The sequence below is a fragment of the Arachis hypogaea genome, chromosome 16, assembly GCF_003086295.3.
Source record: "Arachis hypogaea cultivar Tifrunner chromosome 16, arahy.Tifrunner.gnm2.J5K5, whole genome shotgun sequence".
NCBI lineage: Eukaryota > Viridiplantae > Streptophyta > Magnoliopsida > Fabales > Fabaceae > Arachis > Arachis hypogaea.
In genome coordinates, this window is record NC_092051.1 from 101,233,795 (window position 1) to 101,305,883 (window position 72,089).

The window sequence follows — 72,089 nt, forward strand, 5'->3', positions numbered from 1 at the left end:
TTTCCCCCATTGGCTGCTTGTCTTTTCTTCTTTTGTGGCTAGATGAAGCTGCCATTGGTTTTTTTTTTTTTTTTTTTTTTTTTTTTTTTTTTTTAGTTTTGGTAAGTGACAACTAAAGTTGACAAGGTGAAGCAAGAAGTGTTGTTGGAGGTGTGGTGAGGTTGTTTTCGGCAAGAGATGGTTATGCTATGATGAAGGAAAATGTGTATGAAGGAGGATTGGTGGTGTGGGACTCGTTCCCCAAGTGGTTCTTTATAGTGCCCATGAGTGAAAAATGAACGGCTAGGGTGGTTTGTGAAGGGTGGCTTGATGGTAAATATATGAATTGTAGATAAGGACGATTGGCTTTTCATTTTCTTGGAAGTATTCTGGATGCATTAGGTTGTACATGTAGCTTTCTTTTCTTGCAGAACTTCCTTTTCCCATGTGTTAGTTTCAAAGATTTGTGAATTTTCTTTTTGACCAAGCACGTACCTCCCTTTGTCTTTTTCCTCCATTTTTGTCTTTTCTTTTGTACCTGCACAAACAAACAAATTTGCTATCATTTTTCGGTCCATGTGAATTATGAATAGTATTTGCACATGTAAATCAATGCTTGTCTTTATGAGCTTATAGCCGTGACTTCTACATGTATGCACACTTATTATTTGGACACCAAACTTAGTTTTTGGTTAAGTCTCCTGATGACATGAAATCCATATTGGTTGTCCTTAATGAGTGTGCATATTTCTAATAAATCATAGTCACCTTGGCTCTTTGATTCTAAACAAAGTGACTACCCTAAGTAATTGAAACTAAAGCATTAAAACATGTGAATGGTATACTTGTCATGAATTTTGAAATCCAGAGGAACTTCTTGCTTTTCATAAACTGTGTTCAAAAAGAACACCAAACTTAATGTTTGGTTGTGCACCTTGAATGAAAGATGGAATTCAATTTGAGTAAGATTTGGGAGTGCCATCAGGCACACCAAACTTAGAGACCAACTGTAATTTACATGCACGGTTTAGTGCACTTAATCAATAGTTGTCCTGAGGATTCAAGTTCATGCATAAGAAACCATGTTTTATTAGATGTAAAGCAAAGCACTAAAGATTAAGGATACTAAAAAAAATGGGTTGCCTCCCATGAAGCGCTTCTTTAACGTCACTAGCTTGACGGTTGTCCCTTGTTAGGGTGGATTGTAGTGCTTGACGTCTTCTCCTCTCACTATGAAAACGTCCCCACTTGATTCATTCATGACCTCTAAATGTTCCATAGAAAGAACTTTCCTGATTGTGAACACTTGAGGGAGCTGGGAAGGAATGGTTTTGAGGCCAGGTGGGATTGGCAGATAATGACTTGATATCACATTATCTCCCGGAGAAAAACCTTCAGTGGGAATTTTCTTGTTTCTCCATCCTCTTGGCAATCTCCCAATCACTCTTCCCTTTCTCTTGAGGATTTCTTCATTGACCTTAATGTCAGGAGGATCCTTCTGATCTGTGTCCACTGATTCTTGTGGCTCTAACTCTTGCAACTTTTGGTTGCCTTCCCATGACTGTTTTAGAGTCTCAGCTGCTGGATTACTTTCCTCCAAACACGGATGGCTACTATCATCTTTAGGCTTTTCAGGTTCTGGTTCAGGCTCAGATGCAGGTTTGAAGACTTTGAAAATGAGTTGTTCCTCATGTATTCTCAGAATTAGCTCTCCTTGTTCTACATCTATGAGCGCTCTAGTAGTGGCTAGAAATGGTCTGCCCAGAATGATAGGGTGTAAGTAGCTTTCCTCCATGTCCACAATGACAAAGTCTGTGGGGAAATAATAATCCCCCACTTTCACCAGCACATTTTCAACTACCCCTTCAGCTTGCTTCTGAGTTTTGTCAGCCAGTTGTATGATTACATCAGTGGATCTCACCTCATTCAGTTGTAGCCTCTTCATAAGAGTTAGAGGCATCACGTTTATGCTAGCTCCTAGATCACAGAATCCTCTGTCAATTTTTGTTTCCCCTATGATGCAAGGGATATGAAAACTTCCTGGGTCCGTTTTCTTAGAGAGTGTGTCCTTCTTGATGAGAGCACTGCATTCTTTGTTCATTGTTACCGTTTGTCCTCCCTTCAAAACTCTTTTCTTGCTTAACAATTCCTTTAAATACTTGATGTGTGTGGGCATTTGATGAAGAATCTCAAGAAAGGGAATATTGACATGAAGAGAGTTAAATGTCTCTAGAAACCTTGAATAGGTTTTCCTTTTTTCACCTCCTCCTAACCTCTCAGGAAATGGTGCTTTTGGTTGGTATAATTCCATCATGCCTTTTTGCAGTTCCTTGGTTTGCTCGGTTCCACCTTCCTGCTTAACTTCTTCCACACCTTCCTTCAAGATTTCTGGTTCCTGCTCTGAGGACCTGATTCCTTCTTCTTCTGAGACTTCCTTCAATATGGTGATGGCCTTGCACTCTTCCCATCTTACTCTCTTTTGTTCCCCTTTAGGATTCTTTTCTGTGTCACTAGGGAATACTGCAGTTGATTTGGGTGCCTGTTGAGATAGCTCTCCTACTTGAGATTCCATCCTCTTGATTTTTTCACCATGGTTTCTCAAGGTAGTTCTCACATCATCCCTGGAGCTCTTCAATTCAACTATGTCTTGACTCATGGTTGCCATCATTCCTTCTATCCGGTTTAATTGATCTTGAAATTGTTGGTTCGGATTAGGTTGGGTATGTTGATTATTTTGGCCATGATATGATGATTGGGGGTAAGTGTTTTGTGTGGCTTGGTATGATCTTTGGTTGGAGTTTTGGTATGTGGAATTGTTATGTTGGTTGTGGTTGTAAGGTTTGTGGTTTTGTGGTTGGATTTGTTGGTTTCCCCACCCAAAGTTTGGGTGGTTTCTCCAGCCTGGGTTGTAAGTGTTGGAATGTGGATCATATGATTGCCTTTGTTGGTTTCCCACATAGTTAACCTCATCCCAATCATCTCCTTCAATGCCTACTTCCTCTTGATCTTGTGTGTGTATTGCAGCCACTTGCTTTGTTTCTAATTGCCTGGTAAGCTCTGCTAGTTGCTTGGCAAACACCTTGTTTTGGGCTAGAATTGTATCAACCTGGTTCAGCTCCATTACTCCCTTAGTGTTGTGCCTTTCTGATGCATAGTAGTACTCATTCTCAGCCACTGTCTCGATCACTTCAATGGCTTCTTCCACAGTCTTTTTCTTGTTCAATGAACCTCCTGATGAATGGTCTACAGCCTTCCTTGATTCATAAGAAAGCCCATCATAGAAGATGTGCAATTGCACCCAATCATGGAACATGTTTGGTGGGCATTTCCTTGTCAAGTCCTTGAATCTCTCCCATGCCTCGTAGAGAGTTTCACCATCTTGTTGTCTAAAAGTCTGAACCTCAGATCGAAGCCTATTGACCTTTTGTGGAGGGTAGAAACGTGCCAGAAACTTGCTTTCCACCTCATCCCATGTTGTTAGACTCCCCCTTGGGAATGATTCCAGCCACTTAGCTGCTTTGTCCCTAAGTGAAAATGGGAATAAAAGCAGTTTATAGGCATCTTCCTGGACTCCATTGGACTTCACAGTGTCACAAATTCTCAGGAATTTTGTGAGATGTTGGTTTGGGTCTTCATTAGCACCTCCTCCAAAAGAACAATGATTCTCCACAAGTGATATTAGCTGTGGCTTGAGCTCAAAATTGTTGGCCTGAATGGGTGGTTTCTGGATGCTACTACCACAATTCCCAGAGGTTGGGTTTATGTATGAGCTAAGAACCCTCCTCTCAGGAATGGCATTGTTTCCATCAGCTCTCTCATGGTTGTGAACTTCTCTATCCATGTTGAGATCTAGAGCTTCCTCAAAATTGTCCTCAGATTCTCCTTCAGATTCCTCTTCTCCCACTACTCTCTTCCCTCTTGCTTCCCTTCTAAGTCTATGAAGGGTCCTCTCTGGTTCGGTATATGGAGGAGTTGATGTCTCTCCTCTCCTACCTGTCATACAAGAACACAACTCAAACACAAACAAGTGAAATACTCTTGGTTACTGGAAGAGTATGGTTAGCTCAATTGAGGAATTAATTCAAACAGTTAGTGAGTCAGTGAGTTAGTTGCATGAATTTAAAGGCATAAAGAAGGAAAGCATGTAACCAAGTGCAGAAATTAAAATTCAACAAGTATCTAGAACAGAATTAACAAAGCAAGAGAAAATTGCTCAATCTAGTTAGCTTCCAATTTGAGAATTGTCAATCGAAAACCAATCCCCGGCAACGGCGCCATAAACTTGATGCGCATAAACTAGTTATGCTACGATTTAGGAAATTGCACGATCGGCAAAATTCCTTCCGGCAAGTGCACCGGTTATCGTCGTCAAGTAAAAACTCACAATAGAGTGAGGTCGAATCCCACAAGGATTGGTTGATTGAGCAATTCGGATTAGAAGTGTGTTCTAGTTGAGCGGAATCAAGAATTGAGATGAGAATTGCGGAATGTAAAATTGGCGGGAAAAGTAAATGACAAGAAAATTAAATGGCTGAATCTTAAATTGCATGAATTAAAGAGCAGAATGTAAATTGCTGAAATTAAAAGGGAATGGGGGTGATTGCAAGAATTGAATTGCTGAATGTAAAGAGAAAGTGGAAATCAGAAATGGGGAATTCATTGGGTTTAGGAGATATTGAAATCTCCGAATCAAAACATGTATATCTCTTCCTCAACCAATGCATTCATTGAATTTTGCTTGGCAATCTTATATGATTGGATCCCAATTCCTTGGCTCACCAATGCTCTCTAAAAACAAACAAATTCCCAATCCCTTGGTTTAAATGTTCATAAGAAGAGATGATGCTTGATCACTGATTATACCACACAATTTCATGAACCAAAATTTGGTAGGATTACATGTCACAATATCCATCCAAACCCCAATCCAATCCACTGTGAGAAAGCTTCTCTAGCATGAATCCTCCATTCCTTTCCCAAGGCTCCGAAGGATTCCAAGTATGAGTAGTTTCTTTCCCAAGACAACTACTCAATGGAATTAGATCGAGAAGCTTTCTAACAAAATTCAAGAGAAAAGATTGAAGAAGAAGCTAAACTATTATTGATTCATTGAATTACAATAGAGCTCCCTAACCCAATGAAAGGGGGTTTAGTGAATCATAGCTCTGAATTCAATTACAAAGAAAAGGAAAACTAGCTAAAAGTGAAAGTAAAAGTCCTCTCTAACTTAACTTCTATCCTATTTATACACTTTCTATATTGAGCTTCAGTTGTGCTTCTTGGGCTTTGAGGCCTCTCCTTGCTTTCCTTTTGCCTTGGGTTTATGATCCATAATCTTGATGAGGTTGTTGATCCAAATCCTGTAACATTTATTGAGCCAACTTAGTGATAATCAAATAATGACACATGACTCAATAAATTGAGATTTCAAACTCATCAATCCTTCAGGCCCAATCCCATAAACCATGATATTCAATTGGGTTTCATACCAAAGTAAGTTTAAGTTAATAATTGTGCTCAAAGACTAACTTAAATCACAATATTTTTGGCCCAGAAACCTTTTTTCAAGAGTGGCGTTTAAGTTGTAGTTTAAGCTTAAACTGCAACTTAAACGCCAGACACTTCCAGTGAGGCCATTTGTAGAAGCGCGTTTAAGCTTCAGTTAAGGTTAAACTGAAGCTTAAACGTGGAAATGGAAGAAGGTAGCCCTGGAGAGTCATGTAGTCGAACACGTTTAAGCTTCAGTTTAAGGTTAAACTGAAGCTTAAACGTGGAGATAGGAAGGGCAGCCCTGGAGGTCGAACACGTTTAACCTCCAGTTTGAGGTCAAACTGGAGGTTAAACGTGGAAAAGGGTGGAGGCATACTGGAGGTCGAACACGTTTAACCTCCAGTTTGAGGTCAAACTGGAGGTTAAACGTGGAAGCTTAGAATGGTGGCCCTGGAGGTGTCGAACACGTTTAACCTCCAGTTTGGGGTCAAACTGGAGGTTAAACGTGGAGATGGAGAGAGCAACCCTGGAGTAGAAAAGCTATCGAACACGTTTAAGCTCCAGTTTGAGTCAAACTGGAGCTTAAACGTGGAATGGCTCCCTGGTACTCTTCCTGGTTCTGGCGTTTAACCTCCAGTTTGAGGTCAAACTGGAGGTTAAACGTGGAACTCCTCCCTGGGTGGCATACTCATTCTGGCGTTTAACCTCCAGTTTGAGGTCAAACTGGAGGTTAAACGTGGAATGCTTCTTTAGTGAGGCTTATCATTCTGGCGTTTAACCTCCAGTTTGAGGTCAAACTGGAGGTTAAACTTCAATCCCAGCATTTCTTATCCTTCATGATTTTGGCGTTTAAGCTCCAGTTTAGGCTTAAACTGGAACTTAAACTCCACATGTGATGTTCAAGCTTCCTTTATTGATTTTGTTGCTTCCTTGCTTAGCCTCTTCTTCCCTGAAATCATCCAAACAATTGCATCAAAGTCTTGCAAAATTTCATGAGAAATCTTTCATTCATAGCATTTAAGTAATATAGCTAAAACTCATGGAATTTGCATCAAAATCATATTGTTTGGATGGTTCATTACTTTGTTCTTCATTTAACCATTTTTGGTTACTTTAAGCTCAAGAAAATGCATAAAACAACTAAAACTAACAGAAAAATGCTAGTGAAACTAGCCTATGATGCCTTGGCATCAGTAGGCCAGTAGAAACCACATTGGAGGACCTTGGTGGCTGTTCGCTCACCTCCGAAATGACCTCCATATTGTGACCCATGGCAATGCCATAAGATCTTCTGTGCTTCTTCTTTAGGCTCACACCTACGGATTATTCCGTCTGCACATCTCTTAAAGAGATAGGGTTCATCCCACAAGTGGTACTTTGCATCAGTAATTAATTTTTTCATTTGTTGCCTGCTGTACTCCTTGGGTATGAACCTTGCAGCTTTATAGTTTGCTATGTCTGCAAACCATGGTGTTTCCTGAATGGCGAACAAATGCTCATCCGGAAAGGTTTCAGAGATCTCAATAGAGGGGAAGAACGCCCCTTCTACTGGTTCTATTCGGGACAGGTGATCAGCCACTTGGTTTTCTGTCCCTTTTCTGTCTCTTATTTCTATATCAAAATCTTGCAGAAGCAACACCCATCTTATGAGCCTGGGTTTTGAATCCTGCTTCGTAAGTAGATATTTAAGAGCAGTATGGTCAGTGTACACAATCACTTTTGATCCTACTAAGTATGATCTAAACTTGTCAATGGAATAAACCACTGCAAGCAATTCCTTTTCTGTGGTTGTGTAATTTTTCTGGGCGTCATTTAAAACACGGCTAGCATAATAAATGACATGCAGAAGCTTGTCATGCTTCTGTCCCAATACTGCACCAATGGCATGATCACTGACATCACACATCAATTCGAATGGTAATGTCCAGTCTGGTGCAGAAATAACTGGTGCTGTAACCAGCTTAGCTTTCAGAGTTTCAAACACCTGCAGACACTCTGTGTCAAACACAAATGGCGTGTCAGCAGCTGGCAGATTGCTCAGAGGTTTTGTAATTTTTGAAAAATCCTTTATAAACCTCCTATTGAATCCTGCATGCCCCAGAAAGCTTCTGATTGCCTTAACATTGGCAAGTGGTGGTAATTTTTCAATTACTTCCATTTTAGCTTGATCCACCTCTATTCCCTTATTTGAAATCTTATGCCCAAGGACAATCCCTTCAGTCACCATAAAGTGACATTTTTTCCAATTTAAAACCAGGTTAGTCTCTTGGCATCTTTTCAGAACTAGTGTCAGGTGATCAAGACAGGAGCTGAATGAGTCTCCATATACTGAGAAGTCATCCATGAAGACTTCCAAAAATTTTTCCACCATATCAGAGAAAATAGAGAGCATGTATCTCTGAAAGGTTGCAGGTGCATTACACAGCCCAAATGGCATCCTTCTATAGGCAAATACTCCAGATGGACATGTAAATGCAGTTTTCTCTTGATTCTGGGGATCTACTGCAATTTGGTTATAACCTGAATAGCCATCCAAAAAGCAGTAAAAATCATGACCTGCTAGTCTCTCTAGCATCTAGTCTATGAATGGTAAAGGAAAATGATCCTTTCTGGTGGCTGTATTGAGCCTTCTGTAGTCAATACACATGCGCCACCCTGTAACTGTTCTTGTAGGAACCAGTTCATTTTTTTCATTATGAACCACTGTCATTCCTCCCTTTTTGGGGACAACTTGAACAGGGCTCACCCAGGGGCTATCAGAAATAGGATAAATAATCCCAGCCTCCAGTAACTTGGTGACCTCTTTCTGCACCACTTCCTTCATGGCTGGATTTAACCGCCTCTGTGGTTGAACCACTGGCTTAGCATCATCCTCCAATAGGATCTTGTGCATGCATCTAGCTGGGCTTATGCCCTTAAGGTCACTTATGGACCACCCAAGAGCTGTCTTGTGTGTCCTTAGCACTTGAAACAGTGCTTTCTCTTCCTGTGAATTCAAAGCAGAGCTTATTATCACTGGAAAAGTCACTACAATAAATTTGGGCTGAGGCAACCCTTTAAAAACGTTGCCTATAATAAGGAAAAGTGTTGTCTTTGATCAAAAGTAACACTTTCTGACAAAACGCAACGCTTTTTGGGGGGTTGGCTATACGGCCATTACCTTTGGTCTAAGGCAACGCTTTTGTGTATCAAAGGGAACCCTTTTTATGGCAACCTTCAAAAAGCGTTGCCTTTTCTACAAAAAAAGCAACTCCTCATAAGGGTTGCCTTAGAGGACCCAAACACAATGTTTAGACAAAATTTTATGGCAACACATTTTACAAGTTGTATTTTCTAATACATAAAGCAACACTTCTCCAGGTTTTTTTATGTTGCCTTTTCATATACTTAAAGCAACACTTGTCTAGTTTTTTTAAATTGGCTTCTTCGTATACATAAAGCAACACTTATCCAAATTTTTTTAAGTTGCCTTTTTCATAGACCTAAAGCAACACTTATCTAAGTTTATTTGCAGTTGTCTTTTTTTAATACCTAAAGTAACACTTTATTGAGTTTTTCTTAGATTCTCTTTTTTTTATATCTAAAGCAATATATTTTTTACCTTTGTTAATGACAATTGAAGGATATATAGCACACACTAATAATATTTAAAAATTTAAATTCAATTTATTCAATATAGGGAAAATAGGATAATAATATATATTGCATGTATATAGAAAGGTGTTCCAAGTATCAATTAACATATACTTGCTAAGTTACCAAGTCAAATAAAAATTAAACATAAGCAAATAAAATACATGTTTTTCTCATGATAAACTTGAACAAAAAAAACTAATTTTTTCATTTGAAACTAAAAGGACTTTGTGCTTCACTATTGTCCCAAGAATCTCCTTTATCTCTTCAGAAAACCTCATCCAACTATAAACAAGTTGTAGCCAAATCTAAATCGACAAAAAAAAAATATAGTTAAAATATCAGCTTAACAATAACAAGTATACTCAAGTGTTACAACAATTTAGCTATACCTAATCATGATTTGGTATCTGAGTCGATGGAGATTGGTCTAGATTCTGAAAATATTAACATGTTTGAGAAAAATATGAATACATTTATTAAATATCCCTCTGAAAAGGAAACTAAGAAATCCTCGAAGATTATAGGATATAAAATAGAGGATTTCCATCTATTTCGTAGTGGGGTGTAAATTGTTTAGAGTTTAGTGGGAAAGGCTCCATGTATATGATTTGTCTAATAGTTTGATGGATGGCAGTTCACAGCCGCTTGTTTACAGTGTCACCACAAATGGATGCCTCAGTAACATAAAAGAAATCAAAAGAAAACTCTTAGGAGAGACACTCACTGCTGAAGAGCCGATAAATGGTTAGTTTCTCCTATCTGTATACTTTGTGTACACAAACATCCACAATAGTACGAAACTTATTTTTACCTTTTCAAAAACTATGGCCATAAAGATCTACTGAGCTATAATTCTAAAATTTCTCCAACCGTTCAGTTTTGGTGTATTTCCTTATCCTATTCAGTAATCAGTACTATGTATGTAAGTATGTTAAATGAAAGTAGTAAATTTCAGACAAACTTCGAGTTCAAATGGCATTGATAGCCCTCCGTTACTGTTCTTGGGGTTCAACCTGGGCAACAATGACTCCAGAAAAGCTTGCCCTCCTTTACTAATAAATATCAACAGAGGCAGAAATTTGGCTTTAGTCCACTCAAATAACTTTATCCATGAAATGATGACAGTGATGTAACCATAATGTATTAATTTGGAATTAAGACATTACCGATTATATTCAAATATAAGTACACAATCTTTCATTGATATTGCTTGAAGGGAGCCCAGATTTAGAAGTATCGCATACTCATGAACCTAACTCAAGACAAAGAAACTGAAAATTAATTGATATAAAAGGCAAACTGTAGTGAAATCTAAATTGACAAAAAAATATAGTCAAAACATCAGCAATAATATGTTTGAGAATATAAATTTCTCATTTGGAGGGTGTACATGATAAATAAATGTGACACTCAGATTCAAACATTTAAAACCAGGAATGAATATTACATGAAAATATAAATCAATGTATCAAACATTTATGAAAAATGAAAAGCATCAAACAGATCCAATCCCACAGGATAAAACAGAAAGCGTAGTTATATCACTAAGATTATGCCTTGCAATTGGCATAGAACAATAATAGCACATGTTCAAGTAATCAACAAGTTAAAGCAATAGTCTAATCTTGGTACCTGAGTCCACAAAGATAAAACTTTGCATATCTTGTTATTAGAGACCTCCATATACTTGGAGAAGGCAGGGATGAGATATAACACAACATTAACTGCATTACTTGTTAAGTATATGGCTGCCGCAACCATATAGGATGTAAAGCACCATTCCTCAACCAAGGTTCCATACTTAGTAGAATAACAAGTATATTTTCTTCTTGAATTAGCATAGCAAACAGGAAGAACAATAGTCCATATAAGAGCAAAGATCAGCTTCATCAAGAGTTTCACTTTTTGAGAATATTCCATTGTATATCTGGCTTTCCATGTAAAAAGGTGATGTCTAAAATTGCTGTTGAAAAGGAGAAATTATTCTATTATGACTATATTAGCCAACTAAATTAACTTCTTTTGGCACATCCAATTAAACTAACATTAATGACATCAATCAGCAACATACCTTGAATAAGTTTAAGAAATGCAGAAGTAAGGAAGATGCTGATTATGTCTTCCAATACTATGGCATCAAATAACTAAAAGGGGGATCCCAAGTCATGGCAAGCAATGATTATGATGGTCTGCAACCAGTACATAACTGAATTTTAGACTATCCATTATAAGGGAAAAGAACAAAGTTTGTTAAAGACAAGAATGAAAGAAAAGGTGTACATGAAAAAGGAAGCCACTGTAGTAGAGAGCGAATATAGCCGCAAAAATCTTCCCTCTTGTGAGCTCACCCGTGGCTCCTATGACAACACTACAAACGGAGGGTCCACCTTATCTATCACAAAAATCATGGCAAATAAACTGAGCAAATGACATTTTTTTAAGCTTTAAGAGCCACAAAGATGCTAGTTTCTCCTCATTTTTGTCGATAATAAGGTCTCTCTTAATTTTTCAATTATTTTTGGTTGATATTCTGCATTTACCATGATTTATTTATTTTTATTAATTTCTATAACTGCTGTATGTGAATTCAGATCAGGATCTATACATTTTGCAGCTGTACAAGTTTTGTTCACACACACACACATAGGATAATGAACTAAGACAATCTTGTTTATTGTTGATTCATTTGATTGAGAAAATTGTTATGATTCAATTTTATTGTGGAATCAGAATAATCAATTTTCTTACAATTATAACAAGATATAAGATACAAAAAGCACTCGAGTACAGTGTCAGTTTATACATTACCTTACTCTTTATAGATATTGATACCAGTTTATTCCAGAGGTAAATTCTCTTCTCTGGCACCAATAATTAGGATATTTTAGTTAGATTTTCTTTCCTTTATAGAATAGAATAAATTGCATAGGTTAGGATAGTTGCATGCATGTTCTACTTGATTGAAAAGACAATAAGTTTCTTTTAAAAATCTATCTTTGGAACAAAATTTCACTAATTTTTCAAAATTTTTATGATAAATTTGCTTGAGTTGTATTTGGAACATGATATTTGAGTTAAAGAACACACAACCTGTGAAAGATTTGAGCCTTTATGAATGGTTATATTATTTAACCATAATTATTTCGTTCTTGTGTGTTTACTTCTCTATGATTGTAATCTATATTTTGTTTTAGATTATATGTCCAATAGTTATTATATTTGAGTGCTTGCACATGATTGAGGCCATTAATTGTTTAAACTCACTCATCCAAATTAAGCCTACCCTTTTCAATTACCTTTGTTAACCACTTTGAGCCTTTAATTCCCATTTGTTCGACATTTTACCACATTACTAACCTTAAGCCGAAAAACAATCATATATCCCAAATTGAATCTTTAGTTAGCTTAAGATAGAATTGTGTGTGCTAGTTAAGTATGGGAAATTGTGGGAACAAAAGTTGTTAAGGGAATGCGTCATGAAAATTTAAAGGGAATTTGGATACCTACTCACGTGAAACTACAAGAATTAAAAATCTATGTGCATTGACAAGCTTTATTTATATAATATATATATATATATATATAATAAATATGAAAAATCAATAAATAAGGGGACAAAATTACCCCAATGTTGAATTCAGAATTCGAAGATCAATGCACATATGATAAAACCAAAAATATAAGTTAATACATGAGTATGGATTGAAAAAGGGAATTCTGGGTAGCTAGGTATGAACTTTGAAGATGACATTAAGTGTATACAAGTTATATTAGAGCTTGGGTTAATTAAAGATTCAATTTATTAGCTCACTTGACCAAATATACACCCTTGCCTATACCTTAGCCCCATTACAACCTTGAAAATACCTCATGATGTTTGCATTAGTATATTAACTATTGTTGATTGGTTAGGAGAAGAACAAAAGTTAGAAAGCATGATTAGAGAAGGATAGAGTGACCACCCTATACACTAGAGATCAGAGCGTACATACATTATCAGTGAGGGTTCAATGCTTGAATTTTCATGTTCCCTGCTTTCAAGAGCTATTTTCTTGCACTTTTATCTGTTTTATTGTGTAGTGATAAAATTAGTGGAATTTGATTTGTAATTGTTTTGAAGAGCTTATTTACTTTTGATTAAGTGGACAAGAATCATATAGTTGCATTTATTTATATATGTGTAGGTTTGCACTGCATTTCATGAGTTTCTACATGTTCATACTTATTTCCTTATCTTCTTCAATTAAGTATGAGGACATGCTAATGTTTAAGTGTGGGGAGGTTGATAAACCACTATTTTATGGTTTATATTGTGTTTAATTGTGTGGTTTTATCATGATCCTTACCCACTTATTCATTAAATTAGCATGCATTTAGATTTCCTTCCTGAATTTATTACATGTTTGAAAACTGCTTCCTAGAGACTTTAATTATTTATTTTTAATTCTCCTTTATTCCATTCGATGCCGTGATCTGTGTGTTAAGTATTTCAGAATTTATAGGACATGAATGAGTTGGAGATTGGAAAGGAAGCTAGCAAAAATAGAAGAAACACAAGAATTTGAGGAGATAACCAGCGAGAAGTGATGCTGTCGCATGGCTCACGCGACCGGGCGAAGGAGAGAAAATCGCAATGACGCGGCCGCATGGATCACGCGGCCGCGCGAATTGGAAAAGTTCTGGCGACGCGGTAGCGTGGATGACGCGAACGCGTGGCGAGGAAAAGCGCGAATGACGCGTCCGCATGGATGACGCGATCGCGTGACATGTGCGATCTGCATAATCTGCAGAATTCATTGGGGGCGATTTTGGGCCCTATTTCGACCCAGTTTTCGGCCCGGAACAGCAGACTAGGGTCAGAGAACATGCAGAAACAATTAACACATTCATTCAAAGACAGTTTCAGATCTAGTTTTACTCTCTTAGGTTTTTCTCTCTAGGTTTTAGAATTTTAATTTTCAGTTGGTCTTAGCATTGGAACATTGAGAAGAATTATTTCCTCATCAAGACTTCATCATTCTAGTTTGTTTTCTTAACTTGGGTTCATTCTTCCATGTTCCCTGTTTTGTTCAATTTTGTTATTTGAATACTTTTATGATTAATTAATGCAAGGATTATTTCTTTTTAATTCAATTTCAATTCCAATAATCATGTCTTCTTTTAATTCCCTTTCATGTGCTATGGATTCTTTATTTACAATGCGTGAGTAGTTCCCTTACTTGATGGGGAGTTGATTAAAAGGAATTCTTGAGTTGGAAGGATTGAAAGAAAAATTTATAATTGGGTTAAATGTTGGATTGCTATCTTGTCACCAATGCCAATCCCTTTGAACTAAGTGGGTTGCAACTTGTGAACAGATCTGGCATTCTAGCTTGTTTGACTTTCCCTTACTTAGTAAAGGATAACCAAACAGAACAACCATTAATTATAAATTAATCTTACATTCACTCCACCAATAATAGAAATTCCAACCAATCAACTCCCAGTCAAGGCTTTATTCATATTATTTAACTTTCCTCAATTTACATCCCAATTTACTTAGCTCAACTTCTTGGAACATCTGATTAATAAGATAGCACACTTTTCTGCAACTCGTTGGGAGACGACCTGGGACTTAAAACTCCCAGTAATTTTTAATTTAATTCTCTGTGACATATTTCTAAATTGATAGGCAGATTTTCGGTGAGTTAAGAACTATACTTGCAACGTAACCATTTTAATAATTTTTAATTCACCAGCTTCTGCGTCTCATCAATTTTTGGCGCCGTTGCCGGGGAGTTGCAATAGAGTGCTAATTTTATTAATTAGAATTTATTTATTTGCATTTTATTTTATTTTGCTACTATGAGCTGCATGTTTCTTCCGTCAAATGACGCGTTCACTTCCTGATCCGCGTTTGCTAATATTCGATCCCGAAATTGAAAGGACAATTTCATGAATAAGGCGAGAACAGCGTCGGTTAGCCCGCTCTGAGGGCGGATCTGAAAGTGAATCTGAGGAAGAAACCAGGCCCCGTTCTACTGATTCAGTTGTTTTACGTGCAGAAAACATGGCAGCTAAGAGAGTTACCATCCAGGAGGAAGGAGCCCCTAATTTTACAATGCAACCGTTTCAAGCGCATCATCCAGCGGTAGCTACAGATTTTGAAATAAAACCCGCACTGCTAAATTTGATGCCCAAGTTTCATGGCCTACCTGCTCAAGAGCCTATCATGCACTTGAGAGATTTCCAGGCAGCCTGTTCTACTGTCAGGCGTGATGGCACTGATGAAACTTCAATTTTGCTGAAAGCTTTTCCGTTTTCTCTTGAGGGAAAAGCAAGAGAGTGGTACTACACTCAACCTCTAGCAAATGTATCTAACTGGGATACACTCAGAAAGGAGTTTCTGGAGAAATTCTTCCCATCTAAAGTTACTGATAAGCTAAGGAAGGATATCTCCACAATTGTTCAAGATGACAATGAGACTCTCTTTGAATACTGGGAGCGCTTCAATAATCTTCTGGAAGCATGCCCCTACCACATGATTGACAAGATCGTGCTACTCAGCTATGTTACACAGGGTATGAGGCCCCAAGATAAGACCATACTGGAAAGTGCCAGCAATGGGTCTATGAAGAAGTACAAGACCACTGATGAAGCTTGGCAATTGATCAGTGATTTAGCTGAATCCACTAGGAACCACAGACAAAAGCAAGGCCGTTCAAAAGCTGTTGCAGAAGTATCTTCTAGCAGAGAGACTGCTGCTCTAACTCAAAGCATCTGTGAAATGACCAACTTACTGAAGCAAATACAGTTGAATCAACAAGCTCAGCAAGCTCAGCCTCCACCACAGCAAAACCAACAACTAGTCCCACAAAGAATTTACAGAATCTGTGTTGATTATAGCCATTACACTGATGAATGCCAGCAGCTCCAACAAGAAGACAACATGGTGGCATCCACTCACAACTTCTATGACCGCCCCAACAAAGGGTACAATCAAGGTGGAAATAATAACCATGGATGGCAGGACAATTCAAACCAGAATTGGAGGGACAACAATAACAAAGGAGGTAGAGATAATCAGGGAAATCAAAGGTGGAACAATAACAACAACAGGTAGCAAAATCAACCTTACAGAGCACCTCACCTGAGGTAGAACCAAGGACCACAGAACAATCAGCAGCAGACCTCTCAATTTACCCATTCTTCTTCACCTTCTATTGAAGACCTACTGCAATCTTTTGAGAAAAGACAACTGGCCATGAAAAGTAACATCATGAATAGTATTAATGCCAGTCTGAATGGTTTCACTTCTACTATGCAAGCTTTTATGACACAGCTTGGATTAGCACAAAATTCCAGTAACCAACCTTCAAGCACCACTGGAATCCCCTCTCAACCATTACCCAATCCAAAGGGAGGCATTAATGCTATCACCCTGAGGTCCGGAACCACACTGCAGGAGAGGATTCAGGAGGAACCAAGCTCACCAGAATACGCCTCAGCTGAAGAGGTGGTAGAAATCGAAGATGTTGAAGAGGAAGAAGATATACAGGACATAGCTGAAGAAGAGATAGCTCAACCACAGGAGGAAGCACCAAAAAGCGCAGGCACCACAGAAAACACTACTCCCGTTCCATTTCCACAACTTGCAAGGAAGCCCAGGAAGCAGCTGGACCCCGATCCTAAAATGGTAGAGATATTCAAAAAGGTTGAGGTAACTGTTCCCCTTTTTGATGTTATTCAGCAGGTACCTAAATATGCAAAGTTTCTAAAAGACTTATGTATCCATAAAGACAAAATTAATGAATTAGAAACTATTTCTTTAGGTAGTTCTATATCTGCTTTAATGGGAGGATTACCTGAAAAATGTAGTGATCCAGGTCCTTGCATAGTTAGTTGTACTATTGGTGGTGTAGTAATTTATGTTTGCATGTGTGATTTAGGAGCATGTATCAGTATAATGCCTTTGTCTATATATGATGTTTTGAGGCTCCCTCCCTTAAAAAGGTCGGCAGCTCGTTTTGTGTTAGCAGATAAAAGCATCATTACAGTGGCTGGAGTTGCTGAAGATGTTTTGGTGAACATTAAAGGGCTCATATTTCCCACTGATTTTTATATCTTGGAGATGCCCCACAATGATTCAGATAAGCCATCATCAATCCTACTTGGAAGACCATTCTTGAAGACATCAAAATTCAAATTGGATGCTTTTTCAGGAACATACTCCTTTGAAATAGATGGCCGCATAATAATCTTCAATCTGAATGGAGTCATTGACAATCCCCCAGAAGATCGTTCTATCTTCCAGTGTGATGTCATAGACGAAAGTGTGGCTGAAATTCAAGAGGAAGAGTTTGAAGAGAGGCACACTGGACAAGGTCCCAGTGTGGGGACCCTCTTAACTGACAGTGAGGGCACTTCGCCATTTTCACAAGCCCCAGATAATCCAGAGCCTGCCCATGATCAAAAGTTAGAATTGAAACCACTCCCTTCACATCTCAAATATGCTTATCTTGAGGATGAGCAGAAGCTTCCGGTTATTATTGCAAGGGAACTGACTTCTCAACAAGAAGAGCAGTTACTTGATGTACTGAGGAAGCATAAGAAGGCAATTGGGTGGAGTTTGGCAGACATAGTGGGAATCAACCCTCAAGTATGCGAGCATAGAATATTTCTAGAAGAGGGCGCAAGACCTGTCCGTTAACTCCAGAGAAGATTGAATCCCACCATCTTGGAAGTTGTCAAAAAGGAAGTGACCAGACTATTGGAAGCAGGTATCATATATCCCATTTCAGACAGTGAATGGGTAAGCCCAGTACAAGTGGTGCCCAAGAAATCTGGAGTCACTACAGTGAAGAGTGAGCATGGAAAGCTCATAGCAACTAGAGTTCAGAATGCTTGGAGAGTCTGCATTGATTACAGGCGTCTCAACCAAGCTACCCGTAAGGATCACTACCCACTTCCATTCATTGATCAAATGCTGGATCGCCTGTCAGGTAAATCACATTATTGCTTTTTAGATGGTTACACAGGTTATTTCCAGATTCATATAGCTCTTGAGGATCAGGAAAATACTACTTTTACATGTTCTTTTGGGACCTATGCTTATAAGAGAATGCCCTTTGGCTTGTGCAATGCACCAGCTACCTTCCAAAGGTGCATGATGAGTCTTTTCTCTGATCTTATTGAGAACTATATGGAAGTTTTTATGGATGATTTTAGCATTTATGGTGATTCTTTTAGCCTTTGCTTAGATGGATTATCTCGAGTATTAGATAGATGTGTTAACATAAACCTTGTATTGAATTTCGAAAAATGCCACTTTATGGTAAAACAAGGGATTGTATTAGGACATGTGGTATCTAATAATGGTATTTCTGTAGACCCAGCAAAGGTGAATGTTATTTCTAGTTTTCCTTACCCCTCTTCTGTGAGGGAAGTCCGTTCGTCCCTTGGCCATGCAGGTTTCTACAGGAGATTTATTAAGGACTTTAGTAAGGTGGCACTTCCCTTGTCCAGATTACTGCAGAAGGATATTGAGTTCGAGTTCAGTGAGGATTGCGAACAAGCATTTGATAAGCTGAAGACTGCTCTAACTCAAGCCCCAATTGTAAGAGGACTAGACTGGAGTCAGCCGTTTGAAATCATGTGCGATGCTTCCAACCATGCAGTAGGAGCAGCGCTGGCTCAGCGCGAAGGTAAGGATCCTTTTGTTATTGCCTATGCGTCTAAGACTTTAGACACTGCCCAGTTCAATTATACTACTACTGAGAAAGAGCTTCTGGCTATTGTTTTTGCTCTGGATAAATTCCGAGCCTATTTACTTGGTACTAGAGTAGTAGTGTATTCGGATCATGCAGCTCTAAAGTATCTATTAGCTAAAAAGGAATCCAAACCAAGACTTATACGTTGGATACTGCTGTTACAAGAATTTGATTTAGAAATAAAGGATAGGAGTGGTAATCAGAATTTAGTAGCAGACCACTTGAGTCGCCTTGAACATATTAAGGATGATTCTACTCCTATAGATGATAATTTTCCTTTTGACAACCTACAAGCAGTATCTGCGGTAATCCCTTGGTATGCACCTGTTGCTAATTATTTAGTTAGCCGCACATTTCTTCCACATTTTTCTAAACATCAAAGAGACAAGCTAAAAAGCGAGTCTAAATATTATATATGGGATGACCCATATTTATGGAGATGTGGCGCTGACCAGATAATTAGACGTTGTGTGCCTCAATCAGAATTCCAGTCCATTTTAGAGGCCTGTCACTCATCTGAGAGTGGAGGACATTTTGGCCCTCAAAGAACAGCTTGAAAGATCTTAGACTGCGGATTCTGGTGGCCTACTCTTTTTAGAGACGCTGCTGAGTTTTGTAAATCCTGCCCCCCATGCCAGAAATTTGGTAATATATCCAGGAGGGATGAGATGCCTCAACAATATATGCTCTTCTGTGAAATTTTTTATGTTTGGGGCATTGACTTCATGGGTCCATTTCCAAATTCTAATGGATATTTTTATATATTGTTAGCTGTGGATTATGTTTCCAAATGGGTAGAAGCAATTCCTACCCGCACTGATGATGCTAACACTGTTGTTTCCTTTGTGAGAAACCATATTATATGTCGCTTTGGATCACCACGAGCAATCGTGAGCGATCAAGGCACCCATTTTTGTAACAGGAGACTAACAGGATTGATGAAGAAGCATGGGATAATCCATAAAGTTGCAACAGCTTACCATCCCCAAACTAATGGGCAAGCCGAGGTATCAAACAGAGAAGTTAAGCGTATCTTGCAAAAGATAGTAAAGCCTCACAGAAAAGACTGGAGCACCAGGCTACAAGATGCACTGTGGGCATATAGAACAGCATACAAGACGCCCATTGGGATAAGTCCCTTCCACTTGGTTTATGGAAAAGCTTGTCATCTCCCAGTTGAAATAGAACACAGAGCCTTCTGGGCAGTTAAGGAGTGCAACATGGGAATTGAGAACGCCGGAGCTGAAAGGAAGTTGCAACTGCAGGAACTGGAGAACCTTCGCCTAGAAGCTTATGAGAACTCCAGAATTTACAAGGAAAAGATGAAAGCTGTGCATGATCAGAACATCAAGAAGAAAGAGTTTCAACCTGGAGATTTTGTCCTCCTTTACAAATCTCGACTAAGGCTCATGCTCGGTAAGTTGAGATCAAAATGGGAAGGTCCATACAGAGTAGAGAAGGCTGAACCGTACGGAGTTGATCACCTAAGCCATCCTTCAAGCTCTGAACTTATTAAGGTTAATGGACAACGCCTGAAGCTGTACCATGGTGAGAAGGTGCAGAAAAATAAGGAGTTTGAGATCTTCCGCCTGGAAGATCCCCACATAGCAGCCGATTGAGCTACTGGAGCGTCCAACTTACGGACGTTAAAGCAAAGTGCTTGGTGGGAGACAACCCACCGCGGTATGATCGTTCTTTTCTTCACTTTTAGTTTTTCTTCTTTAATAACTCTTCTCTTTATTAGTGCTTTCGTGCTCTTTCATTTACATGTCTTTATATTCCAAAAAAAAAATGGTGCATTTGCCGGGCGACGCGATCGCATCAGCGATGCGTCCGCGTCGCAAAGGGGGTGGAGAAAACAAATAAACGAACAGATAGTTCGGCTGGAGTCCGGCTGGAGGCGTGCCAATGGCACAAATGGACCCACGCGACCGCGTCCCTGACGCGTTCGCGTCGCATGGGAATCCTGGCCTCCCACGCGACCGCGTGCCCCACGCGGCCGCGTGCCCTGAATTTTCGACGTAAAAGGGTGCACACTGAGATATTTTGCAAGAGTAGTGCTGGATTGGTGCTGGAAGCACAATCCTTTTCACGTGACCGCGTCGCCGACGCGGCCGCGTCACCCATTTTATAACGCACACTCATGCGATCGCGTGACCCACGCGATCGCGTCACCCTAATTTGGTAATTAAAATAAATCGAACAGAGAGTTGTGCTGGAGCGAGGCTGCACTCGCGCCAGCAGCGTAACATGGATCACGCGACCTAGTGACTGACGCGATCGCGACCCCTTACCTGATGTGCACCCACGCGAACGCGTGCCCCACGCGGCCGCGTCGCATGCGCCGCACAGCTCAACCTAAATTGACAAATTATCTTATCTTCCTCTCCCCTAAATCCTAATTTTTTTTCTTTACCCTCCTTTTTTCTTCCTTCCCCCTTCTATCTCACCTTTCACTCTCTATCTTTCTCACCACCATTAACAAGGTTTTACCTTCTTCTTTCTTCTTCTCTTTTCCATCATTCTTATTATATTATATACATTTTTATTTTCTTTTTCCCTCCTTTTTCTTTTCACTTTTGTATTTCATTTTCTTCTTTCCCTTTTTACATGGTGCTAGAAAATTTTTGAGTCATTATCCCTCATTATATGCTTGTGACTTGTTACAATTTATTTGACAATTATTATTATTTTTAAGGGGATTGCTTGCATGTTCAATTTCATACTTTTTATATCTTACTTACCATGCATGCCATGTGTTTGTGAAAAAGCCTATATAGCCCTATGCACTTTTCTACATTACTTTACTCTACTATTCAATGCTTGCTTTTCACAAATTCTCCTTATTATTTTATTAATTAAATTCAATTGTCAATACAAACGTGATGGTTTGTTACGAAGTAATGCTTGGTCTATGCTACTCATGCCCTTTGCCAGCATGCCAATAAACACCTTGCATTCACTTGTTTTTATCTGCACTAGCTATTTTCCATTAATGGCTTTTCATATGTACTCGAGAGCATGTGTTAATGTCATCTACATTTTGCTGTGCATCATTCACCCTCTTTTCCGTTTCCTTCCCTGCTGTATGTCTCCTTAAATTTAATTTTCTTTCTCTTCCCTTCTTTCAGGATGGCCACCAAGAAAGGAAAAGAGAAAGCAACTTCCAAACCACCAGCAAGAAGAGGAACTAAAAGAGCATTAGTGGCAGAGCCTTCTTCAACCGCCGTCAAGCCCTCAACAAAAAGAGTTAAGCGGATAATAAAAGTTGACGAAACAGAGAAAGCCTTTCCAGCAAAGGACACTGCGCGATTTTCCAATCGCTACTGTGAGCAAATGTTCCCTATCATGGCAGAAAGGAATTATAACAATGAATACCTTCTTATCCTCCCGTCCAATATTGCCACCTTTGTTGAGCCGCAACTTGAGCGAAGACAATGGGGTTTCCTACGGAGACAGCCGAGGCAGGTCAATCTTTCTTGGGTAGTTGAGTTCTACTCCAACTTCTACATGCCGACCCTGCAGTCTGTTTATGTCCGGCAAAAGCAAGTCCCTATCACAAAAGAGGCCATTCAGCAAGCTATGAATCTTCCCCCTATTCCAGCAGGAATGGACGCTTTTCAAGAAGCCGCCCTTCAGTGCCAGAGATACCAATTCGACTGGGACTCCGTTCTCAGAGTCATCGCATTACCTGGCAGCCGTTGGATCTACGGATACCACCGTACCTGCCCTAAGGGAATCTTGGCTTCAGCACTTACCTTGGAGGCTCGCGTATGGGCGCAGATCATGTCCCATTACGTCTTTCCGAGCACTCATGAGTCCTCCTTCACTGCGGACATGGCTGTTCTACTATGGTGTATCCTTACAGACCAACCTCTGAATCTCTCAAGACATATCCGGAATGCTATGGAACACGTACAAATTGCGGGCAACTTACCTTTCCCTGCCCTGGTCTCAGATCTTATCTCAGTAGCCGGAGTCTCCTACAGAGCTGGGGACACCAAAGCCATGCTTTCACGGGACGATCATTATGTCCCTAACGGGAAATACCTCAGACTCTCAGCAGCCACTACAAGCCTTCCTACTACTCCAGTTGAAGATAATCCTTCTTCAACACCACAAGCATCTACAACTGAGAAATTGCTCCAGCAGATAATCGAACGGTTGGATCGGCAAGAACAGAAAGCAAAGATGAGAGAGTGCCGTAACGAGCGCCTATTCAAACACCTCAAGGAGCTACTCAAGGGACATTTTAGAGACTCAGACACCCCAGACTCCACTTCCTTCACCAGCACAGGGAGCCATGACGGCCCCGCCTGTGGAGATACTGCTACCAGCCCACCCCTGTTTCTGACAGATGGCACCGAGGACGGTGCAAAGCCTTAAGTGTGGGGAGGTCGGTCAGTACCTGACTTCCGGAGGTAAATTCTCTTCTCTAGCACCAATAATTAGGATATTTTAGTTAGATTTTCTTTCCTTTATAGAATAGAATAAATTGCATAGGTTAGGATAGTTGCATGCATGTTCCTTGATTGAAAAGACAATAAGTTTCTTTTAAAAATCTATCTTTGGAACAAAATTTCACTAATTTTTCAAAATTTTTATGATAAATTTGCTTGAGTTGTATTTGGAACATGATATTTGAGTTAAAGAACACACAACCTGTGAAAGATTTGAGCCTTTATGAATGGTTACATTATTTAACCATAATTATTTCGTTCTTGTGTGTTTACTTCTCTATGATTGTAATCTATATTTTGTTTTATCTTATATGTCCAATAGTTATTATATTTGCGTGCTTGCACATGATTGAGGCCATTAATTGTTTAAACTCACTCATCCAAATTAAGCCTACCCTTTTCAATTACCTTTGTTAACCACTTTGAGCCTTTAATTCCCATTTGTTCGATATTTTACCACATTACTAACCTTAAGCCGAAAAACAATCGTATATCCCAAATTGAATCTTTAGTTAGCTTAAGATAGAATTGTGTGTGCTAGTTAAGTATGGAAAATTGTGGGAACAAAAGTTGTTAAGGGAATGCGTCATGAAAATTTAAAGGGAATTTGGATACATACTCACGTGAAACTACAAGAATTAAAAATCTATGTGCATTGACAAGCTTTATTTATATAATATATATATATATATATAATAATAATAATAAATATGAAAAATCAATAAATAAGGGGACAAAATTACCCCAATGTTGAATTCAGAATTCGAAGATCAATGCACATATGATAAAACCAAAAATATAAGTTGATACATGAGTATGGATTGAAAAAGGGAATTCTGGGTAGCTAGGTATGAACTTTGAAGATGACATTAAGTGTATACAAGTTATATTAGAGCTTGGGTTAATTAAAGATTCAATTTATTAGCTCACTTGACCAAATATACACCCTTGCCTATACCTTAGCCCCATTACAACCTTGAAAAGACCTCATGATGTTTGCATTGGTATATTAACTATTGTTGATTGGTTAGGAGAAGAACAAAAGTTAGAAAGTATGATTAGAGAAGGATAGAGTGACCACCCTATACACTAGAGATCAGAGCGTACATACATTATCAGTGAGGGTTCAATGCTTGAATTTTCATGTTCCCTGCTTTCACGAGTTATTTTCTTGCACTTTTATCTGTTTTATTGTGTAATGATAAAATTAGTGGAATTTGATTTGTAATTATTTTGAAGAGCTTATTTACTTTTGATTAAGTGGACAAGAATCATATAGATGCATTTATTTATATATGTGTGTAGGTTTGCACTGCATTGCATGAGTTTCTACATGTTCATACTTATTTCCTTATCTACTTCAATTAAGCATGAGGACATGCTAATGTTTAAGTGTGGGGAGGTTGATAAACTACTATTTTATGGTTTATATTGTGTTTAATTGTGTGGTTTTATCATGATCCTTACCCACTTATTCATTAAATTAGCATGCATTTAGATTTCCTTCCTGAATTTATTACATGTTTGAAAACTGCTTCCTAGAGACTTTAATTATTTATTTTTAATTCTCCTTTATTCCATTCGATGCTGTGATCTGTGTGTTAAGTGTTTCAGAATTTATAGGACATGAATGAGTTGGAGATTGGAAAGGAAGCTAGCAAAAATGGAAGAAACACAAGAATTTGAGGAGATAACCAGCGAGAAATGACGTGGTCGCATGGCTCACGCGACCGCGCGAAGGAGAGCAAATCGCAGTGACGCGGCCGCATGGCTTACGCGGTAGCATGGACGACGCGGTAGCATGGACGACGCGAACGCGTGGCGAGGAAAAGCGCGAATGACGCGTCCGCATGGATGACGCGATCGCGTGACATGTGCGATCTGCATAATCTGCAGAATTCATTGGGCGCGATTTTGGGCCCTATTTCGACCCAGTTTTTGGCCCGAAACAGCAGACTAGGGTCAGAGAACATGCAGAAACAATTAACACATTCATTCAGAGACAGTTTCAGATCTAGTTTTACTCTCTTAGGTTTTTCTCTCTAGGTTTTAGAATTTAAATTTTCAATTGGTCTTAGCATTGGAACATTGAGAAGAATTATTTCCTCATCAAGACTTCATCATTCTAGTTTGTTTTCTTAACTTGGGTTCATTCTTCCATGTTCCCTGTTTTGTTCAATTTTGTTATTTGAATACTTTTATGATTAATTATTGCAAGGATTATTTCTTTTTAATTCAATTTCAATTCCAATAATCATGTCTTCTTTTAATTCCCTTTCATGTGCTATGGATTCTTTATTTACAATGCGTGAGTAGTTCCCTTACTTGATGGGGAGTTGATTAAAAGGAATTCTTGAGTTGGAAGGATTGAAAGAAAAATTTGTAATTGGGTTAAATGTTGGATTGCTATCCTGTCACCAACGCCAATCCCTTTGAACTAAGTGGATTGCAACTTGTGAACAGATCTGGCATTCCAGCTTATTTGACTTTCCCTTACTTAGTAAAGGATAACCAAACAGAACAACCATTAATTATAAATTAATCTTACATTCACTCCACCAATAATAGAAATTCCAACCAATCAACTTCCAATCAAGGCTTTATTCATATTATTTAACTTTCCTCAATTTACATCCCAATTTACTTAGCTCAACTTCTTGGAACATCTGATTAATAAGATAGCACACTTTTCTACAACTCGTTGGGAGACAACCTGGGACTTAAAACTCCCAGTAATTTTTAATTTAATTCTCTGTGACATATTTTTAAATTGATAGGCAGATTTTCGGTGAGTTAAGAACTATACTTGCAACGTAACCATTTTAATAATTTTTAATTCACCAGCTACTGCGTCTCATCAATCGTCTTTCATCTTCTACAGTCTAGTTAAAAAGTTAAAATTCAGTGGAAGGCAGACAGGCAGAGTGCATTATCGCACTTCAAGGTCAAAGGTCTCGAGCCTCCACCTAATATCTTAAGTTTTCTGGAGTATTGGTGACTAATACAAAGAAACAGTAGAGAGAGGGAAAGGCTGGCTCATTACTTGTGAAGGTTTTGAGCCCTTTGATCATAGCTGGTAGATCCAATTTGTCATTTTCTATATTCATGGTGATTGCCTTTTCTTTTGAAAAGGTGTGAATTTGTCTTCATTATTTTATTGTCATTATGAATTATCCTAATTTTTCTATATTTGTATAGGGGTTAACATTAAATTGTATAATAACAAATACATCAAAGATAGGAGAAAATTATTGAATAAGTAGTTCATTTTTCCAAAGAGATGAATTATAAGTCTCTGTTTTGAGAGGGAATATATATTTTGCTAACAAGATCTCAGTTTTGCCAGCATAATCATAAAGAAAAAGCAGCTCGAAAGGAAAACAAAATAATTTCAAGAGTATTGCTACAAGTTTTGTCATGCTATTACTTCTTTTAGGCAACACTTTCTTATTAGAAACACATGTGAGCATCCAAAATTGTTTGGAAGGAGCCATACACTAAAATACTGAATTTTAGTTTTTTCAGAGAACAGCAAATTAGAGAACATCAACTCATATTTTTTCAGAGAACAGCAAATCACAAAACAGCAAATCAGACAATTGCAAAATAATTTACTAGCTAAAAATTAAAATCTAACTAAACTGTAATGAATTAATTCAAAGAACATGAAAATCATTTTTCTCAAATACCTGGAAACAGAGGAATAGAGGAAGAATAAGAAGGAGAAGAGAAGGGATAGGGGTTTCTTGCGATTGAGCACCGCGCCCGTCGAGGAGAGCACCGTGCTGTCGCCGTACGTGGATGAGTGCACCGCGATTGAGTGCTGATGTCGTCGTTATGAAGGGGAGAAAGGGTGCATTGTTGTAGTGGCTATGTTAGGGCTTGTGGAGAGCACCACACCGTCGCTCATCGAGGATAGCACCGCGCCGTCGCCGTATGTGGAGGAGTGCACCGCGATTGAAGGCTGCTATCGCCGTTAGGAAGGGGAGAAAGGGTGCGTTGTTACAGTGGCTATGTTAGGGATTGTAGAGAGCATCGCGCCATCGCTCGTCGAGGAGAGCACTGCGTCGTCACTGTACGTGGAGGAGTGCATAGCGATTGAACGCTGCTGACCTGCTGTCGCCGTTAGGAGGGGAGAAAGGGCATGGTGTGTGCCTTGTTGCAGGGGAGAATGGCTATGTTAGGGCTCTTGTGGGCGTGAAGTGGAAGTGGAAGTGTGGAACTACTGAAGCACATCTGTTTTTTTATGTTTAAGTTATTTTTTCATTGAAAAAATTTTATTGGTGGGAATATGATTAAAAGTTTCTCTCTAAAATTTTTAACCATAAATAATTTTAGGCCACTCTTTATAAATGTTATTTGTTCAATTTTTTTACAACTCTTATAAAATGTATTTTATTTAAAAATATTGTCTTAAAGTTTTTATTTTGTAACATTTTGTAAATGTTGCTTTAGATATCAAAGACAACTCTTTTTATGGGTGGCCGAAAATTTTGTTATCTTTGCCTTACTCAAAGGCAACTCGTTAAAAATATTGTCTTTACCTATCTAAAGCAACTTTTGTTAAATGTTGCTTCGAATAAGGGTTACCTTAGGCCAAAAATGTTGTAGTGAGTGTCACCTTCTCCCAGAAATGCATATTTCAGGGATGGTGGTAATGGTTTGAGCTCGGATTTAGGAGGTTTTTCCTCTTCCTGAGAAATTTCCAGAGGCTCTTTCACTTCCTCTGAATCCTCCAGATCAGGCTGAACATCTTTAAAGATGTCTTCCAGCTCTGATTCGAGACTCACAGCCATGTTGATCTCCTCTACTAAATAGTCAATAAGATCAACTTTCATGCAGTCTTTTCGTGTGTCTGGATGCTGCATGGCTTTGACAGCATTCAACTTAAACTCATCCTCATTGACTCTCAGGGTTACTTCCCCCTTTTGGACATCAATGAGAGTTTGTCCAGTTGCTAGGAAAGGTCTTCCGAGAATGAGAGTAGCACTCTTGTGCTCCTCCATTTCCAGCACTACAAAGTCAGTGGGGAAGGCAAATGGCCCAACCCTGACAATCATGTCTTCAATCACGCCTGATGGGTATTTAATGGAGCCATCAGCAAGTTGGAGACATATCCGGGTTGGTTTGACTTCTTCAGTTGAACCAAGCTTTCTGATAGTGGATGCAGGTATTAGATTAATACTTGCTCCAAGATCACATAAAGCTGTCTTGGTGCAATTACCCTCTAATGTGCATGGTATCATGAAGCTCCCGGGATCTTTAAGCATTTCTGGGAAGCTTTTTAGAATGACTGCACTGCATTCTTCAGTGAGGAGAACTCTTTCAGTTTCTCTCCAATCCTTCTTATGACTCAAGATTTCTTTCATGAACTTGGCATAAGAAGGTATTTGCTCAAGTGCCTCTGCAAACGGAATCTTTATTTCAAGAGTCCTTAGATAGTCTGCAAAGCGGGCAAATTGCTTATCCTGCTCCTCCTGGCGGAGTTTTTGAGGATAAGGTATCTTGGCTTTGTATTCCTCAACCTTGGTTGCTGCAAGTTTATTCCCTACAGAGGTGGTTGGCGAAGCCTTTTTAGATGGGTTGTTATCAGCACTTGTGTGTGTCTGATCCTTCACTGGCGTTTGAATGCCAGGGGTGGAAGCTGGATTAGCGTTGGACGCCAACTCCTTACCTGTTCCTGGCATTTGAACGCCAGAACTGAGCTTCCTTTGGGCGTTTAACGCCAATTCCTTGCTTGTTTGTGGCGTTTGAACGCCAGAACTGAGCATGGGTTGGGCATTTAACGCCAGCTCTCCATCCTTTTCTGGCGTTTGAGCGCCAGAATCATTCCTCTCTGGGCTCTTACTGTCCTCAAAGGGATTTTGGATGATATTTTGCTCATTCTCTGTCAGTTGTTCTTTCCTTGGCTTTCTGCTGTTCTGAAGCGAGGTATTTAATGTTTTCCCACTTCTTAATTGAACTGCCTGGCACTCTTCTGTTATCTGCTTTGATAACTGCTGTTTTGTCTGATTCAATTGTGCCTCCATATTTTTATTAGCATTTTTAGTGTCTTGTAGCATCTCCTTGAATTTTTCTAGCTGTTTTGTTAGGAGGCACAATTGTTGATTGAGTTCAGCAACTTATTCTGGAGGACCAAGTTTAGTAGACACTGCTTTGGCTTCTTCTTTTATGGGGGACCCATTACTTATATACAGATGCTGGTTTCTAGCAACTATATCAATAAGCTCTTGAGCCTCTTCAATAGTTTTCCTCATGTGTATAGATCCACCAGCTGAGTGGTCTAGGGATATCTGAGCTCCTTCTGCGAGCCCATAGTAGAAGATGTCTAACTGCACCCACTCTGAAAACATTTCAGAGGGACATTTCCTTAGCATCCCTCTGTACCTTTTCCAGGCATCATAAAGGGATTCATCATCCTCTTGCTTAAATCCTTGGATGTCTAGCCTTAGCTGTGTCATCCTTTTTGGAGGGAAATATTGATTCAGGAATTTGTCTGATAACTGTTTCCATGTCCTTATGCTTGCTGTGGGTTGGTTATTTAACCACCTTTTAGCTTGATCTTTTACAGCAAACGGAAATAGTAACAGTCTGTATACATCCTGATCTACCTCCTAGTCACGTACTGTGTTAGTAATTTGCAAGAATTGTGCCAGAAACTCAGTAGGTTCTTCCTGTGGAAGACCGAAATACTGGCAGTTTTGCTGCACCATAACAATGAGCTGAGGATTTAGCTCAAAACTGCCTGCTTTGATGGAGGGTATACAGATACTACTCCCATATGCAGCAGTAGTGGGGTTAGCATATGACCCCAGAATCCTTCTGGACTGTTCATTTCCACTTAGATCCATGACGGAGAAAGGGAGATGATGTGAATTGCAAGTAAAATATATTTTTATTTTTTTTGTTTTATTTAATTAAAAATATCCGAAAAAATGAAATAAAATAAAGTAAAATAATTAGAAAATAAAGTATAGATTTTGAAAATTAAAAGGAAAAGAAAATAAAAAGAAATTTGAATGTTGAATTGACTAATTAATTGAAAAGATTTAAAAATTTTTTTTAAATAAAAATCTGAATTTTTAAAGGTGATTTTCGAAAAATCAATTAAAATAAAGGAAAAAGATGTTTTTGAATTCAATGAGGAAAGAGAAAAATAATAAAAAGACACAAAACTTCAAATTTTTAGATCCAATGCTCCTTATTTTCGAAAATTTTGGAGGAAAAACACCAAGGAACACCAAACTTAAAAATTTTAAGATCAAAACACAAGGAAGACTTAAGAACACCTTGAAGACTCACAAGAACAACAAGAACATGAAGATAGAACACCAAACTTAAAATTTTTAGAAAACTAAATAATTTTTCGAAAACTAAAGAAAAATCAACAAGAAAACTCCAAACTTAAAGTTTGGCATAAGATTTATTCAAAGAAAAATTATTTTTGAAAAAGTTATAAAAAGAAAATAGCCAATTACCAAGAACATAAGCACAACGCTCTAGCCAATTGAGCTATGAATTTAACGTGTTTTAATAAGGTATTTAATAAATAAAGATTTTTTTTTGAAAACTGATATTTTGTAAAAAGCACAAGAAAAGACACAGAGTTGGTGGATCACCGTTGTCAATGGCTACCATCCGTCCTCTCAGTGAAAATGGTCCAGGTGCGCTGTCACCGCACGGCTAATCATCTGTCGGTTCTCACTCATGCTGGAATAGGATCCATTGATCCTTTTGCGTCTGTCACTACGCCCAACCCTTGTGAGTTTGAAGCTCGTCACTGTCATTCAATCCCTGAATCCTACTCGGAATACCACAGACAAGGTTTAGACTTTCCGGATTCTCAAGAGTGTTGCCAATGGATTCTAGCTTATACCACGAATATTCTGATTAAGGAATCCAAGAGATACTCATTCAATCGAAGGTAGAACGGGAGTGGTTATCAGGCACACGTTCATAGATTGAGAATGGTGATGAGTGTCACGGATCATCACATTCATCATATTGAAGTGCGAATGAACATCTTAGATAGAAACAAGCATGTTTGAATAGAAAACAGAAATAATTGCATTAATTCATCGAGACACAGCAGAGCTCCTCACCCCCCAACAATGGAGTTTAGATACTCATGCCGTCAAAGAGTACAAAGTTCAGATCTAAAATGTCATGAGATACAAAATAAATCTATAAAAGTTGTTTAAATACTAAACTAGTAACCTAGGTTTACAGAAAATGAGTAAGCTAAGATAGATAGTGCAGAAATCCACTTCTGGGGCCCACTTGGTGTGTGCTGGGGCTGAGACTTGAGCTTTACATGTGCCTAGGCTGTTTCCAGAGTTAAACGCCAGGTTGTAACCTGTTTCTGGCGTTTAACTCTAACTTGTAACCTGTTTCTGGCGTTTAACGCCAGAATGCAACATGGAACTGACGTTGAATGCCAGTTTACGTCATTTATCCTTGAGCAAAGTATGAACTATTATATATTGCTGGAAAGCCCTGGATGTCTACTTTCCAACGCAGTTGAGAGCACGCCATTTAGACTCTTGTAGCTCCAGAAAATCCATTTCGAGTGTAGGGAGGTCATAATCCAACAGCATCTGTAGTCCTTTTTCAGCCTGAATCAGGTTTTTGCTCAGCTCCCTCAATTTCAGTCAGAAAATACCTGAAATCACAGAAAAATACACAAACTCATAGTAAAGTCCAGAAATATGAATTTTTCCTAGAAACTGATAAAAATATACAAAAAACTAACTAAAACATGCTAAAAACTACATGAAATTACCCCCAAAAAGCGTATAAAATATCCACTCATCAATTTTGAAATTAAGTTTTGAAAAAGATATGATTGAAAATTTTTTGAAAAATATTTGAAAAGGAAATTAAAAAGATTTGATTTTAAAAATTAAAGTTGATTACTTGACTAACAAGAAACTTGAAAGATATGATTCTAGAATTTAATGATTGAACCTTTCTTAATAGGCAAGTAACAACTTGAAAAATTTTTGAATTAAAACATTAAATTTTAGTGAGATTTTTGAAAATATGAAGTAAGAATAAGAAAAAAATTTTGAAAATTAAAAAAAATTCAAAAATATGTAAAAATAAATGAAAAAGTTTGATTTTTGAAAAAGATTTGAAAAGATAGAATTTTGAAATTGAAATTTATGAGTAAAACAAGGAAAGATATATTTTTTATTTTTGGATTTTTAGTAAAGAGAGAGAAAAACACCAAATTGAAACAAAATATAGAAATTATGAATCAAAATAACTAATGCATGCAAGAACACTTTGAATGTCAAGATGAACACCAAGAACACTTTGAAGATCAAGGTGAACATCAATACTTATTTTTTAAAATTTTTAAGAAAAGAAAAACATACAAGACACCAAACTTAGAAATTTTCAAACTTTAGACACTAACAAATTGAAAATGCATATGAAAAACAAGAAAAGACACAAAACATGAAAATGCAAAGATCAAATAAAGAAGATCATCAAGAACAACTTGAAGATCAAGAAGAACACATGCATGAGTTTTCGAAAATTTTAAGAAAAGTTAAAAAGATGCAATTGACACCAAACTTACAATTTGACACTAGACTCAAACAAGAAACACAAAATTATTTTTGGTTTTATGATTTTATTAAATTTTTTTGTATTTTTCAAAAATTATTTGGAAAAAGAAAAATAAGGATTTCAAAATTTTTAATGAGAATTCCAGGAATCATGCAATGTCAGCCTAAAACTCCGGTCCAGGAATTAGACATGGCTTACTAGCCAGCCAAGCTTTCAATGAAAGCTCCGGTCCAAAACACTAGATATGGTCAATGGCCAGCCAAGCTTTAGCAGATCATTACATACAACAGCTAATTTACTGAGAAAGACAAAGAAGCTATTCTAAGGATAAGTGAAACCTCGGTCCAAAAGAATAGACATGGCTTAACAGCCAGCCATGATTCAACATATCTCATGAAACTCTAGAATCCATTCTTAAAAATTCTGAAGAACATAGAATAATTTATTTTTTTGAAAATTTTTTTCGAAAATAAAAATAATAAAAACAAAAAGCTTAAAATTAAAATAAAATTACCTAATCTGAGCAACAAGATGAACCGTCAGTTGTCCAAACTCGAACAATCCCCGGCAACGGTGCCAAAAACATGGTTGCACAGGGATTGTTTGTTCCCCGGCAACGGCGCCAAAAACTTGGTACGCACATTCATAATCTCAATTCTCTTTCACAACTCCGCACAACTAACCAGCAAGTGCACTGGGTCATCCAAGTAATAAACCTTACCTGAGTAAGGGTCGATCCCACGGAGATTGTCGGCTTGAAGCAAGCTATGGTCATCCTTGTAAATCTCAGTCAGGCAGATTCAAATGGTATTGGGATTTTGATAATTAAAATATAAATAAAATATAAAATAAGATAGAAATACTTATGTAATTCATTGGTGAGAATTTCAGATAAGCGTATGGAGATGCTTTGCTCCTTCTGAATCTCTTCTTTCCTAGTGCCTTCATTCAATCATTCATACTCCTTTCCATGGCAAGCTTTATGTTGGGGGATCACCGTTGTCAATGGCTACCGTCCGTCCTCTTAGTGAAAATGGTCCAAATGCGCTGTCACCGCACGGCTAATCATCTGTCGGTTCTCGATCATGTTGGAATAGGATCCATTGATCCTTTTGCGTCTGTCACTACGCCCAACACTCGTGAGTTTGAAGCTCGTCACAGTCATCCCTTCCCAGATCCTACTCGAAATACCACAGACAAGGTTTAGACTTTCCGGATCTCAGGAATAGCCGCCAATAATTCTAGCCTATACCATGAAGACTCTGATCGTGAACCAGGAGGCTAAGAGATACACACTCAAGCTATTGCAGATAGAACGGAAGTGGTTGTCAGGCATGCGTTCATAGGTGAGAATGATGATGAGTGTCACGGATCATCACATTCAACAGGTTGAAGTGTGAGTGAATATCTTGAAATAAGAATAAGCTTAAATTGAATAGAAAAATAATAGTACTTTGCATTAATTCATGAAGAACAGCAGAGCTCCACACCTTAATGTATGGGGTGTAGAAACTCCACCGTTGAAAATACATAAGTGATGAAGGTCTAGGCATGGCCGAATGGCCAGCCACCTAAACGTGATCAAGAGATCAAAAGTGATACAAAGATAGTCTCAAAAATGATCGAAAGATGTGAAATAAATCACTAAAAGTAGTTTTTATACTAAACTAGTAACTAGGGTTTACAGAAATGAGTAGATGATGCAGAAATCCACTTCTGGGGCCCACTTGGTGTGTGCTGGGCTGAGCATTGAGCTTTACACGTGTAGAGACTTCTCTTGGAGTTAAACGCCAGGTTGGAGCCGGTTTGTGGCATTTAACTCTGGTTTGTAACCTGTTTCTGGCGTTTAACTTCAGAATAGGGCAGGAAGTTGGCGTTTGAACGCCAGTTTTCCTCATCAAAACTTGGGCAAAGTATGGACTATTATATATTTCTGGAAAGCCATGGATGTCTACTTTCCAACGCAATTGAGAGCGCCCCAATTGGGTTTCTGTAGCTCCATAAAATCCACTTCGAGTGCAGGGAGGTCAGAATCCAACAGCATCTGCAGTCCTTTTTCAGCCTCTGAATCAGATTTTTGGTCAAGTCCCTCAATTTCAGCCAGAAAATACCTGAAATCACAGAAAAAATACAAAAACTCATAGTAAACTCCAAAAATGTGAATTTTGCATAAAAACTATAAAAAATAGTAAAAACTAACTAAATTATACTAAAAACTACCTAAAAACAGTGCCAAAAAGCGTATAAATTATCCGCTCATCACTCCTGACCCCCACCTATGGGGTTTAGAGACTCATGCTGTAGAGGATACAATATAAAATATAAAAATGTCATGAGTTGCAAAATGAATCTCTAAAAGTAGTTTTTATACTAAACTTGTAACTTAGGTTTACAGAAAATGAATAACTAAGTGCAGATAGTGCAGAAATCCACTTCTAGGGCCCACTTGGTGTGTGCTTTGGTTGAGCATTGAAGCTTTCACGTGCATAGGCTGTTCTTGGAGTTAAATGCCAGCTTTGGTGCCAGTTTGGGTGTTTTACACCAAGATATTTTTGGATGTCTTTTGACGCCAGTTTGGGCCATCAAATCTCAGGCCAAGTATGGACTATTATATATTTCTGGAAAGCCCAAGATGTCTACTTTTCAACGCAATTGAGAGTTATTCCAATTGGGCTTCTATAGCTCCAGAAAATCCACTTTGAGTGTAGGAGGGTCAGAATCCAACAACATCTGCAGTTCTTTTTCAGCCTCTGAATCAGATTTTTGCTCAGGTCCCTCAATTTCAACCAAAAAATATCTGAAATTACAGAAAAGCACACAAAATCATAGTAAAGTCCAGAAATATGATTTTTAAATAAAAACTAATAAAAATATAATAGAAAGTAATTAAAACATACTAAAAACTATGTAAAAACAATGCCAAAAAGGGTATAAATTATCCACTCATCAGTTACTCTCAAGGAAGCAGGTGCACCAGACTTTGTCCTTCAACCTCTTCATGTGCTTCATTCCAACTTGAATGCAAACTTTGAACTCAAGACCGCTCTCATTAATCTTCTACTAAAGTTCCATGGACTTCCCGCACAAGATCTAATTAGACACCTTAAGGACTTTCATGGTGTATGCTCGACCACTAGGCGGGAAGGATCCAATGAAGTGGCTATATAGTTGTTTGCCTTCCCTTTCTCTCTTGAGGGAAGAGCCAAGGAGTGGTTTTATACCTTACCTAGTGATGTTGTCGCCGATTGGGACTTGCTTAGAAGAGAATTCCTAGATAAATTCATGCCCGTGGAAATGACGGACAATCTATGGAAGGAGATCTCATGTATTGTACAAGGCGAGATGGAAACGTTATATGAGTATTGGGAGCGGTTTCGCAAATTTCTTGACTCATGTCCAAACCACATGATCGACACTCAAGTATTGCTTAGCTATGTGTGCCAAGACATGAGAGAACAAGACAAGCATCTATTAGATGCCTCAAGCAACGGTTCTTTGTCAAAGTATAGGACGGCAGAGGAGGCGTGGCAACTCATTATCGACTTGGCCGAGTCCACACAACATTATAGACGAAGAATCAACCGCCCAAAGGCCGTAAATGAAGCCTCTTCTAGTGGTGAAACTGCCACCCTTACCAAAACCTTGTGTGAGATGACAAGTCTTCTTAAGCAACTGCAAGTAAATCAACAACAACCTCCACCCTCTCCTCAACACCAACAAAGCCAACAATTGGTCTCCCAAAAAGTATGTGGTATTTGTTTGTGCTACTCTCACTACACGGATGAATGTCCGAGTCTTCAAGAAGATAAAACTCTAGCGGCTACCCACAATTTTTATGATCGCCCTTTCTATGATCACCCTAATCAAAGATACCATTCACAAGGGAGCAATTTCAACCAAGGGTACTCCCAACAAGGAGGCAATTATAACCAAGGGAATAACAACTATAATCAAGGTTGGAGGGATAGCTCCAACCAAGGTTGACGAGACAATTATCAACAAGGAGGTAGGGACAATGGAGGCAACCAAAGATGGAACACCAACAATCCACAAAACCGATACTCACAAAACCCACCACCTCAACAACCAAAACAAGGAAAGAACTACCAAACCTACATACCACCTCATAGACAACCACCTCAACCCAACCAATCACAAGCACGACAAATCACATATCATTCCCCTTCTTCAAATCAAGATGAGACACTCCAGTCCATACTCCAAGGGCAAAAAGAACTCCAAAATACACTCAACTCAAGCCTTAATGGCCTTACTTCCACCCTTCAAGCCCTCATTGCTCGCATGGAGCCACCTTCTACCTCCACTCCTCAAGCTCCAAACTCTAGTGCCATACCATCTCAACCTCTACCCAACCCTAAGGGTGGCATCAATGTTGTAACCTTGAGGTCCGAAACTCAATTAAAAGAGAGGAGCTCAAAGGTACCTAGCCCAATGATAGTCACTCAAGAGGAGGATGTGGTGGAGATAGAAGAAATAGAAGAGGAGGGTGAGACACATGCGATAGTTGAAGATGAAGACCCTCAACCAAGGAGTGAAGTTCCTAGGAAGGAGCAAGTCTCGGAGGAAGTGGCCCAACCAATTCCATTTCCTACATTGGCAAGAAAGACTAAGAAGCATGTAGAACTTGACCCAAAAATGGTAGAGATGTTCAAGAAAGTGGAGGTAACTATCCCTCTCTTTGATGATATCCATCAAGTGCCTAAATATGCAAAGTTTCTTAAGGATTTGTGTATGAACAAAGATAGAATCCACGAGTTAGAAACTATTCCATTGGAGAGTTCTATTTCGGCTTTGATGGTAGCCATCCCGGAAAAGTGTGTTGATCCGGGCCCTTGCTTAGTCTCTTGTATCATTGATGGAGTCCAATTCATTGATTGTATGTGCGATCTTGGTGCATGCGTTAGCATTATGCCTCTTTCCGTTTATCATATATTGAAGCTCCCACCGTTGAAGCGGTCGGCGGCTAGGTTTGTCTTGGCGGACAAGAGCATAATAACGGTGACGGGTATTACGGAAGATGTATTGGTAAACATAAAAGGTTTGGTGTTTCCAATTGATTTTCATATTCTTGACATGCCACCTAGTGAATCCGAAAGGACATCATCCATCCTACTCGGGAGGCTATTTTTGAGGACCTCTAGATTCAAGTTGGATGCCCATTCGGGAACCTACTCATTTGAGATAGATGGGAGAGTCATGAGTTTTAGCTTAGAAGAAGCAATGAAACACCCACCGGAGAACCACTCTATATTTCGGTGTGACATAATTGACAACATTGTGGCCGAAATGCATTATGCAAAGCTAGATGAGAAGCATATGATTAAAGAAAGAAGTGAAGACCCAAGTGAAGTGAACCCATTACCCCATCTAGAACCACTGAAAGTTCAAGTGTCAAGCCAATAGCAAAAGCTAGAGTTGAAGCCACTACCACCTCACCTAAAGTATTCACACCTTGATGAAACCCACAAGTTCCCGGTGATTGTAGCAAGGGAACTAAATCCTCAACAAGAACAGAAGTTGCTATGTGTTTTGAGGAAGAACAAAAGGGAAATAGGGTGGAGCTTGGCAGATCTCGTGGGAATAAGCCCCCAAGTGTGCGAGCACTGGATCTTCTTGGAAGAAGGAGCTAGACCCGTTCGACAACCTCAAAGACGATTAAACTCTACCATTCTGGAGGTTGTCAAGAAGGAGGTAACCCGGTTACTTGAGGCGGACATCATCTACCCCATTTCGGATAGTAAATGGGTAAGTCCCGTTCAAGTTGTGCCAAAAAATTCTGGGGTAACCACAATCAAGAATGAAAGCGGGGAGCTTATAGCAACACGGATGCAAAACTCTTGGCGGGTATGCATTGACTACCGAAGGTTGAACATGGCCACTAGAAAGGATCATTTTCCATTACTGTTTATTGATCAAATGCTTGATCGGCTATCCAGTAAATCTCATTATTGCTTTTTAGATGGCTATTCGGGGTACTTCAAAATACACATTGCTCTAGAGGACCAAGAAAAAACAACATTTACTTGCCCCTTTGGAACTTATGCCTATAAGCGTATGCCATTCGGCTTATGCAATGCACCGGCAACTTTCCAAAGGTGCATGATGAGCATATTTGCGGATTTTCTAGAGCAATGCATGGAGGTATTCATGGATGACTTCAGCGTATATGGTAATTCTTTTGATCATTGCTTGGATAACCTTGAAAAAGTTTTGGAAAGATGCACTAAATCTAACCTTGTCTTGAATTTTGAGAAGTGCCATTTCATGGTTAGGCAAGGCATTGTTTTAGGACATGTTGTTTCCAAAAATGGTATTTCAGTAGATCCCGCAAAGATCAATGTTATATCTAGCTTTCCTTACCCCTCCTCCGAGAGGGAAGTCCGCTCTTTCCTTGGACATGCAGGATTTTATCGTAGATTTATAAAGGACTTTAGTAAGGTAGCATTGCCTCTATCAAGATTGTTGCAAAAGGACATTGAGTTTGATCTAAGCAAGGAGTGCATGGAGGCTTTTCACAAGCTCAAGGAAGCAATGACCCAAGCTCCCATCGTGCGAGGGCTGGATTGGAGTCGGCCATTTAAAATAATGTGTGATGCTTCAAATTTTGCCGTGGGAGCCGCGTTAGCACAACGCGAGGGTAAGAATCCATATGTCATAGCCTATGCATCAAAAACACTAGATAGAGCCCAATCCAACTACACTACCACCGAGAAAGAAATATTGGCAATAGTTTTCGCCTTGGACAAATTCCGAGCATATCTACTTGGTTCAAAGGTGGTAGTGTACTCGGATCATGCTGCGTTAAAGTATTTGTTGGCTAAGAAGGAATCCAAACCGAGATTGATTAGATGGGTTTTATTGTTGCAAGAATTTGACTTGGAAATTAAAGATAAGAGTGGTTTGCAAAACCTAGTGGTGGATCACTTAAGTCACCTTGAACACACCAAAGGCGATACCACTCCTATTAATGATTCTTTTCCCTTTGAGGGCTTGCACACAATCTCGGAAGCCATTCCTTGGTATGCATCAATTGCCAATTACTTGGTGTCTCGCTCCTTCCCTCCTAATCTCTCCAAACATCAAAGGGATAAGCTAAAAAGCGAATCCAAATATTATGTGTGGGATGACCCATACCTTTTGAGATGTGGAGCGGATCAAGTAATTCGGAGGTGCATTCCACAAACCGAATTTCACTCAATCTTGGAAGCTTGCCACTCCTCCGAAGGAGGAGGTTATTATGGACCTCAAAGAACGGTAAGAAAAATCCTAGATTGTGGATTTTGGTGGCCAACTCTTTTCAAGGACTCTTCTCTTTTCTATAAATCTTGTTCTCAATGTCTTAGATTTGGTAATATCTCCAAGAAGGATGAAATCCCCCAACAAACCATGCTATTTTGTGAGATTTTTTAAGTATGGGGTATCGACTTCATGGGGCCATTCCCAAATTCTAATGGCTTTCTCTACATTATATTAGCCGTTGATTATGTGTCCAAATGGGTGGAAGCAATACCCACCCAGATGGACGATGCTAATGTGGTCCTTTTCTTTGTGAGAAATAACATCATTTGTAGATTTGGGTCGCCACGAGCAATCGTGAGCGACCAAGGCTCACATTTTTGCAATAAGAGAATGGAAGGGCTAATGAAGAAATATGGCATCATGCATAAAGTGGCTACGGCTTACCACCCACAAACAAATGGCCAAGCCGAGGTTTCCAATCGGGAGATTAAATGCATATTGGAAAGAATTGTGAAGCCCAATAGAAAAGATTGGAGTGCTAAGCTCAACGATGCATTATGGGCCTACCGAACGGCATACAAAATGCCAATTGGCATGAGTCCCTTTTGGTTGGTGTATGGCAAAGCTTGTAACTTACCGGTGGAGATAGAGCACAAGACATATTGGGCCGTCAAGGAGTGCAATACAAATTTGGGTGGGGCTGGAGTTGAGAGAAAGCTACAACTAGCGGAGTTAGAATGTTTGAGGCTTGAAGCTTATGAGAACTCTAGACTTTACAAAGAAAGGATGAAATCCGTGCATGATAAGAACATAAGAGGCAAAGAATTTAAAGTCAGTGATCTAGTCCTCGTCTACAATTCAAGATTGAGATTGTTGCCCGGAAAACTAAGATCAAGATGGGAAGGCCCATATCAAGTAGAGAAAGCGAAACCCTATGGGGTTTACCATTTGCGCCATCCCTCAAGTCCGGATATCTTCAAGGTTAATGGGCACCGTCTCAAGTTGTATCAAGGTTAGCAAATGAAAAGCAATGATGCCAAGGCATCATAGGCTAGTTTCACTAGCATTTTTCTGTTAGTTTTAGTTGTTTTATGCATTTTCTTGAGCTTAAAGTAACCAAAAATGGTTAAATGAAGAACAAAGCAATGAACCATCCAAACAATATGATTTTGATGCAAATTCCATGAGTTTTAGTTATATTACTTAAATGCTATGAATGGAAGATTTCTCATGAAATTTTGCAAGACTTTGATGCAATTGTTTGGATGATTTCAGGGAAGAAGAGGCTAAGCAAGGAAGCAACAAAATCAATAAAGGAAGCTTGAATATCACATGTGGAGTTTAAGTTCCAGTTTAAGCCTAAACTGGAGCTTACGCCAAAATCATGAAGGATAATAAATGCTGGAATTGAAGTTTAATCTCCAGTTTGACCTTAAACTGGAGGTTAAACGCCAGAATGAAAAGCCTCACTAAAGAAGCATTCCAAGTTTAACCTCCAGTTTGACCTCAAACTGGAGGTTAAACACCAGAATGATAATGCCACTCAGGAAGGAGTTCCACGTTTAACCTCCAGTTTGACCTCAAACTGGAGGTTAAACGCCAGAAGTAGGAAGAGTACCAGGGAGCCATTCCACGTTTAAGCTCCAGTTTGACCTCAAACTGGAGCTTAAACGTGTTCGACAGCTTTTCTCCTCCAGGGTTGCTCTCTCCATTTCCACGTTTAACCTCCAGTTTGACCTCAAACTGGAGGTTAAACGTGTTCGACACCTCCAGGGCTACCATTCTAAGCTTCCACATTTAACCTCCAGTTTGACCTCAAACTGGAGGTTAAACGTGTTCGACCTCCAGTATGCCTCCACCCTTTTCCACGTTTAACCTCCAGTTTAACCTTAAACTGGAGGTTAAACGTGTTCGACCTCCAGGGCTACCTTCTTCCATTTCCACGTTTAAGCTTCAGTTTAACCTTAAACTGAAGCTTAAACGTGCTTCTACAAAAGGCCTCACTGGAAGTATCTGGCGTTTAAGCTGCAGTTTAAGCTTAAACTGCAACTTAAACGTCACTCTTGGAAAAAGGTTTCTGGGCCAATAATCTTGCGGTTTAAGTTACTCTTTGAGCACAAACAATAACTTAAACTTACTCTAGTATGAAACCCAATTGAATATCATGGTTTATGGGATTGGGCCTGAAGGATTGATGAGTTTGAAATCTCAATTTATTGAGTCATGTGTCATTATTTGATTATCACTAAGTTGGCTCAATGAATGTTACAGAATTTAGATCAACAGCCTCATCAAGATTATGGATCATAAACCCAAGGCAAAAGGAAGGCAAGGAGAGGCCTCAAAGCCCAAGAAGCACAACTGAAGCTCAATATAGAAAGTGTATAAATAGGATAGAAGTTAAGTTAGAGAGAACTTTTAACTTTCACTTTTAGCTAGTTTTCCTTTTCTTTGTAATTGAATTCAGAGCTATGATTCACTAAACCCCCTTTCATTGGGTTAGGGAGCTCTATTGTAATTCAATGAATCAATAATAGTTTATCTTCTTCTTCAATCTTTTCTCTTGAATTTTGTTAGAAAGCTTCTCGATCTAATTCCATTGAGTAGTTGTCTTGGGAAAGAAACTACCCATACTTGGAATCCTTCGGAACCTTGGGAAAGGAATGGAGGATTCATGCTAGAGAAGCTTTCTCACAGTGAATTGGATTGGGGTTTGGATGGATATTGTGACATGTAATCCTACCAAATTATGGTTCATGAAACTGTGTGGTATAATCAGTGATCAAGCATCATCTCTTCTTATGAACATTTAAACCAAGGGATTGGGAATTTGTTTGTTTTTAGAGAGAATTGGTGAGCCAAGGGATTGGGATCCAATCATATAAGATTGCCAAGCAAAATTCAATGAACGCATTGCTTGAGGAAGAGATAAACGTGTTTTGATTCGGAGATCTCAATATCTCCTATAACCCAATGAATCCCCCATTTCTGATTTCCATCTTCTCTTTACATTCTGCAACTCAATTCATGCAATCACCCCCATTCCCTTTTAATTTCAGCAATTTAGTTTCTGCTCTTTAATTCATTGCAATTTAAGATTCCGCCATTTCAATTTCTTGTCATTTACTTTTCCCGCCAATTTTACATTCCGCAATTCTCCTCTCAATCTTGATTCCGCTCAACTAGAACACACTTCTAATCCGAATTGCTCACTCAACCAATCCTTGTGGGATTCGACCTCACTCTATTGTGAGTTTTTACTTGACGATAACCGGTGCACTTGCCGGAAGGAATTTTGCCGATCGTGCAATTTCCTAAATCGTAGCATAACTAGTTTATGTGCATCAAGCAACAAGGAGATGGAGGTATTCCTCTTAGAAGATGCACCTCTTGGCAAAGAGCAATGAGCTAGTAAAGGTCCAACTTAAGGACATTAAACAAAAGTGCTAGGTGGGAGACACCCCACCATGGTGAGATCTACTTTTTTTGCCACTTTTGTATATAGTTCTTGAATTCTTCATTGTTTTGTGATTGCTTAGTTGTAGCATTGTTTAGTTAAATTTGATTGTGACTACCTTAGATAAATTGTTCATGAAGATTTGCATTGATTTTTCAATAGATGAATTGATTGTGTGGTAGAATAACACCCCATCTTTAGGTATTGCATGAAATTTTGGGTACTTTTGACCCCTCTGGCTTGTTTGCCTACTGAATTCATGAAAAAAAATTAATTCTTCAGGTATTCAAAAAAAAGGGGGGGGGGGGGGGCGTGCGCACACTAGGGGCGTACGCATCCATAGGCCACTCGCAGATCCTGGGTCATTTATGAGCCAATGCTGAGCCCCAGGCACAACGCTAGTCACACGTTCGCGCACCTGGCATGTACGCGTCCATGACCTAAATTGAGCAGAGCGCGCGTACGCGCACTAGCCGCGTACGTGTCGATGGTGCCATCTGCACTCCTAGGCTATTTTTCCGAGAGTTGTGCTAATTTTGGGCTACCACTATGCCTTACGCTTGACTCGACTCACGCGTGCGTGCACCTGGCACACACGCATCCCTTGGACGATATGTACCTCGATGCGTAAGCGCACCGTGCGCGTCTACGTCGATCGTGTGAATGCAATTTCTTGTACTTTTTTCCCGAGAGTTAGCCAAAGTTGTGTCCACATTGTGCTGGGGGCACAACCAAGACGCACGCGCAAGCGCACCTGACACTAATGCCACCCTTAGATATCACCCACTTTGCGCGTACGCGCACTAGACGCATCCGCGCCCCTGCTGTATTCTGTCCATACTCGCGCACGCGCGCATGGAGCGCACGCGTTGGTCCTACGACGCAGAATTACTGTAGTGCGCCTAAATTTCAAATTCTCATCCCCTTTTCTCTCATTTTCCATCTTCTTTCTCCAAGTCTCCTCTTCTCTACTTCTTCAACCCCTTCTACCACCCTCTCTCAGCCCCACCACTTCCGGCGGTCCTAGATTTTCTCTTTCCTCTCCTTCTCCATCTTTACTCTCCTCCTCTTTTCTCACCTACATTCTCCATTACTCCCTTCTTCTTCTCAAGGTACTCTTACTTTCTCTTCTTTGCTTTACTTCTTTCTTCTTCTTTCTTTAGTTGCATTTCTTTAATTGTTTTACTTAGTTAGCCTCTTGATCATACTTACTTGCTTGCTTGCCTTTGTCTTTATTTTTCTATTTTTCATGGGTGTTATAGGTAGAGATTTCTTTTCTATTGGTGGGTTAGGTTGTCATGTTTGATATCCTTGCAAAATATGGTGCTCTAGGATGGTTGATATTGCTTGTGGGAGGCTACGTTGCCCCATTTTCTCCGTTTGTTCATTACTTAAAGGGGGCACACCAAGTGTTTGATGAAAGACATACATGACTTTTTTGAATCAAATTTGACTTAGTGCCTTCCATTTAGTGTTCTTTCTCACTCACTTGCTTACTCCTATGTGCGTTGAGCATATCATTCTTCTTGTTTCGTATCTTACATGCTCACCCCTTATGACTTGCTTCTTGATTCTGATGTTTGAGTATATGCTTCTCATGCCTCTCAATTGCATGCTTATACCACTCTTGCATCACATGCTAGTGACTTGCCATTGTTTCTAGTGTTGTCTTAGTTACATGTTGCAGCTTTCACGTATTTAAGACACCTATCCTTTTATGGCCTATTTTCTCACTTGCATGATGACTACCGTTTTTGAGTAATTCCTTGAATTTAATGACTCCTCCTTTCCCACTTTTATAGGATGGACATCAAAAGGGATAAGGAAAAGGTGCCGGCCACTAAAAAGGCACCAAAGAAGCCGGCCACTAAGGCCACCACGGCCAAACCCCTCATCAAGAAGCCAAGGAGCATCGTCAATATTGATGCACTAAAGAAGGATAACCCTCCACGGGACCCAAATAAGTTTCCCAACCGATATTGCGAGCCTGTCTACCCCATGATGATTGAAAGGAATTATCACGCAAAACCTCTTCTTGTCCTTCCGGCTCATGTTGTTCCGTTTGTGATGCCCCGCATCGAGCGGAGGCGATGGGGGTTTCTTATGAGGCAACCTAAGGAAGCCAACCTATCTTGGGTGGTGGAGTTTTACTCCAACTACCACTCAGCTTCTCTTGCATCGATTTTCGTACGTAGAAAGCAAGTTCCCATCACGGAGGAGGCCATTCAAAAAGTGTTTAAAACCGGTCGGGTTAGCGAATGGGATTGATGCTTACCAAGAGATCTTGTCAGCTCGTTGCGAATATGAATTTGATTAGGATGCCATTCTCCGGATTATTGCCATACCCAAATCATCTTGAATTCGAGGGAGAATGAGACCGAGGCCCAAGGGCATTGACGCACGTTATCTCACTCAGGAGGCTGGGGCGTGGGCCCAAATCTTAGCCCACTATGTGCTCCTGAGCACCCATGGGTCATCCATTACCGCCGAGCTTGCCATATTGGTTTGGTGCATCCTAATCGAGAAGCCGGTCAACATCCCATCTATTATCTGGCAAGCCATGGGGCGTATTCATGCTAAGGGTAACCTACCCTTCCCCGCCTTGGTAGCCGAGTTAGTTGCAGCGGCCGGTGTTCACCGTGAGACCAAGGATCGAAAATCCACAATCCCGGTTGATGGTAATGTTATTCCAACTGGGAAGTATCTCAAGTCAACCCACCAACGCCTTGAGGATCTTTACAAGAAGATAGATCGTTATGAACGGCGAACCCAACGCCGATATGCTTATGTGAAAAAGCTTCTAAGTGCTATCACCCCACCTATGGAGGAACCGGATATCTCTACATCTACCGCAACCTCAAGTGAAGATGGCACTGATGAGGGTAATGAGGGACATTCCGGAGCTGGTCTCCCATTGCGCATCACTTATAGCACGGAGGACCATGCTAAGTTTTAAGTGTGGGGAGGTCGGTCGACCGATCTCCATAGGTAACACCCGAATAAATTTTGAATCTCTTTTGTTAATTAGGTTAGATTGCATGATTAGGTTTTTCACTTTTTGGCATCCTTTGCATGATAGCTATCTCTTGATAAGTCCACTTGGTTAGAGTAATGACTTCTTTCCTAAGAAACTAGAATTTTAGGGCAACCTACCAATTTTGAAAATTTTTTATGCTAAACTTGTTTGAAGAATGTAATTTGGAACATGGATTTTGAGCCAAGAACACAAGTAAGTGAGTTTTGAGCCTAATTGCGTGGCTACATCTTATAGCCACTTATCTTCTTTCTTGTGTGCATTATCCTCTCTCTATGATTGTTATCCTTAATTTGTTTGACTCTATATGTCCATTGTTATATGTATGAATGCATGTACATGATTGAGGCCATCAATTCACTTAGCCACTTACCCAAATGGCTTTACCTTATAAACAACCTTTGTAACCAACTTTGAGCTTACACCCAACCCACTTGTTCTTAATTTTAGCACACTGTAACCCAAGAGCAAAAAATAATAAATGCCCTTTATTTGGATCTTTGATTGGCTTAGGCTAGTGTGTGTGTGTGTATCCTTCAAGTGTGGGAAGCTTGGGACATTGGTTGAGGGAAGGGTAGTTTTGTATTTTTGTTAAAAATATGGGAAATTGGGTACATGCTCATGTGTTAATTAAATGTAAAATCATATGCATTGATGCTCTTGTATATACCTTATTGAAAAAAATGAGAAAAACAAAAATAAAGAAAAAATATATATCGAAAAGAAGAAAAGGAAAAAAAAAGGAAGAGAAAAGAAAAGAAATAAAAAAGGGGACAAAATGCCCCAAAGCGAAGCTTAATTAAAATCAATGCATATGAGTTGTAATCAAGAAAAAAGGAATGCATGAGCATGTGAAGAAAAAAAGTGAGAAGAATGGGTAGTTAGGATAGCTTTGAATTGTATAGGATGTCATAGGTTAGGTGGGAAGTTTAAGTTGATCAAAGATTCAAATTTCAAGTTCACTTGACCAAATATGCATCCTACCTTGACCCTAGCCCCATTACAACCTAATGAAAAGACCTCATGATATATGTATGCATGCATAAAAAAATTGTTGATTGTTAGAGGAAGAACAAATTTTGGAAGAGCATGAAGTAGAGGAGAAATTGAGTGATCAACCCTATACACCGAGCGGATAGAGTGCAAACACTTCCGGTGTGGGTTTGAAGCTCAATTCCATGTTCCCGGCTCTCGCGAGCGTTCTTCATGCAAGTTGCGCACATTTCACTTTGATGATTAGAATTGGTAGAGTCCATGCATTGCCTATTATCTTGCCCTATGTGCCTATATGTATGTCCTAGGAGGGTTGAATCGCTTTTGACCAAGTGGATAGTGGCATACACCCTAGTTGCATTCATGTAAGTAGATTGCATCCCATGAATCTCATTCCCTTGTGATCCTTTGATCTTTTTCTTTCCCTTAGCATGAGGACATGCTATAGTTTAAGTGTGGGGAGGTTGATAAACCCCACTTTTAGGGTTTATCTTGTATGAATTTTGAGGGTTTTATCAATGATCTCTCAAACTTATTCATATAAAAATGCATGATTTTGTGTTCCTTTCCCAATTTTGCCTCATGGATGAAAACATGCTTCTTTCGCATTGAATTAGATATATTTTAATCTTCCTCCATTACCATTCAATGCCGTGATCCATTTGTTAAGTGGTTTCAGAAGTTAAAGGAAAAAAATGGCTAAGAGGGATGAAGGAAGCATGCATGAATGGAAGGAGCATGGAAAAAATTAGAGTTTTGGAATTTGAGCATAGGCGCGCACGCGCACCGTACACATATGCGCGGATGTGCATCCTCAGAGCCGGCGCGATGGAGCCGAGACGAGAAGCCAGCCTGCTTATATGGCTAGGCCAGAAAAAACCCCAGGGACGCGTACGCATACTGTGCGCGTACGCGCCGATGGCCGCACGTGATTTTTTATGAAGAAAATGTTACCAGTGATTTCAGGCAGTTGCAGGCCCTGTTTTGGGGCAGAATTCTGGCGGGAAGAGCATAAGATGACCAAGGATTAGGGGGTGGTGCACGAAATCGTGATCATTCATTCCTTGGTAACGGCGTTAAAAACTTAATACGCACGTTCATAATCTTAGTTCTTTGTCACAATCTCGCACAACTAACCAGCAAGTGCACTGGGTCGTCCAAGTAATAAACCTTACGTGAGTAAGGGTCGATCCCACGGAGATTGTTGGCTTGAAGCAAGCTATGGTCACCTTGTAAATCTCAGTCAGGCGGATTCAAATGGTTATAGAGTTTTAATAATTAAAATATAAATAAAACATAAGATAGGATAGAGATACTTATGTAATTCATTGGTGAGAATTTCAGATAAGCGTATGGAGATGCTTAGTTCCTTCTGAATCTCCGCTTTCCTACTGCTTTCATCCAATCCTTCATACTCCCTTCCATGGCAAGCTGTATGTTGGGCATCACCGTTGTCAATGGCTACATCTCGTCCTCTCAGTAAAAATGGTCCAAAATACGCTGTCACCACACGGCTAATCATCTGTCGGTTCTCGATCATACTGGAATAGGATTCAGTAATCCTTTTGCGTCTGTCACTACGCCCAGCACTCACGAGTTTGAAGCTCGTCATAGCCATCCCTTCCCAGATCCTACTTGGAATACCACAGACAAGGTTTAGACTTTCCGGATCTCAAGAATGGCCGCCAATAATTCTAGCCTATACCACGAAGACTCTGATCGTAGATCAGGAGGCTAAGAGATATGCATTCAAGCTTGTTTGCATGTAGAACGGAAGTGTTTGTCAGGCACGCGTTCATAAGTGAGAATAATGATGAGCGTCACATAATCATCACATTCATCATGTTCTTGTGTGCGAATGAATATCTTAGAGAAGAAATAGGCTTGAATTGAATAGAAAAACAATAGTACTTTGCATTAATTCATGAGGAACAGCAGAGCTCCACACCTTAATCTATGGTGTGTAGAAACTCTACCGTTGAAAATACATAAGTGAAAATAGGGTAGACATGGCCGAGTAGCCAGCCTCCCATGGAGGTCTAGAGATCTAAAATGATCAAAAGATGATCAAAAGATGATCCAAAAGATGTAAATACATTAGTAAAAAGTCCTATTTATACTAAACTAGTTACTAGGGTTTACAAAAATGAGTAAATGATGCAAAAATCCACTTTTGGGCCCACTTGGTGTGTGCTTGGGCTGAGCGTTGAAGCTTTCACGTGTAGAGGTCTTCCTTGGAGTTGAACGCCAGTTTGTAACCTGTTTCTGGCGTTTAACTCTGCTTTGCAACCTGTTTTTGGCGTTTAACTCCAGAATAGGGTAGAAAGCTGGCGTTGAACGCCAGTTTACATCCTCTAAACTCGTGAAAAGTATGGACTATTATATATTGCTGGAAAACCCTGGATGTTTACTTTCCAACGCAATTGAGAGTGAACCATTTGGACTCCTACATCTCCAGAAAATCCACTTTGAGTGCAAGGAGGTCAGAATCCAACAACATCTGCAGTCCTTCTTTAGCCTCTGAATCTGATTTTTGCTCAAGTCCCTCAATTTCAGCCAAAAATTACCTGAAATAACAAAAAAATACACAAACTCATAGTAAAGTCCAGAAATGTGATTTTTATTTAAAAACTAATAAAAATATACTAAAAACTAACTAAATCATACTAAAAACTATATAAAAACAATGCCAAAAAGCGTATAAATTATCCGCTCATCAAGGGGTTGGGACAGTTAGACATCATTTTAGATATTTTGAGGAGTTAGTTACATTTTTTTTAGAGAGAGAAACTTCAACTTCTCTCTAGGATTTTACCTTCTCCATTGTAATTCTCCTTTGATTTCTTGGTGGGATCCATTGTTAATTCACTTCTACTTTGATACAAGTTGTAGATCTACTCTTCTCCTACTTTCAATTTGTGTTCTTTTGATTCACTCACTTTGGATCTAGGTTTGACTTTGTTACTTTGAATTTTGATTAATGAATTGAGGAATTTCATTCAATTGCTTGATTGTTGATGATTGCTTGAGTTAGATAGCTGGTGCACGAAATCGTGATCGTTCATTCCTTGGTAACAGCATTAAAAACTTAATACGCACGTTCATAATCTTAGTTCTTTGTCACAACTTCGCACAACTAACCAGCAAGTGCACTGGGTCGTCCAAGTAATAAACCTTATGTGAGTAAGGGTCGATCCCACGGAGATTGTCGGCTTGAAGCAAGCTATGGTCACCTTGTAAATCTCAGTCAGGTAGATTCAATTGGTTATGGAGATTTGATAATTAAAATATAATTAAAATATAAAATAGGATAGAAATACTTATGTAATTCATTGGTGAGAATTTCAGATAAGCGTATGGAGATGCTTAGTTCCTTCTGAATCTCTACTTTCCTACTGACTTCATCCAATCCTTCATACTCCTTTCTATGGCAAGCTGTATGTTGGGCATCACTGTTGTCAATGGCTACATCCCATCCTCTCAGTGAAAATGGTCCAAAATGCGGTGTCACCGCACAGCTAATCATCTGTCGGTCCTCAATCATACTAGAATAGGATTCATTAATCCTTTTGCGTCTATCACTACGCCCAGCACCGTGAGTTTGAAGCTCGTCACAGCCATCCCTTCCCAGATCCTACTCGGAATACCACAGACAAGGTTTAGACTTTCCGGATCTCAAGAATGGCCGCCAATAATTCTAGCCTATACCATGAAGACTCTGATTTCACGATCAGGAGGCTAAGAGATATGCATTCAAGCTTGCTTTCATGTAGAACGGAAGTGTTTGTCAGGCACGCGTTCATAAGTGAGAATGATGATGAGCGTCACATAATCATCACATTCATCATGTTCTTGTGTGTGAAAGAATATCTTAGAGAAGAAATAGGCTTGAATTGGATAGAAAAATAATAGTACTTTGCATTAATTCATGAGGAATAGCTGAGCTCCACACCTTAATTTATGGTGTGTAGAAACTCTACCGTTGAAAATACATAAGAACAAGGTCCAGGCATGGCCGAATGGCCGGCCCCCTAAACGTTATCAAGAGATCAAAAGTAATACAAGGATAGTCTCAAAAATGATCAAAAGATCATCAAAAGATTCATAACACAATAGTAAAAAGTCCTATTTATACTAAACTAGTTACTAGGGTTACAGAAATAAGTAAATGATGCAGAAATCCACTTCCGGGGCCCACTTGGTGTGTGCTTGGGCTGAGTATTGAAGCTTTCACGTGTAGAGGTCTTCCTTGGAGTTAAACGCCAGTTTGTAACCTATTTTTGGTGTTTAACTCTGCTTTGCAACCTGTTTCTGGCGTTTAACTCTAGAATAAGGCAGAAAGCTGGCGTTGAACGCCAGTTTGCATCATTTAAACTCGGGCAAAGTATGGACTATTATTTATTGCTGGAAAGCCCTGGATGTCTACTTTCCAACACAATTAAGAGTGCACCATTTGGACTCCTGTAGCTCCAGAAAATTCACTTTGAGTGTAGGGAGGTCAGAATCCAATAGCATCTGCAGTCCTTCTTCAGCCTCTGAATCTGATTTTTGCTCAAGTCCTTCAATTTCAGCCAGAAATTACCTTAAATCACAAAAAAACACACAAACTTATAGTAAAGTCCAGAAATGTGTTTTTTATTTAAAAACTAATAAAAATATACTAAAAACTAATTAAATCATACTAAAAACTATGTAAAAACAATGCCAAAAAGCGTATAAATTATCCGCTCATCACAACACCAAACTTAAATTGTTGTTTGTCCCCAAGCAACTGAAAATCAAATAGGATAAACAGAAGAGAATATACTATAAATTCCAAAATATCAATGAAAATTAGCTCCAATCAGATGAGCGGGACTAGTAGCTTTTTGCCTCTGAACAGTTTTGGCATCTCACTTTATCCCTTGAAGTTCAGAATGATTGGCATCTATTGGAACTCAGAGTTCAGATAGTGTTATTGATTCTCCTAGTTTAGTATGTTGATTCTTGAACACAGCTACTTTATGAGTCTTGGCCGTGGCCATAAGCACTTTGTTTTCCAGTATTACCACTGGATACATAAATGCCACAGACACATAACTGGTGAACCTTTTCAGATTGTGACTTAGCTTTGCTAAAGTCCCCAATTAGAGGTGTCCAGGGTTCTTAAGCACACACTTCTTTTGCTTTGGACCTTGACTTTAACCGCTCAGTCTCAAGTTTTCACTTGACACCTTCACGCCACAAGCACATGGTTAGGGACAGCTTGGTTTAGCCGCTTAGGCCAGGATTTTATTCTTTTAGGCCCTCCTATCCACTGATGCTCAAAGCCTTGGATCCTTTTTATTACCCTTGCCTTTTGGTTTTAAGGGCTATTGGCTTTTTGCTCTTGCCTTTTGGTTTAAAGAGCTCTTGGCTTTTTCTGCTTGCTTTTTCTTTCTCTTTCTCTTCTTTTTTTTTGTTCGCCATTTTTCTTTTCTCTTTTTTTTTTTCGCAAGCTCTTCTCTATTCACTGCTTTTTCCTGCTTCAAGAATCAATTTTTATGATTTTTTAGATTATCAATAACATTTCTCCTTTTCATCATTCTTTCAAGAGCCAACATATTTAACATTCATAAACCACAATATCAAAAGACATATGCACTGTTCATGCATTCATTCAAAAAACAAAAAGTATTGTCACCACATCAAAATAATTAAACTAGTTTCAAGGATGAATTCGAAACCATGTACTTCTTATTCTTTTGTTTTTAGAACAATTTTCAATTAAGAGAGGTGATGGATTCATAGGACATTCATAGCTTTAAGACATAGACACTTAAACACTAATGATCATGTAATAAGACACAAACATAAACATAAAGCATAGTAAACAAAAAACAGGAAAATAAGAAAAAGGAGATTAAGGAACGGGTCCACCTTAGTGAGGGTGGCGTCTTCCTCTTCTTGAAGAACCAATGGTGCTCTTGAGCTCCTCTATGTCTCTTCCTTGTCTTTGCTGCTCCTCCCTCATAGCTCTTTGATCTTCTCTGATCTCATGGAGAATGATGGAGTGCTCTTGGTGTTCCATCCTTAGTTGTCCCATGTTGGAACTTAATTCTCCTAGGGAGATGTTGATTTGCTCCCAATAGTTTTGTGGAGGAAAGTGCATCCCTTGAGGCATCTCAGGGATTTCATGGTGAGGAATTTCCTCATGCTCTTGTTGAGGTCCATGATCTCTTGTTTGCTCCATCCTTTTCTTAGTGATGGGCTTGTCCTCTTCAATGAGGATGTCTCCCTCTATGTCAATTCCAGCCGAATTACAGAGGTGGCAAATGAGGTGAGGAAAGGCTAATCTTGCCAAAGTGGATGACTTGTCAGCCACCTTGTAGAGTTCTTGAGGTATAATCTCATGAACTTCCACTTCCTCCCCAATCATGATACTATGGATCATGATGGCCCAGTCAACAGTAACTTCAAACCGGTTGCTAGTAGGAATAATTGAGCGTTGGATGAACTCCAACCATCCTCTAGCTACAGGCTTAAGGTCCGGTCTTCTCAATTGAACCGGCTTTCCTCTTGAGTCAACTTTCCATTGAGCTCCTTCCACACATATGTCCATGAGGACTTGGTCCAACCTTTGATCAAAGTTGACCCTTCTAGTGTAGGGGCGTGCATTTTCTTGCATCATTGGCAAGTTGAACGCCAACCTTACATTTTCCGGACTGAAATCTAAGTATTTCCCCCAAACCATGGTAAGCCAATTCTTTGGATTCGGGTTCCTACTCTGATCATGGTTCCTAGTGATCCATGCGTTTGCATAGAACTCTTGAACCATTAAGATCCCGACTTGTTGAATAGGATTAGAGAGAACTTCCTATCCTCTTCTTCTAATCTCTTGTCGGATCTCCGGATATTCGCTCTTCTTAAGCTTAAAAGGGACCTCAGGGATCACCTTTTTCTTGGCCACAACTTCATAGAAGTGGTCTTGATGGACCTTTAAGATGAATCTCTCCATCTCCCATGACTCAGAGGTGGAAGCAATTGCCTTTTATTTCCTCTTTCTTGAGGTTTCTCTGGCCTTAGGTGCCATTAATGGTTATGGAAAAACAAAAAGCAATGCTTTTACCATGCCAAACTTAAAAGGTTTGCTCGTCCCCGAGCAAAAGAAGAAAGAAAGTAGTAGAAGAAGAAAATAGAGGAGATGGAGGGAGAAGGTGTATTCGGCCAAGGGTGAGGAGTGGTGGTTGTAATGTGTGAAAATGGAGTAGTGTTGAGGGGTTTATATAGGAGTGGGGGGAGGGTAGGTTTCGGCTATTAGGGTTGGGTTTGAGAGGGAAAAGAATTTGAATTTTGGAGGTAGGTGGGGTTTATGGGGAAGAGTGGATGGATGTGAGTGGTTAAGGGTATTTGGGGAAGAGGTATAGAGGTGATTGGTGAAGGGTATTTGGGGAAAAGAGTTATGAAAAGGTGTGAAAAGGAGAGAAGAAGAGGTGGGGTAGGTGGGGATCCTGTGAGGTCCACAGATCCTGTGGGGTCAAGGACTTAGCATCCCTGCTCCAATTAGGCGTGCAAAATGCCCTTAGAATGCATGTCTAGTGTTAAACGCCAGCTTGCTGCTTGTTTCTGGCGTTTAACGCCAATTCCATGCTCTGTTCTGGCGTTATACGCCAGTCTGGTGCTTGTTTCTGGCGTTTAATGCCAGCTTGATGCTTTTTTCTTGCGTTAAACGCCAGTTTGATGCTTCTTATTGGCGTTTAAACACCAGTAAGCTCTTCCTCCAGGGTGAGCTATTTTTAATGCTGTTTTTCATTCTGTTTTTGATTCTTCAGTAGTTTTTGTGACTTCACATGATCATCAACCTAAAAAAAACATAAAATAGAAATGGAAAATAATTAAATATAATTAAATAACATTGGGTTACCTCCCAACAAGCACTTTTTTAATGTCAATAGCTTGACAGTGAGCTCTCATGGAGCCTCATAGTAAATCAGAGCAATGTTGAGGCCTCTTAACATCAAACTTAGAGTTTGACTGTGGGGGCTTTGGTTGACTCTGCAGTGAGAGAAGTTTTTCATGCTTCCTCTCCATGGTTACAGAAGGAGACCCTTGAGTCTTAAACACAAGGTTGTCCTCATTTAGTTGAAGGACAAACTCTCCTCTGTCCACATCAATCACAGCTTTTGCTGTGGCTAGGAAGGGTCTACCAAGGATGATGGATTCATCCTCATCCTTCCCAGTGTCTAGGATTATGAAATTAGCAGGGATGTAAAGGCCTTCAACCTTTACTAACAAGTCCTCTACTAATCCATAAGCCTGTTTCATTGATTTGTTTGTCATCTCTAGTGAGATTCTTGCAGCTTGTACCTCAAAGATTCTTAGTTTCTCCATTACAGAGAGTGGCATGAGGTTTATCCCTAACCCAAGGTCACATAGAGCTTTCTCAAAGGTCATGGTGCCTATGGTACAAGGTATGAAGAACTTTCCGGGATCTGGTTTCTTCTGAGGCAATGTCTGCCTTATCAATGCACTGAGTTCATTGGAGAACAAGGGGGGTTCATCCTCCCAAGTATCATTACCAAATAAACTGGTATTCAACTTCATGATAGCTCCTAGATATTTAGCAACCTGCCCTTCACTGATGTCTTCATCCTCTTCAGAGGAAGAATAGTCATCAGAGCTCATGAATGGTAAAAGGAGGTTCAATGGAATCTCTATGGTCTCTAGATAAGCCTCAGATTCCTTTGGTTCCTCAAAGGGAAACTCCTTATTGGTCAGTGAACGTCCCAGGAGGTCTTCCTCACTAGGATTCACATCCTCCTCCTCCTCTCTGGGTTCGGCCACACCAAGTAAGGTTATGGCCTTGCACTCTCTTTTTGGATTCTCTTCTGTATTGCTTGGGAGAGTACTAGGAGGAGTTTCAGTGACTCTTTTACTTAGCTGGCCTACTTGTGCCTCCAATTTTCTAATGGAGGACCTTGTTTCATTCATGAAACTTAGAGTGGCCTTAGATAGATCAGAGACTATATTTGCTAAGATAGATGGATTCTGCTTAGAATTCTCTGTCTGTTGCTGAGAGGATGATGGAAAAGGCTTGCTATTGCTAAACCTGTTTCTTCCACCATTATTAAAGCCTTGTTGAGGCTTTTGTTTATCCTTCCATGAGAAATTTAGATGATTTCTCCAAGAGAGATTATAGGTGTTTCCATAGGGTTCTCCCATGTAATTCACCTCTGCTATTGCAGGGTTCTCAGGATCATAAGCTTCTTCTTCAGAAGATGCCTCTTTAGTACTATTGGATGCAGCTCGCAATCCATTCAGACTCTAAGAAATCATATTGACTTGCTGAGTCAATATTTTATTCTGAGCCAATATGGCATTCAGAGTATCAATTTCAAGAACTCCCTTCCTCAGAGGCGTCCCATTACTCACAGGATTCCTTTCAGAAGTGTACATTAACTGGTTATTTGCAACCATGTCAATGAGTTCCTGAGCTTCTGCAGGCATTTTCTTTAGGTGAATGGATCCACCTGCAGAATGGTCCAATGACATCTTAGATAATTCAGACAGACCATCATAGAATATATCCAGGATGGTCTATTCTGAAAGCATGTTAGAAGGACACTTTTTGGTCAGTTGTTTGTATCTCTTCCAAGCTTCATAGAGGGATTCACCTTCTTTCTGTTTGAAGGTTTTAACATCCACTCTAAGTTTGCTAAGCTTTTGAGGAGGAAAGAACTTGGCTAAGAAAGCCGTGACCCGCTTATCCCAAGAGTTCAGGCTATCTTTAGGTTGAGAGTCCAACCATATTCTAGCTCTGTCTCTTATAGCAAATGGGAAAAGCATAAGCCTGTAGACCTCGGGATCAACCCCATTGGTCTTAACAGTATCACAAATTTGCAAGAATTCAGTTAAGAACTGAAAAGGATCTTCTGATGGAAGTCCATGAAACTTGCAATTCTGTTGCATCAGAGAAACTAATTGAGGCTTTAGCTCAAAATTGTTTGCTCCAATGGCAGGGATTGAGATGCTTCTTCCATGTAAATTGGAATTTGGTGCAGTAAAGTCACCAAGCATCTTCCTTGCATCTCCACCATTATTATTATTTTCGGCCATGTCTCCTTCTTTTTCGAAAATTTCTGTAAAGTCCTCTTCAGAGTGTTGTGTTTTAGCTTCTCTTAGCTTCCTCTTCAGGGTCCTTTTAGGTTCCGGATCAGCTTCAACAAGAATGTTCTTGTCCTTGCTCCTGCTCATATGAAAAAGAAGAGAACAGAAAATAATAGGATCCTCTTTGTTACAGTACAGAGACCCTTTATGTGAGTAGAAGAGAAGAAGAATAAGAATAGGGAAAGGAAGAGAAGTGTTAGTAGATAAATAAAGCAATTAGAAAGAGATGAGAAGGAGAGAAGAATTTGAAAATAAAATAAAAGAAAAATATTTTTGTTTTTAATTTAAAATTAAAGTTAGAATTCAAAAATTAAAAAAAAAACAAAATTAAATTAAATTTTAAAACAATTAGTTAATTAAAAAGGAATTTTGAAAAAGAGGTTGGTGATTTTCGAAAATTAGAGAGAGAGAATTAGTTAGGTGGTTTTGAAAAAGATAAGAATCAAACAAGATAAGATTAATTAAAAAAAAGATTTGAAAATCAATTTTGAAAAGATAAGAAGTTAGATAAGAAGTTAGAAAAGATTTTGAAATTGATTTTGAAAAAGATGTGATTGACATTTATTTTGAAAGAGATTTTGAAAAAGAAATTTAAAAAGATTTGATTTTGAAAATTAAAGTTGGTTACTTGACTAACAAGAAACAAAAAGATATGATTTTAAAATTTAAAGATTGAACCTTTCTTAATAGGCAAGTAACAAACTTAAAATTTTTGAATCAATCACATTAATTGTTAGCATTAATTTCAAAAATATGAAATGGAAATAAGAAAAAGATTTTGAAAATAAATTTTGAAAATTTCGAAATTATGAAAGAAAAAAAGAAAAAGATTTGATTTTTGAAAAAGATTTGAAAAGGATAGAATTTTTAAATTGAAAATTTGATTTGACTCATAAGAAACAACTAAATTTTAAAAAGTTTTGAAAAAGTCAACTCAAATTTTCAAAAATTTATGAGAAAAAAAGGGAAAGATTTTTTTTTATTTTTGAATTTTTAATGAAGAAAGAGAAAAACAATAAAAAGACTCAAAATATGAAAATTATGAATCAAAATACACAATGCATGCAAGAACACTTTGAATGTCAAGATGAACATCAAGAACATTTTGAATGTCAAGATGAATACCAAAAACTTATTTTTGAAAATTTTTAAGAAAAGAAAAACATGCAAGACACCAAACTTAGAAATTTTTAATTTTTAGACACTATGAATGCAAGAATGCATATGAAAAACAAGATGCAACACACAACAAGAAAATATGAAGATCAAACAAGAGGATTCATCAAGAACAACTTGAAGATCATGAAGAATGCAATGCATGAATTTTCAAAAAATTAAAGAAAATTATAAAGGCATGCAATTGACACCAAACTTAAGAATTGACACTATACACAAACAAGAAACACAATATTTTTGGTTTTTATGATTTTATAAATTTTTTTTTTGGATTTTTTTCGAAAATTATATGGAAAAAGAAAAATAAGGATTTCAAAATTTTTAATGAGAATTCCAAGAATCATGCAATGTTAGTCTAAAGCTCCGGTCCAGGAATTAGACATGGCTTACTAGCCAGCCAAACTTTCAGTGAAAGCTCCGGTCCAAAACACTAGACATGGCCAATGGCCAGCCAAGCTTCTGCAGAACATTACATACAACAGCTAATTTGCTGAGAAAGACAAAGAAGCTCTTCTCTAATGATAGTTGAAACCTCGATCCAAAGGATTAGACATGGCTTTACAACCAGCCAGACTTCAACAGATCATTATGAGACTCTAGAATTCATTCTTAAAAATTCTGAAGAACATAGAATAATTAAAATTTTTTTTTGAAAATTTTTCGAAAATAAAAAGAATAAAAACAAAAACTTAAAATTAAAATAAAATTACCTAATCTGAGCAACAAGATGAACCGTCAGTTGTCCAAACTCGAACAATCCCCAGTAATGGCGCCAAAAACTTGGTGCACGAAATTGTGATCGTTCATTCCTTGGTAACGGCGTTAAAAACTTAATACGCACGTTCATAATCTTAGTTCTTTGTCACAACTTCACACAACTAACCAGCAAGTGCACTGGGTCGTCCAAGTAATAAACCTTACGTGAGTAAGGGTCGAAAATATGCTGTCACCGCACGGCTAATCATCTGTCGGTCCTCAATTATACTGGAATAGGATTCAGCAATACTTTTGCATCTGGCACTGTGCCCAACACTCACGAGTTTGAAGCTCGTCACAGCCATCCCTTCCCAGATCCTACTCGGAATACCACAGACAAGGTTTAGACTTTCCAGATCTCAAGAATGGCCGCCAATAATTCTAGCCTATACCACAAAGACTCTGGTCTCACGATCAGGAGGCTAAGAGATATGCATTCAAGCTTGCTTTCATGTAGAATGGAAGTGTTTGTCAGGCACGCGTTCATAAGTGAAAATGATGATGAGCGTCACATAATCATCACATTCATCATGTTCTTGTGTGCGAATGAATATCTTAGATAAGAAATAGGCTTGAATTGGATAGAAAAACAATAGTACTTTGCATTAATTCATGAGGAACAACAGAGCTCCACACCTTAATCTATGGTGTGTAGAAACTCTACCGTTGAAAATACATAAGAACAAGGTCCAGGCATGGCCGAATAGCCAGCCCCCTAAACGTGATCAAGAGATCAAAATTGATACAAGGATAGTCTCAAAAATGATCAAAATATCATCAAAAGATTCATAACACAATAGTAAAAAGTCCTATTTATACTAAACTAGTTACTAGGGTTACAGAAATAAGTAAATGATGCAGAAATCCATTTCCGGGGCCCACTTGGTGTGTGCTTGGACAGAATATTGAAGCTTTCATGTGTAGAGGTATTCCTTGGAGTTAAACGCCAGTTTGTAACCTATTTCTGGCATTTAACTCTGCTTTGCAATCTGTTTCTGGCGTTTAACTCCAGAATAGGGCAGAAAGCTGGCGTTGAATGCCAGTTTGCGTCATCTAAACTCGGGCAAAGTATGAACTATTATATATTTCTGGAAAGCCCTGGATGTCTACTTTCCAACGCAATTGAGAGCGTACCATTTGGACTATTGTAGCCCCAGAAAATCTACTTTGGGTGTAGGGAGGTCAGAATCCAACAACATCTGCAGTCCTTCTTCAGCCTCTGAATCTGATTTTTGCTCGAGTCCCTTAATTTCAGCCAGAAATTACCTAAAATAATTGAAAAACATACAAACTCATAGTAAAGTCCATAAATGTGATTTTTATTTAAAAACTAATAAAAATATACTAAAAACTAATTAAATCATACTAAAATCTATGTAAAAATAATGCCAAAAAGCGTATAAATTATCCGCTCATCAATAGATTTAATTCAATTCCTTTTTCTCAATTTCATCATGTTTCCTATAAATTCTCACCAAATGTTTGATGAAATGACAATCCTATCTATGGAGTAGAACTCTCTTGCTTGGCTTAGGGGTTGAGTTGTTGGAGATACTTGAGTAGTGGATATCAATTGTTGGTTGGAATTTGAGAATTGCTAATTGACTTGGAGTGCACTAAAGCTAGACTTCCCTAGGGTTAGACTAGGACTCGTGGCTCAAGTTAGTTACTTCCACTTGACTTTCCTCCATCATTAGGGGGTTAACTAAGTGAAGCAATAATCAATTGCTTTCACAATTGAAGGAAACTACAATGATGGAACTTCCAATACTCACCCTTAGCCAAGACCTTTATCTTAATCAATTGTTGTTTAACTTTGTTAGCTTGAATACTTGCACCAACTCTCAAAACCACAAAAGACTTTCTAATCAATAATGTGCATTCTAAGGCAATTCCTAGGGAGAACGACCCGGGACTAATACTCTCGGTCATAAATTTTAGAATTGTTTGATGCGATATTTGTGTGTAGGTTAGACTATACTCACGATTGGATTCATTGCTAATTTCTATACCGGCATAAGAATTTTCGTTCATCACATCACAAAATTTCAATCTGACTTACTCAATCAAAAATTTTTAGTCCGAGTTGATTGCAAATCGGCTAAAGAAGTTTTACAAAATGATGTTAAAAATCTTACATCAAAACAAGTCTTTGCCAGGTGGCAAGCTATATTAAGCATTTTTGACTTTGATATTGAGCACATCAAGGGCAACTCAAACTCTCTCCTTGACTTTCTCACACGTGAATATTTGCAGGGAGACAAGCAAGGAGATGATGCCTAAGAAGGCAACATTAGCCTCAGTAAGAGGCAGAGGCATTCGCCTAGCCCTACCAGGGCCAACTAAGAAAACAGGGTCAAGTATCCCAACTGGGTCATCTACCCAACAACCTACCCCAATAACCCAAGAACTAACTGAGTCATCTACTCAGGTCACAAAAAATATAGTTGAGTCATCTACTCAACCCCCAAGTAGCCAAACGGCAAAACAAACAAAGGCAGATTATGCTCTACTAATCCAAACCCTGTTGGCCTTACAAGATGCAGGCCTTTCAAAACTTCATAAAAAATCCTAGGCTGATATATGTGACAACTCAGATGATGAAGAAATAGACCAAACCAAACTGATCTCACAAGTGGCAGCTCAAAAAACCATTTGTAATGACCCAAAAGGAAAAACAATCACCAAGCATAACCACCCTAATTAATTCAATCCCAGCACCTAAACACCCAACCAAAACAACAATCCACATACATTTTGAAAAACAAATTCTCACCTGTCCTCTTAATGGAACCTGAATTTTGGGAAAAATCACCTTTTAAGGTAATCCCTAAAGTCTTTCCGTCAGGATTCCATTTTAGACCAACAGCCATAAACAAAACCAGACAGTTTTATGAATTCATACTAGTGGATTCAGATTCGGTCTCAATAAAACACTATAAAGACCCTAAAGACACCGCTAATATAACCCATTCCACCGTCCAAATCCTAAAAGTAATCACCCCTACTCAATTCGGTAAAAACCCATATATATATATATATATATATATATACACACATATCATCATCAATTCATCACTAAACACTTATCCAGCCAGCATTAAACTCACAATATATCACTTAACACTTATCCAACAAGCACCAAATCAATATCATAATTCTTGTCAAGGTTACTAAGTATTAAATTTACTCATACGTTCCAACCTATCCTATGGTCGCCTAGCCTAAGTTTTCACAGAACATTATATATTAAATACGTGAAACCTAAATATACTGATAGACCCTGATTTCGTGATTTATCTCGTCCTTATTTTAGGGAATTTTACCACCTTTTCCCACATTTATTCAATGAAATAGCATGGTTTTGTAATTCTCCCTTGAATTTTGCTTAAGTGTAAAAACATGCTTTTTAGGCCTTAAATTGGTAATTTTGATTCACTTTAATTCCATTCGATGCCTTGATGTGTGTGTTGAGTGATTTCAGGTTTATAAGGCAAGTATTGGATGGAAGAAATGAGTAGAAAAGCATACAAATGGGAGAATGTATGAAAAAAAAAAGATTGGGAATGCATCAAAGGACGCGCGCACGCATAAAGCGCGCACGCGCAAAAGTGGTCTCGCCCATAGACGCGTACGTGTACATGCCGCGTCCGCGCGGATGGAAAATTTGCCAATCGTCGTGCACGTGCACATGGCGCGCACGCGCCGGTACTCTCACGTGGCCCACTTTAAAGGCAAAATACTGGGGGCGATTTCTGAGCTACCCAGGCCCAAATCCAACTTGTTTCTGAGTGTATTTCATGCAGAATTGAAGTCCAAGCAAAGGGGGAGCAATTGTTTGAAGTTTTTGCATCATGTAGCTTAGTTTCTAGAGAGAGAAGCTCCCTCTTCTCTCTAGAATTAGGGTTCCTAGGATTAATTGCATTATAGATCCATGTTTAATTCCTTGCTTTCATCTTCTTTCTTCTATATTTTCATGCTCTAGTGATGTAATCTTCTTGTTTCCTCTTGTTAATTTTCCTTTTCATGCCTCTTTGTTTAGGATTGATGAACACTTGTTGGATTTGGATTTTCTATTAATGTAATTGATGTTTGATGTCTTTTATTGTGAATTTGAGTTGTTGATCTTGTCTCCTTACAATTTGTAGTTGATAGATTTTACTATTTCTTGTCATTTATTATGCTTTCTTTTTATGCCTTCCAAGTATTTGACAAAATGCTTGGTTGGATGTTAGAGTAGATTTTGAGCATTCTTGGCTTGGAAAGAGTAATTAGGTAATCTTGAGTCATGAAAATCTAACTCTTGTTGGTGATCTAGAGTTGTTAGCTAGTATTGTTTCCATTAACTCTAATCTCTTGCTAATTCACTTAGTGAGATGATTAGGACTTTTGGATTGATATTAGCTAGTCTTGTTAGACTTTCTCTCATGGAAGATAACCTATATCTTCTTCCAATGTTGGAGATGACATAATAAGATAAATTCTTGTTTATATTTATGACATGATTAATTAGTCTTGTTTGACATTCTCCCTATGTGAAGATGACATGATACCTTCTTCTGTTTGTTGGAGTTGACTAAATAAGATGAATTAATCAATGTATGACTAGGATAGAAAGCCTATGATCTCAATTCTTGCCATGAATGTCTCTCTTTATTACTTGCTTTATTTAGTTACTTGCTTGATTTACTCTTCTTTTCATTTAAATTCTTGTCCATTTACTTCCTTTCCCCTTTATCAATCATACCCCCTTGTTCCTTCATAGCCAATAATCGTTCACTTTATTGCAATTCCTCGTGAGACGACCTGGAGTCCAAATACTCCGGTTAATTCTTATTTGGGGTTTATACATGTGACAACCTAAATTTTTGTATGTGAGGACTCTTTGTTGGTCTAGAACTATACTTGCAACGAGAATTCAATTGAGAAATTCTATATCAACAAAAGTTCACACATAAAAAATGGCGCCGTTACCGGGGAGTTGCAATGGTGTTATATTATTGGCTATTGTATATATTGTGAATAGCTCGATTTTTAGTTTGCTTGTTAGTTTTTGCTAGTTGTAGGACTTAGTTTTCTTTATTTCTCTTGTTAGCTTTTGTTTTTGTTTTCTCTTTCACCATGAATTCTCATCACTTTGGCTATGAGTATGGTTCAAACTATGTTGTAGGAAATGGAAGCTTCAATGAGGATGTGCATCAAGGATTTGGAAATCAAAGATGGGAGGAGCCCCAAGCTTATGGACAACCTTCTTGGCAACAACCTCCTCTGGCTCCTTATGGGTACAATTCAAATCTTGATGCATGCCAATCTAATGTATGTGATGACCCTCATTGTGGTTGTCAACCATAATCATCATATGCATATGAACCCCCTCCTCAACATAGCCCTCCACTACACTCACAAGCCTCATACCACCATTCACCTCCACATGATTCTAAACCATACCATCATACCAACCACCATATGAACCATACTTAGAGCCACCACCATTCCAACACCAATACTCCCAAGAACTACAAAGTCCACAGACACCACCTCAAGAATTTTACCAATATGAACCACCTTCCGACTATAATACCTTTTCCTCAAACAATGAACCCTCTCTTCCACCACAACCCTCCGATGAAGCCTTTATGCTAGAATTAAGGGATATTGAATCTCATATCTTAAGGCAACACGAAGAGGATGAAAAGAAATTTGAGGAGTTAAGAGCAAAAATGGCTATCATGGTAGAAGCCATTGGCAACATAGTCTCATCCCGCCTAAGCCTATGCGATCAAGGCACTTCCATTGTGGAATGTGGAGAAGAAACCAAGGAGCATAGTGAGGGAGTGAACTTGAAGCTCCAAGGTGAAGAAGAGGAGTTAAAGCAAGAAATGCAATAAGAGGAGGAGGTATAGATTATTGAACAAAAGGAAGTAGTGGTTGGAGCCTTAGGATATGTTGAGTACATAGAGGAAGCACAAATTGAAGAGCCTTCTTCCATGGAGTTCGAAGTTGATGTTGAGGAGGAGAGTGCACAACCTCCAAGGCACAGTGTGATTGAAGAATTGGAAGAAGTGTTCCAATCAATAGGCCCTCCTATTTATGATGACTCCGCATCAACATATGATCCTCTTAAATTTGAAGAATCCTTCCCACTATACTCGGAATTGATGATGAGGTAGATTTCACTCAACCTCCTATGTATGATTTGAGTGATAGGGAAGAGCTAGAGGACATTGGTAAAGAAGAATGTGAACTTGAGGAAGCTTGGCAAGAAGTAGAGCATGAAGTATCTTGCCAAGTGGTGGAAGCCTTCCAAAAAGGATGGACGGGAGTGGAACGTGTTTTGTCAAGACCGTTGGGAACTCCTCCACCTAGGTTGTCATCTAATCCTTCATTTGAGTGGGTAAAACTTCTAACTCTTAGCTTTATTATCCCACTTGAATATGGTTTGCTTGAGACGGATGGCCAACTTAGGGCACTTTGTGGAATTAAGCGTAAGAGGAGGATGTTTAGTGGTTGGCGTTGTAAGTCTAGGCTCATTATGGTTGAAGCTTCAAGGAGTAAAGGTTGGACTAGTGCTCAATTGGATGGGTCTAGGAGGATAGTTTGGTGCTTCCATGAGAATTCATCTCTCTTGCACCCGGAGGAAATCACCATGATCAACTCAAGGACGGGTGTGAAAATAAAGTGTGGGATTCCGGATTACAAGGTGTGGATCAACTTTGGGAGCCTATAGTTTGTGAAGAACTCCATCAAATCTTGGAGTTATTAACTTTGAATGATGAAGCACAATGGAAGTCCAAGCATTGGTGGATGTTCATGGATGGATTCAAGCACAAGCCACCTTGATGAGGAGCTTCCCATAAGTCCAACTTAAGGACAATAAACAAAAGTGCTAGGTGGGAGACACCCCACCATGGTAACATCTTTCCCTTTTTCTCTTTGTAAATATTGGTAATTTAGGTTTAATTTCATGTTTTGATTGCCTAGTTGAGTTTATCTGGGAGTCTAGTAGGTTAAATAAGGTTTTATGATGTTTTGGTAGTTGTTTGGAGGTTTAGAATGCTTGGTTTGGTGCAAAAACATAGAAAAATTTTGAAGAAAAGAGCACCATCCACGCGCACGCGCACTCCACGCGTACGCGTGAATCAAGCAATTTCGGCCATCCACGCGCACGCGTCATGTACGCGTACGCGTGGATTGAATTTTTCCACTTCCCATACATTCACCCGAGAGTTGTGCCTGAATTGTGCCAACTTTGTGCCTCAGGGCACGCGCACGCGTATGCGTACGCGTCGACTCTCTGCTTTGCCATGCACGTGTATGCGTCGCTTCCATTTCACCATTCCACGTGCACGCGCCAATGACGCGCACGCGTGGGCCGTTCTGCATCAACCACCTTCTTTTCTTCTCCTCTTTCCATTTCTTTCCTTCTTCTCTCTTCTCTTCTTTTCTTTCCACCCTTCAAACATCATCCAACACTACCAAATATCATGTAGCACCATTTCTTTTAGTTAGTTTAATTTTCGTTTAACTTTTGTTTTCCATTATAAGTGTTGGATTACTAATCTTGTTTACTATTTTCTGCTGCTGCTTATTGATAGGATGTTAGTTTAACATCATTGTTGTTAATTGTACTTGTTAGATTTCTTTGTTGGGGTTGTATTTGGTTACTTGGTTTGGAATTTTTCATGCTTAACACTTTTGAATACCAAGTACTTGTTACATTGCCTTTATGCATCTTACCTCTTTGAATTGCATGTTTTGGCCACCATGCATTCATCACCCACTGCTAGGAAATTGTATATTATCATTGTAGTTTTTTTAGGTGATGCTTGTTTATGGTTTACCCTTATTCACATCACTTATTTCATGCATTGAGATTGTAGAATTGTGAAATTGGATCGAAAGCTTACCTAGTGACATATTTTTGAGCTTTGTAAAGCTTTGTGGGCCATGCTTGCTATGTGATTGATTTCCACTTCTATCTTCTTTTTCCTAAGTTCCATAGCATCCATATGTTTCACCTCTATGTCACTTAGGTGTTGCAACAACTTCAATATGTGTCATTGATTGTTGTGTGAGTTTCATATACCATTTTGTTCACTAAGTCTACCTACACATCAATCAATGTCCATGCATTATCCAATTTCACAATTGCTTGATTAATTGCTTGAATGCTTCCATGCCTCTTCGCTACTTGTGTGGTTGACTTAACCTACAAGTCTTTTAAAGTATCTCAAGCACATTAGAATGAGTGAAGTGCATGTTTTCTTTTGTATAATTGTGATATGATTTTTAAATACTAGGGTGTGAGTTCTAAACCCCATGCAAGTTAGGACCCACACACTTATTTTTCATTATTGTCACACCAATTCACTCACTCAATTCTAGTGATTTACCTCATTCCAACAATCCATGCTTCCTTGCTTATGCATTTACTTGTCTTATTATCTCCTGTTTTCTATGTTCAGGATGAATCATCATAAGCAAAAACGGAAGTGGGAGAAAAACATGCAGCATTGGTTGGCCTACCAACTGAAGGTAGCAACTAGGAAAGTCGCCGTACCCCCTTGTTCATCTTTGGATGCACCAAGGACGGTGCAAACTTTTAAGCGTGGGAAGGTCTTCTGACCGCTCGGCATTTTTGGGTGACAAGTTTCTAATCCCAACACTTTTGCATTTCATTTTTAGGTCTTTTAGGATTTTTGGTTGCATTGCATATGTATATATTAAACTTAGTCAAAATCATGATATTTTTCAAGAATTTTATCTATAGGGCACCCCAATTGAAAAAAAAAAAATTTTAGAACTTGCTTGAATTATATACTTTGTGGAACATGATTTTTGAGCTAAGAATACAAGCATGTGATATTTAAGCCTAATTATGTTGTTACACCATATATAACCACTTATTTTTATTCTTGTGTGCATCATTCTCTTCCTATGATTGTAATCTTTGATTTGTTTGATTATTTATGTCCATTATTTTGTGTATACATGCATTTATATGATTGAGGCCATTGTTCAAATAGCTCACTTACCTAAATAGCCTACCTTTTATCTTCCATTGCTAACCAATCTTGAGCCTATGCTTAACCCACTTATTCTTAATTGAAGCACATTACAAGCCTAAGTAAAAAACAATAAATATCCCTTAATTTGGATCTTTGATTAGCTTAGGCTAGTGAGAGTGTTTATCATTTGATTTTCGGAGAGTTGGGAACATTGGGTAGAGATAAAAGTGTGTTTTGTATTTATGTTGAGAATCTTGGGAATTGGGTACATACTCATGTATTAATCATGTGTAAACCATATGCATTGATGTTCTTGTATATATATTTTATTTTGAAAAAAATTTAATGAAAATAATAATAATAATAATAATAATAATAATAATAATAATAATAATAATAATAATAATAATAATAATAATAATAATAAATGAAAATAAATAATAGAAATAGAAAAAGAAAGACAAAGAATTGCAATAAAAAGGGGACAAAATGCCTCAAAGTTCAAGGTTCAATAAAAATCAATGCATATGTGTGGTGATCAAAAGAGAATGCATGAGTGTGCGAAAAAGTGAAGAATGGGTAGTTAGGTTTGTTTAGAATTGTATAGGTTGTCATAGGTTAGGTGGGAAGTTTGAGTTAATCAAAGATTCGAATTTCAAGCTCACTTGACCATATGCACCCTACCTTGACCCTAGTCCCATTACAACCTATGGGAAGTCCTCATGATATTTCTATGCATGCATAAAGTAATTTTTGATTGTTAGATGAAAAACAAATCTAGGAAAGCATGATTAGGGGAGAATTGAGTGAATCAACCCCATACACTTGAGTGCATAGAGCGGATACACATCCGGCGAGGGTTCAATCACTCAATTACATGTTTCCACCCATGATCATCTTTTCTTGTAAGTTTGTGAACTCTTTCAATGATTCAATCCAATTGTGGTTTGCTTTGATTGCTAATACCTTAGCCCTTGTGCTTGCATGTGCATTCTTGGAAATTGATTTATTTTGACTAAATCATTGCATCATGTAAATAAATTGCATATAGATAGATTGCATTTAGTTAGTTTTATTGAATAAATATTAACACACTTTGCTTCTTTCTTGACTTTAGCATGAGGACATGCTTAGTTTTAGTGTGGAGAGATTTGATAGACCCCGATTTCGTAATTTATCTCGTGCTTATTTTAGGGGATTTTACCACCTTTTCCCACATTTATTCAATGAAATAGCATGGTTTTGTAATTCTCCCTTGAATTTTGCTTAAGTGTAAAAACATGCTTTTTAGGCCTTAAATTGGTAATTTTGATTCACTTTAATTCCATTCGATGCCTTGATGTGTGTGTTGAGTGATTTCAGGTTTATAAGGCAAGCATTGGATGGAAGAAATGAGTAGAAAAGCATACAAATGGGAGAATGCATGAAGAAACAAAGATTGGGAATGCATCAAAGGACGCGCGCGCGCACAAGGCGCGCACGCGCAAAAGTGGTCTCGCCCATAGACGCGTACGTGTACATGCCGCGTCCGCGCGGATGGAAAATTTGCCAATCGACGCGCACGCGCACATGGCGCGCACACGCCGGTACTCTCACGTGGCCCACTTAAAAGCAAAACGCTGGGGGTGATTTCTGAGCTACCCAGGCCCAAATCCAACTTGTTTCTGAGTGTATTTCATACAGAATTGAAGTCCAAGCAAAGAGGGAGCAATTGTTTGAAGTTTTTGCATCATGTAGATTAGTTTCTAGAGAGAGAAGCTCCCTCTTCTCTCTAGAATTAGGGTTCTTAGGATTAATTGCATCATAGATCCATGTTTAATTCCTTGCTTTCATCTTGTTTCTTCTACATTTTCATGCTCTAGTGATGTAATCTTCTTGTTCCCTCTTGTTAATTTTCCTTTTCATGCCTCTTTGTTTAGGATTGATGAACACTTGTTAGATTTGGATTTTCTATTAATGTAATTGATGTTTGATGTCTTTTATTGTGAATTTGAGTTGTTGATCTTGTCTCCTTACAATTTGTAGTTGATAGATTTTACTATTTCTTATCATTTATTATGCTTTTTTTTATGCCTTCCAAGTGTTTGACAAAATGCTTGGTTGGATGTTAGAGTAGATTTTGAGCATTCTTGGCTTGGAAAGAGTAATTAGGTAATCTTGAGTCATGAAAACCTAACTCTTGTTGGTGATCTAGAGTTGTTAGCTAGTATTGTTTCCATTAACACTAATCTCTTGCTAATTCACTTAGTGAGATGATTAGGACTTTTGGATTGAGATTAGCTAGTCTTGTTAGAGTTTCTCTCATGGAAGATAACCTATATCTTCTTCCAATGTTGGAGATGATGTAATAAGATAAATTCTTGTTTATATTTATGACATGATTAATTAGTCTTGTTTGACATTCTCCCTATATGAAGATGACATGATACCTTCTTCCGTTTGTTGGAGTTGACTAAATAAGATGAATTAATCAATGTATGACTAGGATAGAAAGCCTATGATCTCAATTCTTGCTATGAATGTCTCTCTTTATTACTTGCTTTCTTTAGTTTCTTGCTTGATTTACTCTTCTTTTCATTTAAATTCTTGTCCATTTACTTCCTTGCCCCTTTATCAATCATACCCCCTTGTTCCTTCATAGCCAATAATCATTCACTTCATTGCAATTCCTCGTGAGACGACCCGGAGTCCAAATACTCCGGTTAATTCTTATTTGGGGTTTGTACATGTGACAACCTAAATTTTTGTATATGAGGACTCTTTGTTGGTCTAGAACTATACTTGCAACGAGAATTCAATTAAGAAATTCTATATCAACAAAAGTTCACACATCACATACCTTGGCCGATTTTCACGTATTATCTGAAACGCCACCAAAGAGGCACCAAACACAGCTCCAAAGATCCAAAATTCCCAAAGTAAGCGCACCCAAACTCTACCAAGCTACCAATGTATATAAATAAGCTCCAATTTACATACACACCAATCTAATTCACATATATGACACATTCATTTCCAAAATTCAATACCTAATATACTTAATTAAGGAATTAACTAAGGTTCTAGAATTCTCACCTTACCAACGGGAAATTGGGACAAGACTCAGCAAGTCCACCAAGTTAATTTGATCCTAAACACCGAAATTTAATAATTTTCAACATCTTTGCACATAAATTTTCGAAACTGAAACTGAGAAAATCGAGGAAGAAAATGTGACTTCCTTACCTTACAATGCAATGGGCTTTGTAGAGCTCGACGCCATGGACGCGTGGACGCAAACGGTGCGACGATCGAAGTTCAGAGCAAAACGTTATGAAGTATTGAATCGGAACCAAAGGTTTTGTGAATTACCTCATGTTCTTTCATCCCTTTGAGAATTCTATGTTCTTT

At 38.7% G+C, this 72,089-nt stretch overlaps 1 long non-coding RNA gene and 2 other non-coding genes across 3 annotated transcripts; 2 read left to right on the forward strand and 1 right to left on the reverse strand.

Annotated features, from left to right (window-relative positions):
• Positions 1-3,290: 3,290 nt before the first annotated feature.
• On the forward strand, positions 3,291-3,394 carry LOC112760033 (small nucleolar RNA R71). Its single transcript, XR_003180491.1, has one exon. It is a non-coding gene; the product is annotated as a small nucleolar RNA R71 (small nucleolar RNA).
• A 6,276-nt stretch (positions 3,395-9,670) lies between these two features.
• LOC112757287 (uncharacterized) lies at positions 9,671-27,137 on the reverse strand. The gene is made up of 4 exons (XR_011873653.1): positions 27,004-27,137; positions 11,386-11,497; positions 10,272-10,357; positions 9,671-10,157 (listed from the first exon to the last, which is right to left on the reverse strand). It is a non-coding gene; the product is annotated as an uncharacterized lncRNA (long non-coding RNA).
• A 30,061-nt stretch (positions 27,138-57,198) lies between these two features.
• LOC112761577 (small nucleolar RNA R71) lies at positions 57,199-57,306 on the forward strand. The gene has a single exon (XR_003181965.1). It is a non-coding gene; the product is annotated as a small nucleolar RNA R71 (small nucleolar RNA).
• Positions 57,307-72,089: the final 14,783 nt, after the last annotated feature.